The sequence below is a fragment of the Marmota flaviventris genome, chromosome 18 (assembly GCF_047511675.1).
Source record: "Marmota flaviventris isolate mMarFla1 chromosome 18, mMarFla1.hap1, whole genome shotgun sequence".
NCBI lineage: Eukaryota > Metazoa > Chordata > Mammalia > Rodentia > Sciuridae > Marmota > Marmota flaviventris.
The window spans coordinates 54,062,931-54,134,683 of NC_092515.1; the positions used below are offsets into that span (position 1 = coordinate 54,062,931).

Consider the following 71,753-nt stretch of genomic DNA (forward strand, 5'->3'; position numbering starts at 1 on the left):
CCTACATTGACATATCATCACTTAAAGCCCATCTTTGACATTAGGGTTCGCTCCTGGTGTTGCCCATTCTATGGGTTTTGATAAACATCAAATGACATGTATTTACAATGTTACTGTCATACGTGACGGTTACACTGCCCCTCCCCAAATCTCCATGTTCCATCCATTCATTTCCCCTCCCCAGAATGACCCTTGACAACCACTGATGATTTTACTCTCTCCTTAATGTTGTCTTATCTGAAGTGTTATGTAGCCGAAACCATATAGTATGTAGACCTTGGGGTTGGCTTCTTTCACTTAGTAACATGCACTTAAGTTTTCTCCATATACTTTTATGATTTGATAAGATTAAGTCTTCCAATTATGGGATGTAAAATGCCTGCTCATTTAATTAGATATTCTTTAATTTTTTAAGCCATGGTTTATAATTTTTACAATCTTTCACTTCTTTTTCAAATGTACTCCTGAGCACTTTTTTATTTCATTGATATTTTATTTCTGGATTTTAGTTTCAGATTCTTTATTGTTAATATAAAAAATATCGTTGATCTTTATTATACCCATGGGTATATTATTATACCTATGGTTTTGCTGAATTTACTTTTTACTTCTAGCAGTTTTATTGTGTTATTGTTGTCGTTGTTTGGGGGTTTTGAGGGGTTTTGGAAGGGTTTATTGCAGATATTTTAAGATTTTCTGAGTACAAGATGATGTCATCTATGAATAGACAGTTTAAAACATTTATTTCCAAACTAGATGTCTTTATTTATTTTTTTTATTTTTTTACATGAGGGCATTGGCAAGAACTTGTGGTGCAATGTTGAAACGAAGTGGCCAAAAGAAAGATTCTTATCATTTTCCCCTTTCTTAGTGGAAAACATTCAGTCTTTTATCATTATAAGTGATATAAGGAGTGGATTTTCATCAATGGCCTTTATTTCAAAATCATTTAAATATATTACCATCTGACCAAATCGTATGTTGAACATGTTTTTTTCTTTCATAGTTTTATTTTAATGACATTGCTCCATTGTCTTCTGACTTCATTTATTGCTGTGGAGAAATCTGCTGTCATTTTTATTTTTGTTCTTCTGTATATGATGTGGCTTTTTGCTTTCGATGCTTCAAATTTTTATTTTTATCACTGGCTTTGAACAATTTGATTATTATGTGTCTTTGGGTAGTTTTCTCCATCTTTCTTGTTTTGGGGGTTTGCTGATCTTCCGTCTGTGGGGTTATGGTTTCTTCCAAATTTATAAAATGTTTTGCCATTATTAAATAATAAATTTAATTTGGTCTGATGCCCATTCAGGGAACCCCAATCATATCTATGTAATACCACTTGAATTGTCTCAGAGTCACTAATGGTCTATCATTTGCTTAAACCATGTGTTCTCTTGTTCTACAGGCTCAAATACATTTTAATGTTTACCAATCTTTTCTACTTCAGTGACTAATCTGTTGATCTCACACAATAAATCTTTTGTTTCAGATATTGTAGTGTTCCTTCTTTTTTTGCGGGGGGAGTGGGGGGGCTGGTGCTGGGGATTGAACCCAGGGCCTTGTGCATGCCAAGAAAGCACTCTACCAACTGAGCTATAGCCCCAGCCCTGTAGTAGTCCTTCTTAAAAGTTTGATTTCGATTTTGTTTTATCTTCCTTATGTCTATTTGGTTTTTAGGACATAAGATGCAATTATGATAAATAATTTAATGTCCTTATCTGTTGATTCTAACATTTGTGTCAGTTCTGGATTGTTCTTTATCGATTGGCTTATGTCTTCTTTATGAGTCTTATTTTCACATGTAGATACACATTATGTATTAATCAGTACTCTAATGAAAACTTGGAGAAAACTTTTTGAAAAACAATGAAGTTTTTTTCTTGTACAAATCTCTGCTTTTGACTATAAACTTCAGCCACGTTGATCTTCCTGGATTCTCACCTTTATCTCCTGGTTCATGTAGTCCAACAAGTTCTGAGTTCCCTTTCCATGCTAAGTAGCCTGAATACTCTCGCAAAGCAGAAATATAAAATAATCCTAAGTTTCACATTATTTATTTCCTGTTTCAGAGAGATTAATGTCCTTTTGTTGTCTTATGCCCAATAACTTTAAAATTATTGATTCACATATTCTGTCTGGGCTTTAGGGAATTTTAGAGAGAGAGTAGAGTTGGTCTTTGTTACTTCATCTTTACAATAAGCAAAGATCCTTCACTGAGTTGTTTTAAAATATAAATCCAAAACATAATACTTTATGCATTGTACAATTAAATTTTATGTTTGGAATCCTTAACAAAAAAGTGCATTAACATGCAACCTAATTAAGTACTTTCGTTTAATTGCAAATTCCAATTCCACAAGCTTTCCAGCATTTTCCTACATCACCACATCAAGTTTGGCCATGTTTCTTCTGGATTTACTGTCTCTGAGGTATTTGTTTATCATTTAAGCACACAGATAACCCAGTGAACAGCTCTTCACTCATGGACAGCACAACAGGCTGAAGTTAATGCAACATGTTTTCTAGAAAACACAGAGAAGCACATCAAAAATATTTCTTTGGTTATTAATTTCTGCTTTTTATTTTGTATTTAGTATTTTTCTAGGGAATTTCCATAGACACATTTGCCAATATTTGCCTATTTTCCTTGTACTCTGAGAGAAGTTTGGTGTAGCCAATGAACGTTCTTTGAGTTGGTGCTGGATTGTTTGATGATCTGATTTGTGACCCATCTAAGAGATCAGTGATGTAAAATCTAGGTGACAGTGCCGGTGACTTGTGTGTTGATATAACGTGTCTGTGTGGAGATAGATATGTGGTTTACAGGGTCAAATATTGGAAGATATATATGGTCAGGAGTGGGGAATCTTCGGAGTAGATAATGGGGGTTTAAAGGGCAACTTATAGGGTTTTGGTGTTAATTCAGGGCTGTATGGCTGATTATTGTAGGCTCAGTGAGAACCGTTGTGGGTCCAGTGGGTGGGAGTTAGTGCGTCCATGAGGAGGGAGGGGCTCAGGAATGAGTAACAGGAGGATGGCAGTGTTCGAAATAAGTTTCTCTGGAATAATTTGTTATGTTCTTTAGATGTGGTGCATAGAAATGGGGTTTGAAGTACCCCCATTGAGATGTGGAATCCAGATCTGTAATCTTGGGTCTACAGACTCAGGTGTGGGGTCTCACATGTCAGTTGGTTTGGAGTCTGTATGGTAGTGGCGGATCTATAGAATCCAGATTGGTTTTTATAGTATCCAGTGTTGGTTTTGAACTTTTTCAACACCAGCTAAACCAGTATTAGATGCAGGCTTTATGCAGAGAACACCCAAAAACTTGGTAGTTGGGATTCCCATAAAATAAGAGCAGTTCCCTGAGGGTGACTCAGCTATAAGATGCCACCAGCCATCATGTTCAGAGCATCTCAGTCCGAAAAGTTGCACCCCATACTGTAAACTACAACAGATAATATGATCATGAATGTGGAAAACAAAAAAATTTAAATCACTGAATGCAACCACATTTCATAAAATAGCAAGTATAGTTAGTGTAATTAACCTGTAAAAATAAATATACTATATACACATAATTATAAACCAATAGGATATACAGTCAATGGATATGATTCTTGACAAAACAACATACTCTGAATTCAATCATGGGAAATATCAGTCAAACTAAAATGGAAGGAATATTGTGTTAAGTAACAAGAATTTTTTTTAAAATGTGAAGGGCATAAAGTGAAAATAGTCACTGAGGAACTGCTTCTTAGTAAAGAAGTCTAAAGAGAAATGATAATTAAATAAATGCAATGTATGATTCTTGATTCGATCATGGAATAGATAAAAGTAAAAAAGAATTCATCCACAAAGGCATTACTGTGGCCCCCCAAAAAAATAAAAATTGAAAAAATCAATAATACATTGAGTGAATTTATTGAATCAATGAAAAATTTCCTTGCTCTGTAAAAAAATATATATATATATATATACATATACATATATATATATATGTGTGTGTATATATATATATATTCATATATTTATATGTGTGTGTGTATATATATATATACACATTTATATTTAGGATGTACACAAATTCAGAGGTTTGCAATTTGCCTTCAAATTTGTTGAGCCATAAAAAAATGTGTATGCGATTTTTAAGAAGCTAAAATATTACATGGCTCACATAAAAAGTTCCAGAACATTCACACATGACAAAATATGAAGATTCTCAAAGGAACAGTACATTTGAATGCATAGAAAGACATAGCATCTTGGAAGTTCTTCAGATTAAGGTGTGGAGGTGAAGTCTCAGGTTCTCCCTTAGGAAGGACATACTCTAGCCCAGTAGGAGCAAGACCAGGAGGGAAACAAGCCAGTGGACTATCTCAGGCCAACATCCCTCTGATGATAGTCTTGAAGGTGATTCTGCAGGTGGCGCTAGGGCCTGAGTTTCTGCCTCAACATCATCTGACCTTGAGCAAGGCACCTGGTTTCTGGTGTTCCTTCACCTGAATCTCACTGGAGAATGGTCTTTTAAAGTCCAGGTAACTCACAGTGATGGGGCTCCATTTGCCTAGAGAATTCCAGTGGAGAACCTCACAGAGGTGGAAGGGATGGTTTGTCTAGCAGAGCTCTAGATCAGTGTTTCCGTAAATGAATTTTCCCACTGAATGCAGTTCTACGTCATGGTGGTCAGAATGATGCTCCCAGAGATGACTACATCCTTACCCTTGAAATCTGAGTGTATCATGTTAAATGACAAGGCACAGCTAATATTATAGGTGGAATTAAGTTTTGTAGTCAGCTGACTTGAAGATGTCACCTCAGATATATGGGTTGGGTCAGTGTGATCACAATGATTTTTTTTAAATATTGAAGAATGCAAAAGGGTCAGTGTCATGTGGCATGGAGAGAAACACTTGACTAGCTTTTGGTGGCTTTGAAAATGGAAGGGATCCATGAGGCCTAAGAATAGCATAAACTTTTAGAAGATAGAAGACAAAACAGTGTTCTCCTCTAGAATAATTAAATATCAAGAATACATTGAAATAGGTTTTAAAATCTCAGTAGTGTGGCAGAGTTATTGGTGCAGAAATAGATACATGAACAAATTAAATAGAATTTCAAAATCATGACAGAGTCTCAAATGCCTACAGAGATGCTATACATGACAAAGATGACGACATCTTAATCTAATATAGAAAAGATATCTTTGCAGTAGTCAGATGAGATTAGTTAAATATCCATAAGGAAAGAGATAAAATTGAGTACATGCCTCACATTGACACCAAGAAAAATTCTGAATGGGTTAGAGATCTAAATATAAAAAGTGAAATTGCATAAATGATGGAAGAAATCCCGGGTAAAAGCCTCTAAGAAATCTTTGCTATGTATCAAATTCCAGAAGGAGTAAGTCAAAACATTGTTAAACAGTGTGATGGTTTAAGTGTTCTGCAAAGGCTCTTGTGCCAAAGGATTGGTCCCTAGCTGATGGCATTATTTGGGAGCTGGTGGAACCTTTGACAGGTGAGACCTAAAGGAAAGAAGTTGGGTCACTAGGCATGTGCCCTGGAAGGGGATATTGGAACCATGGACCTATTCTCTTTCTCTTGCTTCCCAGTCAATGTGATATCAGCAGCTGTTCTACCACGTGCTCCATCATATTTGACCTTGCCTCAGACCCAAAGCAAGAAATTCGAGTTACTATGGACTTGAAACCTCTGAGACCATGAGCCAAAATAAACCTTTCCTCCTTTCAAGTTTTTGTGTCAAGTATTTCATTGCAGTGATGGAAATCTGCCTAATACAAATAGATGAATCATTTTTTAAAGTTTAGGGGAAAAAAAGTAAATATTGTATGCCAAAACAAGAAAAGTATTTGCAAAGAGTTACTATCTTTGTAAATATGACTTCTCAAAACAAGAAAAGTCAACCCTACAGGAAAAGAGAACAAAAAATTTGGACAAGTCACAGAAAATAAATGTGGATGGCACTTAACCTAATTCTATTTCCAGGAATCACTTCCACATACTTTTTTTTTTAACGTATTCACAAGCCTAGTCATTGTGGTACAGTACTCCCCACTTATCCATAGTTTCACTTTCTAACATTTCAGTGACCTATAGCCAATCTTAATCTGAAAATATTAAGTGAAAAATTCCAGAAGTAAACAATCCATAAGTCTTAAATTGCATGCTTTGATAAAAATCTCAATCTGGCCCACTCCATCTGGCCCAAGACATGAACCATCCTTTCCCCAACATCTCCACTGGGTATACACTACCCACTCATGAGTCACTCAGTAGCCATCCCAGTTATCAAATTAGACTGGATAGCAGGGCTTGTGTTGTGACAACCCTGATTTAACCTACTAATGGTCCTGACACCAAATTTTAATTGGAATATATTGTTATAGCTGTTCTATTTTATTATTGGTGTAGTTAACCTCTTGTTGTGCCTAACATAAATTAAACTCTCTTTAGTATGTATGTACAGGAAAAAACATAGTGTACAGAAGTTGGTACCATGCACGGTTTCAGGCATGTGCTAGGGTTCTTGCAATGTGTTTCCCACCAAAGAGAGGGGACTTGTCTATTATTTGTAAGAATAAGCCACAGAAAACTATTCATGGGACCAATAATTAGAGACTGGATGGATAATCTAAGGCAAATCAATATTGAATATTATATAATGAATGAGAAATTCGTAAACTACTATAGTATCCCTTGGGTATTGCTATAAAATAAAAAACACAGGTAACAAAAGCTATATAATGGAGTGCTACAATTTCACCGAAGAATAGAAATGCATATGTTTATATCTGGGTTTATAGTTGCTTATTGAACAAGTAAGATATAATAATAAAGATATAATAATAATGAGGAAGATATAATAAATGAAAGGCTCCGGGTATGGGACAGAGGATAGAATTATAGGGAAGAAATAAAAGTCTGATGACTGAATAAACCTTGTTTAGTTCATTTAATGTTACAGGTGATTATTTTCTCAGAATTCCAATGCAGATTTAAACTGTATAAAGGCCATGAATATTATTTTTAAAAAATAAATAAAGGAGTCCATTTGTTTTCTAGTGCTTTCAGAACAATAGTTTCAAAAACAGAAATTACTTCCTCAATGTTCCGGAGGCTAGGAGTCTGACATGAAGGCATCCAGTAGGGTTGGTTTCCTCTAAGGGCCTCCCTCCTGGCTTGTAGATGGCTATCTTCTCCCTGTCTCTTCCCATGCCTGTCTGGTCTGTGTTCCAACCTCCTCTTCTTAGAAGAGCCCCAGGCATACTGGAGTTGGATCCACCCCAAAGACTTCATTTGACCTTAGTTACCTCTTTCAAGATCCAATCTCAAAACACAGTCACCTTCTGAGGTTACACTGGCTGTAAGGACTCAAATGTGAATTGAGAGAGGGGCTGGAGGGGCAACATAATTCAGCCGTAAGACTGTGAACGAGTCAAGTTGAGGGGGGAGGGTCTTGCTCTAACTATACAGAGAATAAGGATTCAAGAACAAGTATATGCAATAATCAGATCTGGTTGATAGCACTGGAGACTGAACCAAAAAAAAAAAAAAAAAATGCAGATGACAGGAAAATTCTAAATGACAAGCATAGCTAATATACAGACTGTGCCTCCCCTCATTGGATCGGCCCTGGGGTGGAAAAGGAAATGCAGGTGACCCTCCTCTGTGGTGCTGGGTATCCTGCAGAAGCTGTGGCACACCTAGGAGACCAACAGAGGTAAGGCGTTTTGAATGTGGGACCCAAACTTGGTACATCTGGCCCACAAGATCATAGGATCTGGACCATAGTGCCCTTTCAGGTCCCTAAACATAAAGGGAAATAGAAATTTCCCAGACTCATCCCAGATTCTGTCTAGAGCTGAAAAAAAAAAATGTGTATGCCTCAATTTACGTCTTGGATCCTCCAGCACCCCACATGGACCCCTCATTGCTGCTGGCCTTTCCTTTGTGCCTGGCACTGTCCACTCCCTGCAATGCTTGCATCTACAAAATGCTGCATCCCCAGGCTGTTTACTGCACCTCTGACGTTGGTGAGTATAGGCAAAGCAAATGCAGGAGCAGGTCTCACCAGGGGGTGCAGAAATAGAGAAGCAGGGGAGCTTTGGAATCTGTTCCTTGCCCCTCTCTCTATTCTGTTAGCTTCCACCAGTACCCAAAGCTTGTTTGAATCTTAAATCAATGAGCCTGAGGTCCTGTAACTCATTTCTTCCTCTTCCCAGTCATGCTTCTCAACATAACGGGAGAAGGAAGTAAGTTTAGAAATAAACAAGGTTTTAAAGTCAACGTCACTAAGGTAAACCCAAGAGTGCCTTTCTCCTCGGCCCTCTTCCTTCAACTAACAAGGCTCTTTGGTGTGGTTTTTGCAGAGGGGGTTGGTTTCTGAAATGCAAGAGTTTCTTTGAAAACCGATGATCCTAGCCCCCTTTCCTTCCTTGCCACAGATATTCAAGGGTCCCTTGAAGGCAGATGAAATCCATGAAATCTATAGCCCCCCTACTAAAAATGCCTGTGGCTATTCAATAGGAATGTCCAACCAATCAAGTTTCCTTGTCACAGGTGAGCAGCCCTGTCCACACACAGCCGCTCACCCTTGCAACCCCAGCCCTTGAAAGGGCCACCCTACTTCTGCAAACTCCAGCGGCACTGAGGACAAGACCTCCTTCTCCAGGGTCTGGCAGATTCTTCCTAGGAAAAGGCTGGGCCAGGAGTCACGGCTAACTCTGTCCCAGCCTCAAGGTTTCTAGTCTCTCTAGAGCTAACCACCTCTGAGCTATAGCAAGTCCTCCCCAGGGAATATCCTCATGCTCTCTGCTCTCTGTTGGGTACAGGCTATCTGACAGCAGGGAGGATACATTTCACAAATTGCTACCTGGTATATCCATGATCTTGTCTCTCCCAAAAGCAGAGATTGGGTTTCTAGTCATTATACAGACAAGGATGTGGCTGTCATGTGAGTAGCGTCCTCAGTATTTTTCTTTTTCTTTTTTTTTTTTTTTTTTTGCTTGTTTCTGAAGCCTAGACTCCAACCCTTTCTCCTTCGCTCGGTTTCCAAGTCCTGGTATCCCTGCTCTCTGACACACACCTGTTCTTCTACCTTCTTCCTAGTCTCTGGTCTTCCTGTTCCTTGCCCCCTCTCTCTATTCTGATAGCTTCCACCAGTACCCAACCCCCATTGCCTTGTCATCCGAGGATGGGGGATGTTAACCCAAAGTAGCGTGGTCACAAGTCCTGTGTCCCCTCCTCTAGATTCAGCCCTGCATTATGTGCGAGCACCCCTGCCCTGAACCTGATGTGAATGAATGTACTTGGGAACAGAAAGACTGTGATTTCCGTTATTGGATGGAAGAGCAGACCATAAGCTCCATGTGTTTTCCTGGCAAATCTGGTCAGTGCAAATGGACTGCCATCCCACTTAACAGCACCAAAATCATTCCAAGTTGATCTTCAACTCCACCTTTATTTCCACCTGCAACTTTATCCTAATATTGTTTCTTGATCTGGATAATATTGAAAGACCAGGTTAGTTTTTTTTTTTTTAAAAAAAAAAAACAGTAATCTAGTTGTACATTGAAATTTTTGTTTAGACTATGCATGTGGTGTCTGCATCAACAAGATTGATAAAAATCAGTCTTAGGCTGACAAGTCCCACCCTGATGACAAAACCACTCAATCTTCGCATTCTTCATTAAATTTTGGTCTGCATTCATTGAGCCACTGACATGAATCCTCCTCATTCCAAAACTACTCTCATCTCCTCATCCTACTGAAAGCAAAATTCCTTATCCCAAAGGGATAGATCTAAAAAAAAAAAAAAAAAAAAAAAACTGGGGTCAGGCTCCATCTGTTAGGGCCTGAGTCTTCCTTAGATGATGTGCTGACTCAGTGACAACTGAGGGCAGGGAGAGAGGATATGTGCCTTGTTCCCACAGAATCAAGAATCCCCTGCAAGTATAAAATGTATCTCTGGCAGATGAAAAAAATAAACCTTTTTTATAAGAACACAAAAAGGAACAATTTATGGATGGACTTAAAAACAAATATAAGGGAAAATATTATTGGTGATAACCCAGTTTTCCTTGGTTTCTCATGACTTAGTCATTGTGAAAAGAACTGGTCAAGTATGCTATAGAATGTCCTCTCCCTCAATTTGGGTATAATCCACTGTACTTTCATAATTAGTCTTGGGCTATGGGATTTGGGGAAAGAATTCCAAAAAAAAAAAAAAAGGAAGTAACTTTCTCATTGCATCATATCGTAGTTATACAAAATTGATTTTATTAGTGACATTAACATTGCCCCTTGGTCAAGGTGTGTCTGCCATGCTTCTCCACCATGAAGGTCATGGTATTCCCCATTTTATATTCTATTGGCTGTACCCCCTTCTCCTCCTCCTCCTCCTCCTCCTCCTCCTCCTCCTCCTCCTCCTCCTCCTCCTTCTTCTTCTTTTTTAAGATTAGACAATGGAATAAAGAAGCTCTTTCTTCCTTTAGGACATTTTTACTCTGACTTCTGACATTATTCCTAATTATTATATGGTCTCAAGTCTCTTGTCCAGGAAGTCAATTTCAGAAATTTCCATCTGGCCTTACTCATTAAGACAGATCTTATATCAGATGGAAAAAAAAAGCCCCATATAGTGGTTATGTCAACTGTCATTTACATATATCCCAGTTATGCTTCTGGGGGTCAAGATGATAACCAGGCTATGTTCCTAAACCTATTACACATAGTGTGATCTATCTCAGAGATAGAACTCCACTAATTCCTGGAGCCCCTAAAAACGCCTTTCACTTATCCTAGTTCTCCCTCAGTGGCCCTTGCCCCTGTCCCATCTTGTTCACATCTTTGCCACCTGGTGTATAGATGGTGTACAGATTCATACAATAATTCTTACATGATAAGTTGCTGCTTCCAAATCTCTACAAAGAGCAGCGAGGCACCTGAGATTAAGTGAGGGAGAAAACCCATTTTAACTAGGTGGGGTGATGCTGTGGGGTTCATGTCACCATGTGGAACTCATTTCTCTTTGAATGATGTCCACAATGAGGATTCTCTAGACACCATTGCTTAATCACCCACAGCCCAAGAATTTCTTCCCTCCAGGCTCAAAAGTGGGGTGGGGTTAGCGGGTGGGGGGAGGGATTAGGGGGAGGGGTGGGAGAAGGGTTAGCGGGTGGGGTGGGGTTAGGGGGTGGGGGAAGGGGTTGCGGGTGGGGGTCAGGTTTGAGCAACTCTCTTAGCCTTGCCCTTACTAACTGTTACAGTGTGGATCTTGGATATCTTCCAAAGGTCCATGTGTTAAAGGCTTGATCCCCAGAATGACATTGTTGGGAAGTGGTGGAACTTCAAAGTGGGGGGCCCAGTGGGTGATCTTTAGGTCACTTAAGGTATGCCATTGAACTGGATGATAGAAATCTGATCCCTTCTTCCCTCTTTCTTGCTCCCTGGCCATGAAGTCAATGTGTTGCTACACCATGCACACCCTGCCGTTGCTAATTGGCACCCCAACCAGAGGCAATGGGTCCACCTGATCAAAATAAACCTCTGAAGCTGTGAGCCAAAATAAACCTTTTCTCTTTATAAGTTTATTATCTCCAGGACTTTGCAATAGAAACAAAACTAACACACTAACCACACACATCAATTCTTTCCATGTATACTTTGTTTTAAAATGAAGAGAAAAATTCTTACTATGGTCCTTGAGGGTTTTTTGTTTTGTTTTGTTTTGTTTTTTGTGCTGGGGATTGAAACCAGGGGCACTTTACCACACTGAGCAACATCCCCAGCCCTTCTGTCTTTTTAATTTATTTTGAGACAAGATCTTGCTAAATTGCTTAGGGCCTAATTTGCTGAGGCTTTGAATTTGAAATCTTCCTGCCTTGGCTCTCTCAAGTCACAGGGATTACAGGTATGCAACTAGCACACCCCCATTCCTTAAGGCTCATCTGAATTCATTAGTTAAAAACAAAACTTTGTAGATCAATGTGCGTGTGTTTGAGGGCTCATCTCTACCAAAATAAACAAATCACATGCTCCTCTTATTCAAACCCAGATGAAGAAGGACACATAATGAGTAAATGTGGGTGGAAGTGGAATTTGTGAGAGTATTCTTCAAGTTCTTTCAAAATGACTGTTCACAGAGTGTAGGTAGGAGCTTGGCTTAGTAAATTTTACTCCTTGAATACAGAGCTGGAAACATCTTGCAAATCTAAGTAAGCCCTGACCAGAACTGTGGACATTTCTCTATAGGATACAGAGAGCAGAAAAGAAAATTGGTATATGTTTCTTCTATGTCCTGGCTTAGGCAGAAAATACCAGAAAAGCAGAGCAGAATGTGAATGCAAGAGAGCGTCTATGGAGTCAGGAGAAGGAGCAGAGTGGAGAGCAAAGAACCAAAAAACCAGACATGGAGCAAATAGTGGCCAGTGGGAACAGTTAGCAATGGTGGAGGAAAGAAAAGGAGAGGAGGCTCATGGGATATAAAGAAAGGACAAACTCAGGGAGAAAACAGGAAGAGGGGAAAGAAAATGGGACAGAGAGACAGGAAAGGGAAGAGGCAGAGGCAGCAAGACAATGGGAGAAAAAACTAGAACAGATCCCAGCTGACCTGCGGGTCACATATAGCAGAAATGCCACTCACTGGTCCTGGGGTATAAGATGTCTTTTTTTTTTTTTCCCCTTCTACTTACAGGTAGAAAGAAATATTTTGAATATTTTACGCTAAGTTTATTTAATGTTAAAATGATACCCAAACTACTCAGGGGTGCAGAAGTCATAATTAAAGGTCAGCACATTCTGTCTGTCCTCTCTGTGGTCTATGTGGATCTAGCCCCAAGCCCATGAGATGCCCTGGGCAGGGTACAAAGCCAGCCATGCATGAGCAGTCCTGGACATGCACTGTCCCGAGTTACTCAAGGGTGACCAGGACTGTGTGTGTCTCACTTATTGATCAAAATCAGTTCCCTGCAGGGATCAGAGAAGACAAAGGGCTTGTTCAGCTCTCCCTTGAGGAAATCTATTTTGCTGAAAAATATGCACTCATGAATATAAGCATGATAGTTTACCCTCAACTGTTGTGTGGGGACATTCAAATCTCTCCTTAGGGACTTTTTATGGAAAGAAGAGAAACAAAAATGACATAGCACTTAGGAATCTGTGAGCTGGGAGTTGGGTGTCTTGGCATTGAACCAGTGACTTTTAGACTCCAAATACCCTCCACCCTCTCCCATTGCAAGGTGGGGAGTCTTGTTTAGGTGGGAGGGGTTGATGGGTTTTCCTTGGCACTGAGATCTCATGAAGCTGAATTTTCCTGCTCATATGGCCAGGCCCTGGAATGGACAAATAGCGACTGAGATGGTGGAAGGAGTCACACTGGGCCCTCAGGTTCAGAGTTCCACTTATGTGCCTCCAGCAAGATACCCACCATCCTCCACTCAGCCAGCACAGGGACTCAAATTTTTATTCCTCCGCAGCAGCTGCACCCTGGTGGGGAGACCCTGTGGCGAAGGAATCCACATCCCTACCAGACCCTACCAGAAACAGGGCAGGGTCTAGAGGAGGCAGAGACCAGCAGAAAAGCAGGAGCGTGAGAAGAGCCAAGCAGACAGGAAAGGATCTAGGAAAGACCTTCCAGTTCCTCTGTCTTCACTTATAACTAATATTCTTTCATTGCCATGAGAAACAAGGTGCTGAATTCATGGCGGTCGTACCTTAGTCAGGCCAATCGAGCTGAGCTCTTTGCCTCAGTTCCTCAACTGCGACCTGTGCATAACTATGGAATCTCTCCACAGGATTCTGATCAAGATGAAATAACTTAATGCATGCAATGCACTCTTGAGATACCTGAACTCAAGCAAGCACTCAATAAATTTTGTGTTTGTTTTGTATTTATTACCATTACTCCATGGTTAGTATTTAACCATTAGCAATAATAAATAAACATTGCTTTAATAAATGGGGATCTACATCTTTTAAACTGCATAGCCTTCATTAAAATACTGATTCATCTCCATTTATAAATATCTCTTCAGTCCTTACACTCGTTTTAATTTCAATTATACAATTAATATAATATCAATGATGTGTCATGACTATCCTAATTGCACATAGATTAAGAGGGATCAAGAGTGGTATTAATTATGGTTATGATATTTGCAAATTAAATAGTGAAAGCACCCTGCCATTTTCCAGAGGGAAATCAATATCCCATAGAGAATGCTGATATTCTTATTATGACTCCATTTGTCCTAAAAGGTCCTGGGATATAAAAGATCTATAGGATGTCCCAAAAAACTCAGAAATTAGTGCTCCTCATCATCACTCTGTCCTATAGAGTTGGCCATGCTTCTTTGGACACTGCACCTACCTGTCACCCCATCTCTGCTGATCTCCTTTCAGGTCTGCTGATTATTTTTTCTTCACCAGCTCAGATCTGCTGCGGAGTCTCTCTATAAACTGTCCTTGTGGGTCATTGTATTTTGTATCTGCAGGATTTGCACTGGATTCATTCATTCACTGGCATCGTACTTGTTGATATTGTCTATTTTACAAATCACTGTCACGGCACTTCCTTTAATTCTTTGAACATCATTTGCAGGAGTTCTTTGAATATATTTATTTTTTTTACTTGTTCTTTTTAGTTATACATGACAGTAGAATGATTTCAACTGATGATACATAGAGTGTAACTTATTCTATTTAGGATTCCACTCTTGGGCTTGTGCATGAAGTGGAGTTCTCCTGGTCGGATAGACAATTACAAAGCTGGGAAAATCATGACCATTAACTCTACTGTCTTTCCTATTCCCCCTCCCTGCTCCTGGCCCTTCCTTTCCCTTTGTCTAATCCAATCCCACTCCTGGATATAGACCCAAAGGACTTAAAACAGCATACAACACTGACGCAGCCACATCCATGTTTATAGCAGCTCAACTCTTTGAATATATGTATAATAGTTGCTTTGAAGTCTTAGCAGGAGCTAAGTCCAATGAGTCACCTCCCCTCAGGAAGAATTCCTGTTTGCCGGATTTTGTTCTTGCAACTAAAAGGCTCAGGGATCACTTCAGCTAAACTGGGCTAACTGGGCTGCACAAAATAACCACACAAGAGACACAGATACCTTTTTCTTTGGGGTCGCAGTGACGGCTCCTCTGACCTTAAGGGTCCACAGAAAGAGAGAGAGCGAGAACACACGGCAGACCCCATTTATTGAGGAGAAGCTATTCAAATGAGGCAAGGGGTCAGGTTTCAGGGGGCTGACTCTATCTTCATGATATCCACTGTCAGCAGGTTGACAGACACCTGGGTAGGCCACACCCAAGGGCACAGTAAGAGAAGGGGACACATACAAGGCACTTCCATGGAAGATTCTATCTAAACAGGGCAAGGGGTTATATTACAAAGGAACAGGTGAGCGTAGCTTCACCCATGGGGCTGTAGCAAGACACACCCATGCACCCAAGAAGGGTGGGGAAAGCTCTGCCACATTTCTGCGACTGAGCGCCTCAGCACCCAGCCGGGGAGTGTGACCCAGTCATGTGCAAGGTTGGTCTCCCACACCTGTTGATGGATTTTTTTCTTCTGTATGAATCCCATCTTTTTTTTTTTTTAATTTCTGTGCATGTATTGTTCAAAGTCTGGCAATTTTTATAATATGCTAGAGTAACTGTGGGTTCTGTGCCCTCCCTCCATGGGTGGTTTGGTCACTAGTTTTGTTTGCTTTGTTTGTTTTTGTCTGTTTAGTGATTTTCCTGGACTGAGTCTGTAGTGTCTGTCCCTCTGTGGCATGTGGTCATTCTGTCCCTTCATTGTCGATGTAACCAACATTACGACTTCCAGCGGGCTTCAGTGGGTACCCTTCCACTGATCCCCCTATTGCTTTCAAAATTGGCCCTGGACATGGACTTTTCTCTGCTCTGTGGGAAATCAGCTTTTCCAGCATAGCAGGGAAGTACCCGGTGCCTAGTGTTCACCCAGGATGCCCAAGTCGAAATTCCATGCCTCAGAGCTGGGACAAAATGGGGCAGCCCCAGAGTAAAATGCCTCAAGAGTCATTGTTACACTAAGCTTGATCACTATCTATAAGCATGTCTTAGCGACAGGCATTAGGTAAACTTTGGGGGACTATAAATGTCTTTTGATCAACTTTGCCCAGGTTTTTAAAATTATTTTATTTATTCTAATCTATTATATATGACAGCAAAATGTAATTTAATTCATATTACACATATACAGCACAATTTTTCATGTCTCTGGTTGTACACAAAGTAGACTCACACCATTTGTCTTTTCATACATGTACTTAGGGTAGTGATGTCCGTCTCATTCCACCATCTCTCCTATCCCCATGCCACCTCTCTTCCCTCCCTCCCCTTTGCCCTATCTAAAGTTTGTCTATTCCCCACATTCCTCCCCATCCCCATTATGAATCAGCATCCTTATATCAGAGAAAACATTTGACATTTGGTTTTTGGGGATTGGCTTACTTCACTTAGCATATATTCTCCAACTCTATCCATTTATCTGCAAATGCCATGATTTTATTCTCTTTTAATGTTGAATAATATTCCATTGTGTATATATACCACATTTTCTTTATCCATTCATCTACTTATGGGCATCTGCATTGTTTCCCCAATTTAGCTATTATGAATTGTGTTACTATAAACACTGATGTTGCTGTGTCCCTGTGGTATGCTGTTTTTTGGTATAAACTGAGGAGTGGAATAGCTGGGTCAAATGGTGGTTCCATTCCCAGTTTTCAAAAGAATCTCCATACTGCTTTCCAGATTGGTTGCAGTCCCACCAGCAATGTTTGAGTGTACCTTTCCCCCCACATCCTCGCCAATACTTATCGTTGTTTATATTCTTAATAGCTGCCATTCTGACTGGAGTGAGATGAAATCTTTGATTTGCATTTGTCTAATTGCTAGATATGTTGAACATTTTTTCATACTTATTGATTGATTGTATATTCACTTTTGAGAAGTGTCTGTTCAGGTCCTTGGCCCATTTATTGATTAGGTTATTTGATTTTTTTGGTTTTAAGTTTTTGGATTTCTTTATATATCCTAGAGATTAGTGCTCTATCTGATGTGCATGTGGTAAAAATTTGTTCCCATTCTGTAGGTTCTCTCTTCACCTCATTTGATTGTTTCTTTTGCTGAGAAGAAGCTTTTGAGTTTGGATCCATCCCATTTATTGATTCTTGGTTTTAATTCTTGCGCTATAGGAATTTTATTAAGGAAGTCAGGGCCTAATCCGACATGATGGAGATTTGGGCCTACTTTTTCTTCTATTAGGCACAGGGTCTCTGGTTTAATTCCTAGGTCTTTGATTCACTTTGAGTTGAGTTGAGTGCATGGTGAGAGATAGGGGTTTAATTTCATTTTGTTGCATATGGATTTCCAGTTCTCCCAGCACCATTTGTTGAAGAGGCTATCTTTTCTCCAATATACTTTTTTTTTTTTTGCCCAGGTTTGTTATGGATTTGGGGGATATGAATTTCCAGCCTCTCCACTCTGCCAGCCTGGACATCCTGTCCAGCTCCTCCACATCTTCATTTTTGGTTCTTTTCTTCATTAACATTCAACTGATTCTTCATTAACATTCTTTATTAACATTCAACTGACCAGTAATCTTCAGTTATTTTCTCTGATGTACAGAGCATATTTTAGAAATATACAGAACTTTGTGGTAGTAGGGATTGAATCCAGAGGCACTCTACCACTGAGTTACCACCCTAGCTCTTTTTATTATTATTATTATTATTATTATTATTATTATTATTTGGAGACAGGGTATCTCTGCATTGCCCAGGCTGGCCTCGAGCCTGAGATCCTCCTGCCTCAGATTCTTCAGTTGCTAGGATTACAGGTGTGTGATACTGCACCCAACACCTTTTCTCTTTTCAAAGAATATTTTACATAAATATGTAATGGAATGCATTATATTTAAGGCATAACTTCTTTTTAAACTCACCGTAACATTCTAAAATGACATAATTAACCCTTAACTCTAAAATAACGCAGCAAACTTAAATGACAACAATTGCTCATCTGTCCTAATTTGGGGGTGAATTTTCTTACCTAGGAACCACTAATTCAGTGCAAACCATCCTAAAATGTAACTACTGGAGTGTCTTTAGGAGACTTGCCCTTAGGTCTTTTAGGATATTTGCTGAAAAAGTGAAATGAAGTACAAGTTTTTCCCTTAGATAACCACTCCATGCTCCTGATGACCAGAGGCAGAGAAGTCCTGACCTGGGTGACTCTTGACCTGTGCATGTGTATATGAGTTCAGAGGTGGAGAGGTGAGGCTGTGACAAGGTGACAGACCATGCCTTCCCCACTGATTTGGTGTCTGCTAAGACTTCCCTGCCTCCCGCTTTGGTAGGGAACCTTAGGACTGTGGGCAGAGCCTGAATATCCCATCGTCAACCTACAGAAAAGAGTCCACAGAGGACAGACCTCCCCCAACTCCAGCAGGATAGACGGCCATGGTGATGGTCAATGTTTTGTGGCAGCTTGACTAGGCCACATGTGGTAACTACTGTTTGGTCAAACACCAGTCTAGATATTGATGCAAAGGTTATTTTTTTATATGGATTAACATGGAAATCAATATATTTTGAGTAAATCAAGTCACCCTCTAGAATATGAATGGGCTTCATTCAACTCATTGAAAACCTTATTCACTCCATTGGGGTCCCCCAAGAAAGAAGGAAGTCGGCCTCCAGATTGCCTTTGAACTTGAGACTACAGTAGCAACTCTGCCTTGGCAGCCCTGCCCATCAGCTCACTAGCTCCCAGACGGTATGCTCTGGGTACGCTACTTCGGTTGGACAAGATCCTAACTTTTACCTACAGATATCCTTGTGGCCATCTGCAGGTAGACTTGAGTTGATCCTTGATCCAGATGAGGGCTCTAATCAGCTTCTTGTTTTCATTTGAAAAGTCACCCTCATCCTGTACCCATGGGGTTTTCAGAGTCAGTGGCCAGTCATATGAGGAATTTCAGTTTTCCAGGCTTCGGAAGTGGGGTACTAGTCTTCAACCCTGTGACTAGGAAGTTGAATTACGTAAAACACCTGGTGCTGTATCATATTGGCATGCGAAGTGCAGCGTGTGTTATGCATCATTTGGAAAAAAATATCCACCAGTAAGTCACGAAGACACTCTCCCAAATTATTTTTAGATCATTGTTGTATTACCTTTTATATGTAGGCCTAGAATCTACCGGGAATTAATTTTATGGAGTGAGAGAGAGGCTTTATAACAACTATTGGGATTTATAAGGAAAAGACGGCAAAAAAGACTGAAGACCAGCTTCTCTCCAGAAGCCCCTCTTGATCCATGGACCACAAGTACTGCTTAAAATGGGGGATTGTCCCTGTCCTTCCCTTCTGCTGCCCTTGTTGACTTCTCTTGCCCACTCCGAGTTCCCTGGGTAATCGGATCCTCATAGGGCATGAAATCACATATGTGTATAAGACGTGGAGCCTGTAAGCTCCCCAGTCTCTCTAAGGCTGTTAGAAAATCTCTGAATTATTGGAGTATAGGCAGAAGTGACGGCAGAAGGAGCCACAGCACGCCGGGCCCCTGTTTCCAACCCTCTGTTCACACAGACTTGGTAGAGAATAAAAATGGGACAGTGGCTGAGGCAGTGGAACAACCTGGAGACTTCTCTGAGGGCCTGGGGTCTGACCCCAGTTGTTTGGGTTCTTTTTCCAGCTTTGGTCCCTATTTAACAACTCCCAGGCAACTAGGACAAGGGTCAGCGGCCAGTTTCCCCATTATGGGGGCATGTAGAGAAGAAAGGGCATTAAAGACAGGGAGCTGGGTCCAAGCACATGGTGTCCCCCTGTCAATTCACCTGAGACTTTATCTGCTCACCAGCTTAGAGAAATGAAGGATGCTAGCGCCCCCTGCAGTACAGAGTCCCAGGTGCCCAGGAGGCCAAGGTGATCCAGGCAGGGTCAGAGTGCACACCTGAGAAGGGGCTCTCAGACACTCCTAAAAATAAAAATAACATTGTCACAGCTGAGCAGCCGGAGATAGTGTTCCTTAATGTGGGGAAAGCAGGCTGCGCGTTGTCAAAGGCACACGCGGTACCTGAATAACATTCCTTGTTTGTAGGAGAAAAAAAAAAAAAATAAGGGAGACAATAAGGGGGAAAGAGTACTTCTATCTCAAAAGGCACAGATGTTTCCCAATTCTGAGGATGTGGATTCCAGCCAGTTTCTAAAGTCCCTTGAAATTCACAGATTATGTTGCAAGTGCCCATGCAGCCTTATCTAAGTAAGGAAGAGCAGCCCCATTACGACAGGAAAAACAAAACAAAAACTTCTAAAGCCTCAGACAATGAAAAATTAACTTCTTTGCATAATACTGCAAGTCACTGACTGCTTGGATTCTGCTCTAATAGTTAAATTCATATGATGGAAACTAAATAGGGAATTTAAATTTAGAGGATTCGACACAATTAGACAGAACAACTGTAAACTAACATAATATACAGTGTGATGGGGGTGCTTTACAGCTAAATATAGCTGATTTTACTTTGCAGGAATGCCTAATGTTAGGCTTGAAAAAATTTTAGTGGAATTTCTCCCTCACGTTAGGCAGTTATTCTTACAAAAACTATCTCATGATCTTATCCCTAAATGTTTTACCTAAGAGAAAATAGATAGCAATAAAACAATATTCCTACACCGATGAACTATTTCATGATGCCACAGCAAAAGTCACTCATCCTAGCACCTGATATTGAAACTACTTTGATGAGCAGTGACATTCTGGGAGATATCTTGCTAAATGGTTAGATGACCTCCTTTGAAGCTCTTTACAAATATAATCACCTATTTTTAAGAAAATGATTAAATAGAGCCTGAAGAGATGCTCAGAGCCTGTTGTAGACAAGGGTTGTGGTAGATAAGTCAGTGTCTTAAATTGAGACCAAAAAAAAAAAAAAAAACTCAAAGTAGCCTGAGCTACTAAGACTGTTTTGAATGATGGTCCCCTCCAGAACTCATATTGAAATTTAGTTGCCATTGTAACAGTGCCAAGAGGCTCTGACCTGCTGAATAGATCAATGCCATTAGAGAGGGAGTAAGTTCATTATTGCAAGAATGGGTTCATTATATCTTCTGGGGTTTTTGTTGTTGTTGTTGTTGTTCTAATCACTTATACATGACAGCAGAATGCTCTTTGATTCATCGTACACAAATGGAACACAATTTTTCACTTCATTGAACACAAAGTAGGGCAACACCATTCGTGCAATCATGCATGTACCTTAGGGTAATGATGTCTGTCTCATTTCACCATCTTTCCTATCCCCATGCTCCCTCTCCACTCTCCCCTTTGCCCAATCCAAAGTTCCTCCACTCATCCCATGCCCCCCACCATTATGGATTTAGCATCCACTTATCAGAGAAAACATTTGGCCTTTGGCTTGGGGGGATTGGCTTATTTCACTTAGCATGATATTCTGCAATCCCATCCATTTACTTGCAAATGCCATGATTTTATTTTCTTTTTATTGCTGATTAATAGTCCATTGTGTATATACCACAGTTTCTTTATCCATTTATCTATTGAAGGGCATCTAGATTGGTTCCACAGTTTGGCTGTTGTGAATTGTGCTGCTATAAACATTGATATGGCTGTGTCACTGTAGTATGCTGTTTTTAAGTTCTTTGGGTATAGACCAAGAAGTGGGATAGCTGAGTCAAATGGTGGTTCCATTCTAAGTTTTTTAAGGAATCTCCATACTACTTTCCAGATTTTTTGCACCAATTTACAGGTCCTACCAGTAATTTATGAGTGTGCCTTTGCCCCCACATCCTCCCCAATACTTTTTGTTGCTTGTATTCTTGATTACTGCCATTCTTACTGAAGTGAGATGAAATCTTAGAGTAGTTTTGATTTGCATTTCTCTAATTATTAAGGACGTTGAACATTTTTTTCATATATTTGTTGATCAATTGTATATCTTCTTCTGAGCAGTGTCTGTTCAGTTCCTTAGCCCATTTATTGGTTGGGTTGTTTGATTTTTGGTGTTAAGGTTTTTGAGTTCTTTATCTATCCTAGAAATTAGTGCTGTATCTGATGTGCATGTGGTAAAAATTTGCTCCCATTCTGTAGGCTCTCTCTTTGTCTCATTGTTTCTTTTGCTGAGAAGTTTTTGAGTTTGAATCCATCCCATTTATTGATTCTTGATTTTATTTCTTGCACTTTAGGAGACTTGTTAAGGAAGTCAAGACCTAATCTGACATGATGAAGATTTGAGCCTACTTTTTCTTCTATTAGGTGTAGGGTCTCTGGTCTAATTGTTAGGTCTTTGATCCACTTTGAGTTGAGTTTTGTGCATGGTGAGAGATAGGAGTTTAATTTCATTTTGTTACATATGGATTTCCAGTTCTCCCAGCACCTTTTGTTGAAGAGGCTATCTTTTCTCCATTGTATGTTTTGAGTGCCTTTGTCTAATGTGAGATAATTGTATTGATATGGGTTTGTCTCTATGTCTTCTATACTGTACTATTGGTCTACATGTCTATTTTGGTACCAATATCATGTCATTTTTGTTATATGGCTCTGTAATATAGTTTAAGATCTGGTATTGTGATGTCTCCTGCTTCACTCTTCTTGCTAAGGATTGCTTTGCTATTCTTGGTCTCTTATCTTTCCAAATGAATTTCATAATTGCTTTTTCTATGAGGTATGATGTTGGGATTTTAATTGGTATCGCATAGAATCTTTATAGCACTTTTGGTAGTATGGCCATTTGACAATATTAATTCTGCCTATCCAAGGGCATGGGAGATCTTTTCATCTTCTAAGGTCTTCTTCAATTTTTTTTTTTAGTTTTCTGTACTTTTCTCTGTAGAGACCTTTCACCTCTTTTAAATTTATTCCCCAATTTTTTGTTTATTTTGTAAATGACATAAATTATACATATTTATTGGGTCCCATATGAGGTTCGATACTTACATTGCATAATGCTCAAATCATGGTAAGCATATCAACCTTCTCCAATGTTTATCATTTCCTTACGATAAAAACATTCAAAATGTTCTTGCTGTTTTGAAATAGTGTATTATTATTATCTGTACTCACTCTACGGTGCAATGGAACCCCAGAATTTATTCTCCTAATAGTAATGTAGTATACATCCACCAACATGTCCCCAATGGTTCCTCTCCCTTTTCTCCCAGCCTCAGGTAATCACTATTCTACACTCAACTTCTATGAGATCATCTTTTTAAGATTTCACACACCAATGAGGTAGGGCATTATTTGTCTTTCTGTGCCTGGTTTATTTCACTTAACACCCCGTAGCCAGGTCCATCCATATTGGCCCAGATGTTGGAATTTAATTCTCTTATAGCTGAATAATATTCTGTAGTGTATAAAAATACCTCATTTTCCTCAACATACTGATTTCATTTCCTTTGGATACATGCCCAGTAGGGAGTAGATTTGTGATAAAAGGGTGTGTTCGTGCCTCTTTGTCTCTCACCCTTCTGCCTTCTGCCTTCTGCCATGGGATGATGCAGCAAGAAGGCCCTTGCTAAATGCCACTCTTGATGTTGAACTTCCCAAGTCTCCAGACTTGTGAGAAAGCAAATTTCTTTTTATTATAAATAATATAATGTTTTGTTATCACAGCACAAAGTGGACTAAAACAAGTTAACTTACCAAAATAAAGTGCTTAATACAGTGCCTACCATATAGTGCTGAATAAATATCAGGTCTCATTATTCCTACTGAAAGTATAGTCCTGCCTGCACTGAGTGCAGAATTTCTTCACACACTACTTTTTGCCATTTGAGATGCATCACTTTGGGTTGTCAAATGATCTCTGGGGTAATGCAGAAAGTTCTAGTAATAAACCTGAAACAGTACATTAAAACCTTTTGAAAAAAATGCTCTCCAAAGTCTATTATTTCCTTCTAATGGGTTTTAATAAAGAGAAGGGTGAAATAATAAAAAGTTTTCGAGTTATAGATTTGAGTTCATGACAAGGAGTTGAGATGGGCTGTTACAACTGATTGGCTCCTGATGGAGAATTTGCTGACATCACATCAATTCCTAATTTTTGGTGTTTGCCAGGCGAATGAGCTGATCTCAGAAACTTTCTAGATTTTCAAAACTCCAAAATGTTTGAAGCAGCTGTCTCTGAATCAAAAAAAAAACAAAAAACATGTTGCATTCTGCCATCTGCTGTTCATGTTGAAAAAGACAACCATCTTCATGCCAACAAAAGTGTCCCCACCCTTTTCTACATAGGAAACTCCCTAGTTCCCAGGCATCTTCTTCAGCTTACACTTTCCAAGGGATGCCTCTAAAATCCTCTCTGCTGTGAGAATAAAGGCAAAGGCCTGGAGTTTCAGGAAGGCACAAGCCCAGGACAGACTGTTGGAATGCCAACAGCTTGGTCTGATTCTATGATGACCTCAGGCCAAGTCACTTGTCCCTGCCAACCTGTTTCCTCATCCCTGAGTCAGACTGCTGTTCCAAGCCAGTGCTAATCAGCTGAGGTCTAGAATCCCTGAGACTTGGTACCTATCTATGCTTCATTTTGTTGGAAATCACAGATAATCTATAACAGTATACCATCTATGGGGTCCCTAATCATGTTGCCTCTTTCAACTCTGATATTGCTGATTTGACTCCTCTGTTTAATCATTTAAGCATAAAGTTTAAGAATTTTTATTGACCTTTTCAAAAAATTCAATATTTTTTACAATGAATGCTTCTTTTAGTTGTATGTTTTCTATCTCACTGAATGTCTTTCTCATATTTATTATTTCCTTATTTCTTACTTCTTTGGGTTTAGTTTCCTCTTCTTTTTCCAGCTCCTTAAGGTTCGTATGAACACCATTGATTGCAGGCATTTTTTCAGGTCTGTATAAACATCTGAAACTGCAAATTTTATCGCTTTGCATCCTCTAAATTGTACTTGTTTTTTTTTTTCATTTCCATTCAATTAATAATATTTTCTGATATCCCATGGGATTTATTATTTGATTCATATGTTAATATGATGTATAATGACTTCATTTTCAATATTTGGAGAATTCCCAGATATTTTTTGTTAACGATTTCTATTTTCATTCTGCTAGGATCAAAAAAACTGCTCTGTATGATAAAACTTTTAAAAGGTATTTACACTTGTTTTATACACCAGTGTGTGGTCTATACTTCATGTGTAATGTTAAAAACCTTATAACCATGTACTCATGTATGATTTGGGTCCTATGTGCTGTTTCTGTTGTACATTTATTTTTACAAATGTTATAGCCCCACAACACATTGTTTTTGCATTCACATAGTTATATTTTTAAATATTTAAAATGAGAAAACATTAACGTCTACCAAATTTATCATTTCTGGTACACTTCATTCATCCATGTGCATTAATTTGCCAACAATAATCATTTAACTTCCATGCTGGGGAATTTTCTTCAACTTTTTCATGCAGATCTGCTAGTGACAAACTTTTGCAGGCTTCCTTTAAAAGTCTTTATTTCGCCTCATTTTGAAAGGTGATCTTACAGAGTATAAAATGTAAGGTCATTGAATTTCTTTTTATTTTCTTTACAGATTTAGAATAATTTTCTGGCTTGAATAGTTTCTAATAAGATGCCTGTTTTAATTCCTGTCTTTGTTCTCCTGTATGTAATATGTCTTACTTTCTCCAGCTATATACAATATTTTGCTGTTTTCACCTTGTGTATAAGACGCTCTAGTGAGGTTCTGGTTTTATCCCTAATAAGTTTGCTGAGCTTCTCAAATCTGTGCTAATAATTGTCATCAAATTGGAAAGTTTGAGCTATTGTTCCTTTAGATATATTTCCCATCTTCCATGGGACTCTAATACATATATTTACCACTCTGTATTGTCACAAAACTCACTGATAAAATACTTTTTAAGACCTTGGTGCTGCAAAACCTGAACTGAACTAATATGAGGCAGCTTTGTCTTCACCACTTCTAGTGGGAGTAATCCAGTTTCACTCAGAAAGAATGAGTTTAATTACGGGCTGCTGCCAGCCTCTCCTGAGATACTATATAATATGTGGCATATGTGCCTACTTTCATTCCTAAAATTAGAAAAAGTGTGAAATCGAAACACATTTGGTGCTAAGGTTTTCAGATAAAATTGGAAAACTGGTATTCCTAGTTCTGTTATTTTCCCTAAAAAACAACCATTAAAGTTCACAAAGCAAGTTCCCAAGAATTTTTTAAAAGGAGACTAATTATGGTACAGTTTTGTTGAAATATGGGGTAGGTATTACATGAACATGAAAAATAGAATGGAATCTACAAGTAATCTAAAATTTACAGTATAGTAAAATACCAGTCCAAAGAGACTAGGAAACATTTGATAATTGATTTGAATTCTCTCCAATCTGACATTCATTTCCCCAATTATATGTGGGCTTTGAACTGATTTGGTATTTGGACTCCATGATAGAAACACTGAGACCTCTCTTCATCTCACATTTGGCTGCCTGGACAGTTGGCTAGGCTTTATATGTCCAGCTGGATCTCTGTCCATCTGTTGAAGAGTTGTCTGTCTGGCTTCTTAAAGGTCTGGCTAGTGGCTGGCCAGCCCTAGGTGAGGCTGTATGATTTATACATTCCCAGTGTTGATCATGCTTTGAAAATATAATTTTAATATCTCTATTAGATATAATTTAATTTAACAGATACATAACATAATAATTTATAATATATGCTAATTATAAGATATTGTGTGGAATATTAATTTCAAATTTTTAGAAGTAGTCTCTATATAATCATCTTATAATTACAATATTCATAATAATGATATTTAGTGATATAACATTTACGTGACCTAACATTATCAGATGCTATTTTAGTTTCAACATTGAGTAATTTAATACTCCAAGACATCCCAGTAAGGCAGGTATTACCATTAACATCTTTACTACATTGGTGAGGAAAGCCAGGTCCTCAAGAGTCTTAATTAATGGGTCTGAGGTCACAAAACCTGTGAATGCTGGGCACTGAAATTTTTCACCTGGATCTAGAGGGCACACTACTCACCAAGCTAACAAGTTCACGATCATAAAAGCCATGTTATGTAGTTATCTTTTATTATTATATTATACATTCACGTGCTTGTCATACTCTAAAGTTTTTGTTAATTATACAACTTATTAAATGCTTAAAGTATACATTTGTATATTTAAATTCATTATGTGTTATCAATCTCTATTTATAAAGAATATTACCATTTGCTCTTACATACTTATTATATTTTTGTTTCTATAAAATATATAAATTTTCTTATGAGAGGAGTTATTTATTTTATTGTACTTTTAAAGAGTTTATTACACATTGTGTATTCCTAAATTTATTAGGTCAATATACCTCATACATACATAAACTTATATATTGCTTGTATTAAAGTACTGTATATATTTCTTACTACTTATCTATTGCCTGGTGTACACAGGTTTTATGGTGCCATATTATTGGTATTCGTTGCCCTAAATATAATGTAGTTAATTATAAGTGTACTAAAGGCTTTTGCTTAGCAATTGCTGAAAGTAGGCTAAGAGCACCTTCACTCCAGGATAAGCAATCATTAGACGGAGAGGTCAACAATGTCATGTCACTGTTTTACCAGTAGGGAAGCTGAGGCCCATGGCACTTAGGGTAACAAGTCCAGGGAGCTTCAGTTTGGAAGCGGCCTCAGAGTCTTTCGAATCCTAGGTTTCCCCGTTTCTCGGTGGTCCCTTTTCCACACCTTCTCTATCACTTCCTCCCAAACTTACCACAGGAAGTGACCACCTACTCGCTAGGCCTAGGACCAGCCCCCCGGTGAGTGCCTGCCTGCCCTCCTGCAGCACAGCCTCGAGGTTGATCAGGGCCAGGAGGATTCTTCCTGGAAGGCCCTCCTGGGAGGGAATCCTGCGGGAAGATGGAGCTGGGGGCTTCGTTTCGTGGAGCTCAGGGTTGGGTGCCACTCACCTGGCTAGGGGGACGCCAGAAAACAAAAGCTAGTAATTTGGCGGGCGACAAAGAGATGCAGAGATACGGATTAAAGAGTCACCCAGAGAAGCGGCACGGGGTGTCCCAGGGAGAGACAGAGAGACCCAGAGCAAGCGAGACACACGCCTAAAGCAGGCGCGTCCGCATCCACCCTCAAAATGCAAACACCGACAATTTTTGAATTGGTTCGTCTTGTCCTGGACGCCTAGGTCCCCCGCAGTCTTCAGGATGCGACTCCTGGTAATTCCCAGGATGAAGTCGCATCCCACCTCGGTCTCCTCTAAACTAGTGTGGATTCTCTAGGGGCGGGCCCCATCCGAGGCACCGCCCCCGTCCAGCCGGCCAATGGAGGCGCGTAGAGACCGGCGCGGCACGGTCCCCAGCCAACGAGGAGGCAGACGCCCCTTGAGGCCACGCCCACAAAACGCCCCCTTTAGGTCTGGGCGCCTAATCTGGTTGGCTCCGCGTGCGGCTCCTGCCTTCACCTGTGTGGTAAGCACCCACTTTTGCGGGTCTGAACAAGTCCTGCGCTTTGCTTTCGCAACCCCATTCTCTGGAACCGCGAGAATGTTTGTGAATTGCAGACGGAGGCCGCTGAAGCCCTGGACTGGCTAATTATAGAGATACTTTAGGGTCCGAGTCCTAAAGGCTGATCCGACTGCGCGCGGCACTCCGATTAGAAGCGGCGAATGCCCATCAAGCATCCATGCCCTGCCACTCCCTCTCTGGAAGGACAGAAATTGAAGTTTCCTGGATTCTGAGAGAACACGTTGGTTGGTCCGGCACTGTATCCTAATGGATACCGTGGATTGGGTCTTAGGATGCAAAATACGAGTAAAGAGAGAAACCTGCAGGAGCCTCCTGTTAGGTTCAGAGACGTCAGTCAAGGGATAGGCGAGTACAAACGCCAGTCAACACAGTTCTTGTGAAGGTACCACCCGAACCGGGCGGAAGGGAGAGAAAGAACTCTTTTCGATTGGGCCACAAGGAAGGCAGTCCCGCCCTCTGTGCTCCACGATTGGTTAAGCTCAAGCCGTGCCCCTTACGTCAGCAGCCACCAGTTTGACAAGTGGGCAGCTCTTGCCCCACTTGCCGCTTCCGCCGGGTTAGTGGGAAGGAGTCCGAAAGGGGCTCACTGGGTTCCCGACCAGGTCCGACGTAGATCCGGGAGACGCGCGCTATCTGAACGGTGAGGGAACGCTAATCGGCGGCGAGAAAGAGGCCCCACGAGGAAAGAATGAAGTTCTGCAATCGGAAGCGTCTTCCGTGAGGCGTGGCTTCCGGAAGTGTGGCGAACCCTCAGCAGCACCCGGAAGTGTGATGCTGCTGCTGCTGCTCCTGCTGCTGCTCCAGGAAGTGTCGGTGTCCGGCGGGGGAGATTCAGGGTTGAAACAGGTGTTTACGCATCTTTGTTTCCTACCGCCCAGCAGTCTCCCTCTATGGAAAGTGTTGGAGGGTGCAAGTATTTGGTCTTGGTTTGAATGTCTGTCTCATCCTGTTGGAAACACGGGAAACAAGTGCTAGGGATGTGTGCAGGGGGCCTGGCTCTGTAAAAGATTCTAAGTTTCCTTTGCTGCCTGTCACCCTTGATTCCCCTCCCCTCCAGGGATGTGCAGATGGAGGCCGGAGGGGACAGTGCTGCCCCATCCCCCGGGGCCGAGGAAGGCTTGGAGGACCTGCCGTTCCCCAGTGAAGAGACTGGAGATAGTGGAGGGATTCACACGGCTGTGCCCGATCCCGGAGACGACGGGGACCTGGAGGAAACAGGTGTGCCCTCCCCTCGCTGGGGTCTTGGGAGGACTCCCAAGGGATTGTCATTGTTGGACAGGGGAAGGGAGGATCTTTTGGAGACCAGTGAGGAGTCTTGGGACTCAGGAAAGTAGCCTGAACCATAACCTGTTCAGTAGGAGGGCACAGTTGGCTCACTGGTGTAATTTGACTCATCGAGAAATAACAAGGAAGTTAGTGGGTATCAGCTGACATTCACTGAGTGCAATCCTGTGGGCTGGGGCAGATGCATCCTCTTATGGGAGATCAAGGAAGGATGAGAGAAATTTGGGGTATGATGAGGGACTGTCCCAGTTTGTCCAGCAATTTCTCCATTTTAGCATTGGAAGGCCCTTAACCTGAGAAACTTCTCAGTTCAGGGGAAATCAGAATGTATTTAGTGTGCTAAATGTATTTTATGTCATTGAGGATTCAAGAACAGTACAGTTGTGGTCCAAGAGGGTCTTGGGACTTTAGGGTGTTTTGGCCAATGAATTTGTAAAAGAAAGTCAACAGGGTCAAAGGAAGGACTATTTAGAAGCTAAAGATTGGGGGAGGTAGGGTGTTAAGTCACTGGGGTGCGAAAGGGATTAATGAGTGTCTATGGGTACTCAAGAGTATTTATGTCATTGAAGGACCAATAGAAGGTTGTTGAGGGAAGTCTTTAAAGAATCAATGACATCAAGTAATAGTGGTTATTAGTAGGGAAGGGGGAGTCAGTGAAATTATGTGGAAAATTGGGATCAATAGGGGGAATATTTTGAAAACAGATGTTAGTGGATGTGTAAAGGTATCTTTGGGGAATCAATAGTAGTCATTGAGGAATCTTTGCTCATAGATCACCTTGTAATTAGTTGATGTTAATAGAGTCTTTAGGAAGAAATAGCAGACATCACTGAGAAAAAAATGTGAGGCTGTTTAAGACTTAGAAATTATTGGTAGGTAATGGCAGTTATTGGGAGGGAGTAGTTGGTATTTGGAGTTTGGGGAGTACTGGCATATGTTACTGAAAGGATATAAGTTCACTGGATTTTACAGAAAAAAATGCAGAGACGTAGTTGCAACTGGACAATAGTGACTATCATTGGGTGAATTAGTAGACGTCAATGAGAATCAGTGGGTGTGGCAGGGAAACAGTGATTGTGGTATTTTGTGAATGTAAATGATGGGCATGGGGAAGGGCAGAGGAGGTCATGAAAGTCCTATATGTTATTGGAGGTTAACCATGGTCTTTAGTGGAATGCAGGGAGTAGACATGGAGTAAAACAAATTGTGGGTCGGGGGCAGCCATTAAAGGTGTTAGGGATGATACTGTGGTATAATTGGGCTGTTAGTGGATCTCAATGGAATTAAACAGGAGGGAATGGGGATTAGTGGGTATTAATGGCAACTAACCACCAGAAGAATTAATGAATATTACTGGGACTGTAAATGGTTGATCAGGAAAGTTGACAGGGGTCGTTAGGGATCAGCGGACATCAGTCAGCAGGCTAGGGGAGTTAGACGGTAGGGAGCATAGGTATTATGGATGGTAATGGTGGCCGTTGAAGGATGAGTAGATACCAAGAAAATAAAATAAAGGTTCATAGGAATTAATGGGGGATCGTGTAAAATGAGAATATTAATAAACATTCAGAGACAGTGGGGTGCTCAGAAGACTTGAGAATGGTGGTTGTTGAAAGAAGAGTAATTGGTCTGCAGGGGCATAGAGGGGCCAGTGACAGTGACAGCATATTAGGTTATTCCAGTTGTGGGGGATCACTGGAACCTCAGTGCTGGAAGACATCATTAGGGAGATCCGATCTCTGGGAGTCATTGAGCAGGGGAAGGGCAGCAAGGGAGATACTCAGAGGTCTTTGCATTCAGGGGCTGCTGTGGGACTGGGACTGGTGAGGATTCAGTGGGTTTTTGGGAACCTGAGTTAGTTGGAGTCCACAAGCAGATGACCCACCAGGGGCTTCCTTTCAGGATCCAAGGCCGAGGACCAGTCACCCAGCCTCCTGTCACAACTGCCCCAGTCAGAGGCCCCATCAAGTACCAGTGAGCACTGGAGTACTGCAGCCTCGGACAGTAGTCCCATTCATGGCCCGGAGAGTGACTCCAGTGGCGGGGACCCCAGTGGCGGGGACCCCAGTGACGAGGACTGGCGCAGCCAGCGGAAGCATGTGTTTGTGTTGAGTGAGGCTGGCAAGCCCATCTACTCACGGTACGGAAGTGTGGAGGCGCTGTCGGCTACAATGGGCGTGATGACAGCCCTTGTGTCCTTCGTGCAGAGTGCTGGAGATTCCATCCGCGCCATCTACGCTGGTGAGCGAGGGGGTGGGAAGCAGGATGAGAGGCAGCCACTGGGAATGTAGCTGGCTGGCTGGAGTCTGTCTGACCAGCCCTGGGTAGATCTGTCTCTGCCTACCTGAGGCTCTGTCCAGACCGGCAGGGTCTGGCTGTCAGAGGTCCATCTCTCCGGCCTGCTGGCTTCTGAGTGACTGATACGCTGGGCTCTGAGTGATTCAGGAATACCCTCTTGTTGCCTGAGGGCATGGCTGTGGGGACTGAGGTTGGGTGTCCTGCCTTCATGAGGCTTCTTGCTCCATTTCATCTCCCACCACCCACTTGGTGCTGTGTTCTAACCTACTCATCCCTTGACATCCCATCACATTTCTACAAAGGTCCAATTTTCCCAGCTCATACTTGTCCTAGCAGGTGTCTGCAGAGCAGTGGTGGGGACTTGGGCCTGGTGTTGTGTGCTGGGGTGAGGGGGCAAAAGAGCTCCGCCCCACTCCCAGTCACTCCTGATACAGCTCTACCCCTCGCCCTGCCCCTTCCCTTCCCCAGAGGACCACAAGCTGGTGTTCCTACAGCAGGGCCCACTGCTGCTGGTGGCTGTGTCCAGGACTCCTCAGTCAGCAGCGCAGCTGCGGAGGGAGCTCCTGGCTGTGCACGCCCAGATCGTGAGCACTCTGACACGAGCAAGCGTGGCCCGCATCTTCGCACACAAGCAGAACTACGACCTCCGCCGCCTGCTGGCTGGCTCGGAGCGGACTCTGGACCGGCTTTTGGACAGTGTGGAACGGGACCCGGGTGCCCTGCTGCTAGGGGCCGTGCGCTGCGTGCCCCTTGCCCGCCCATTGCGGGAAGCCCTGGGTGCCCTGCTGAGGCGCTGCACAGCACCCGGGCTGGCACTGTCAGTGCTGGCAGTTGGGGGCCGGCTGATAACAGCTGCCCAGGAGCGTAATGTGCTGGCTGAGTGCCGACTGGACCCTGCAGACCTGCAGTTGCTGCTTGACTGGGTGGGTGCACCAGCCTTTGCGGCAGGTGAGGCCTGGGCACCTGTATGCCTGCCCCGCTTTAACCCCGATGGTTTCTTCTATGCCTATGTGGCCCGACTGGATGCCATGCCCGTCTGCCTGCTGCTGCTCGGCACCCACCGTGAAGCCTTCCATGCCATGGCTGCCTGCCGGCGCCTGGTGGAAGATGGAATGCGGGCCCTCGGTGCCCTGCGTGCCCTTGGGGAACCTGCCAGCCTCTCTAATGCCCCAGCAGCCAATGCCCCTGCCTACAGTGTGCAGGCTGTGGGGGCACCTGGTCTCCGGCACTTCCTTTATAAGCCACTGGACATCCCTGACCACCACCGCCAGCTGCCCCAGTTTACCAGGTGGGCCGTGACCCTGTGGGTGGTTGGCCGGGTGGGACAGTTTGTCCAACAAGGATGGTCAACCTAAGAGAGGAGATGGGCCAGCCAAGAAGGCCCTCCACTCACCTTGCCCTCCACCTCCCTCCCCCATGGCAGCCCAGAGCTCGAGGCCCCATACAGCAGAGAGGAGGAGCGGCAGCGGCTGTCAGACCTGTACCACCGCCTGCATGCCCGCCTGCACAGCACCTCCCGACCCCTGCGCCTCATTTACCACGTGGCTGAGAAGGAGACGCTGCTGGCCTGGGTGAGTTGTGAGTGAGCTAATGTCCCACTTGAAGGCTCCTTGCCCTCCACTGCACTAGACCTTTTCCTGGGCTCTGCCTCTGTCTATAACACTGTCCCCACCATCACACACATCTCCAAACTGCAGAAGGATTTACCACTGTGTGCAATCCCATGTTAGCCCCACTGTTCTTCTTCTTGTCCCCCATTAGCAACCAGTCCAGTATCCTGACTTGCAGGAGACCCCATTAACCATTACTGAGCCCCTGAGTCCCCACTTTCCACCACTACAGTTTTGATTTCTTGAGTCCTCAGCACACCTCAGTCCCATGCTGTGCCCTCTATCTGGGTTTCCTTCTCTGGGCTCCTGCCTCACTTCTTGTGGATTTGTTAAAGGTCAGCCCTTCTGGGAGGTCAGTCAAGGGAACCCCATTGGAAATGGCATGTCCCCCTGGCTCTGACATTTGTTAAATAATTTATTGCAAATCTGTTGTGTATTAGGCATTGTTTTAGGCAGAGGATTTTAATTTTCAATTTTTTTTAAGTTTCATTTTCAAGTAATTTTAGACATAGTTGGAAGTTGAAGTTGGCAAAAATAATACAAAGACTTAACATAAAGAAACCAAAGATTAACATAAAGTCACCAAAGATTAACATCTAATAAAGCCACAGTAACTTATCAAAAGCAGGAAGTTAACATTGGTTGAATAACAGTTGATCAACAGACTTGATTCAGATTCTACCAAGTCTCCCACTGACGTCCTTTGACTGGTCTAGAATCCAGTCTAGGATCACATGTTGAACCTGTTTATTATGTTTCTCTGGTCACATTCTAGAACTGTTCTCAGTCTTTTCTGCCTCATGACCTTAACACTTTTGAAGAAATATAGCTTGTAAAATGTCCCTCAACTTGGGTTTTTTATCATGAGTAAGTTGACTCCAAACTTTTTGAGTAAGAATACCACAGATGTGATGTGCCCTTTTCTGCATTGTCTTAAGGGATTAGGATGCCAGTTTGTCCCTGTTTTTGTTGATATTGACTTTGATTACCTAGTCTGCCACATTTCTACATGATAAAGTTAATATTTTCCCCTCTGTAATTAGTAAATATCTGTGGCATTCATGCCAGTGTCTTCTTTTTCATCATAATTTTACCACTAATTTTAATATCTGCTAATGATTCTGCTTTGCAGTAGTCATTAGTCTAGTGTTTGTCCAATGGTGCCTTTTCTAACCCCACCACCCTTTCTAGGATAAAGAAAAATTTTTCTTTGTTCCACTCATTGAATTTTTAATTTTATATCAATATGGTCTCATGAGTTTTTCTTTAATTTTCAGTGGCTAATCTGTTTTCCTAGCATTTATTTTGGTGCTAAAATTGTCTGATTTAGCCAGTGGGACCCCTGATTTAGCTAGGCTGATGCCTGTGTCTCCTGCCGTGTCTTGTCTACTGTGAGCACTGCTTACTTGACTCTGCACCAGGCCTGGACTCATCCATTTTTCCAAGATTAAAGTGAACTTTTGTACATTTTAATGGAGATTGGCATTTAAAAACCAAGATAGGGGAGGCCCAGTATTTAAAGTCAGGTGGTCAGGGGAGGTCTGCTGAGGAGATGGCCTTCAAGTGGAAAGAAGTAGCAAGCCATGTGGTATCTGGAGGAAGAGCACACCTAGCAGAGCGAGAGCATTCTTCCAGTTCTTTGCGGTGGGGCTGGGCCTGCCTGTGTTTTCCTGCAAGGAAAGGCCAAGGTGATTGGGACATGGGACAGATGGAGCCACGCAAGAGTGGTGAAAATGACACAGAAAAGGTGCTAGTGATGTGGTGGGATCAGATCTCAGGCTATTGTGCAGATTAGAGTGAGTTCCTCTTTATATCATGCCCAGGTCTTAAATGATGAAAATACAGCAGTGTGGAACTGTATAATAATTGCTCATCGAGTATTAAGCACGGTTGTTAATATTATCTCCAGCCCACAGATAAGCAAATCAAGTGCCAGAGAATAAACCACATACTCCCCGAGACAAACACACACACACACTCTCACACACACACACACACCCACCAACAGCCAGCATCCCTGTTAAAGCCTCTAGTTCCAGCTGACCCCTAGACTCAACTGAGAACCCTTGACCCACCTATGACATAGTAAGATCAGGTTACCCGCCTTAGCCTAGTGTCCAGGGAGTACCAGGTAGAAATGTTGCCAGGTACATCTTCTAAGCTGCAGGAGATAAACCTGGGGCTGGGTTTTGGTGGATAGGATTATCCACGGCCAACTGCAGCCTCTGATTCTGTCTCCTTTCAAACCCCCAGGTGACCTCCAAATTTGAGCTCTATACCTGCCTCAGCCCCCTGGTGACAAAGGCAGGTGCCATCTTGGTAGTGACCAAACTTCTGCGCTGGGTGAGGAAAGAAGAGGACCGGCTCTTCATTCGTTACCCACCTAAGTATTCCACACCCCCAGCCACCTCTACGGACCAAGCTCCCCATAATGGCTTATTCACTGGACTCTGAATGGTGGTGCTCCCAGACTGCTGGGAGTGACCATCTTGGGTCTCTGACCTGGAAGTGTGGGTGGGTCGGTTGTCTTTGGCTGGTCCCTGTCTCCCCAGGCAGGCAGGCAAGATCCAAGGCCTGCCCACAAATGGGAGATGAGTGACAGCAGCCAGAGATAAAGGCTGCTCTTCCAGCCCCTTCATCACTTCCAGCCTCACCTCCTCCAGCCTCTGTCAGGGGCGGTCCCCTTAAACCTCTTCCTAAATCTGTCTCCTCATTGGACTGTCAGTTCAGAGTGTCCAGGGCAGCCAGGATTTCTGGGGTGGTCCAAAGGAGCTCTAGAACTGGGAATACAGGGTCAGCCTGTACCTGGAACTGACCTGAAGGGTGTTTTAAAGAGAGGAAAAACAAAACAAAAAAAAAAAAAACTGTACGTAAAAGGCTTAAAACCAAGCCCCTAAGGATACTCCTTTGCCCTTCATGTATTTGTGTTCATTTGTACCCTACCAGAAAGCAAGCTGCGTGGGTCTACACTGGCTGCTTCTAATAATAATGAGAAGGTAGCCTTCCTTGAAAAAGAGGACATGTAGTGCCTGGTCTCAGACAGTGGCCAGGATCAGGAATTTTTTGCATAGGAGGTGCCCTTGGTGTCTAAGGCTCGTTGTACTTCTCTATGAAATGGACATAACTTTGTCTCGTAGGCTATTTAATGAAGTTTTGCAAATAGAACGGGATTCAAACTCTTATGGCACATAACGTATTTATCCCAGACTTTGGCAACCTGCCACAACAAAAGCATCCTGAATAGAGACCTCCTTGGTTTGTGTGTGGTTCCCGTCCTCACCACCCTCCCTCCTTCCCTCCCTAACCGCCCCAGTGCCCTAGTCCTGCTCCTGTTGAACCTGTTACTGCCTCACAGTGGTGCGCATGCGTGCTAACTGTCCATCAGGAGCGCCCGGTACCCTGCGCCTGCTCAAAGCAAATACTCGTCATTCCTCCACCCCAGGTCAACCGATGGAGTGAATGTGTCAGGTCCCAAGCAAACTGCCCTTCGCCCTCACGTGGGTGTTATTTTTTTAACTTATCGTTGACCCAGGTGCACAAACAAACCCCGCGTTGGAAAATGGCAGAGAAGCTGGGTTCTCTGAGCGAAGAGCCCGAAGCGCAGGAGCCCGCTGGAGGTAGTGTGAGGGTCCACGGTGGGCACCTGCGGCCAGGGCTGCAGGGAGGGGCTCGGACCCTCGACAGTAACGAATAGCGGTAGCAGTAGATAGTTTAAAAATGAAATTTTAAACCTTTTATTATTGAAAGAAAACCGTTTCACACCGTGGCGTTAAGTAACATGCACAGTCTCTTCACCCAGATTAACTCTTGTCAACTTTATTAAGCATGTTGCTTAGGTGTTTTGTAGTAAGTAATTCGGTGTGCGTATCTTCAAACAAAACCGGGAAGGGATGTTCTAGCAAAAATCACCCAGCTGTTGCCACCCCCAAGAAAATTAGCGTATTCTCCAGTGTCATTATTTCATACCAAGCCTAGATCCCATTTTACAAAAATTCTTAAATCTCCTAATGAGAGTGGCTTTTCCACAGCTTTTCTTAAATTGGCTTTGAGTTAATCATAATAGCTCATCCAGAGTAGTGATAGGGAGGTGGCATGGCCTGGGGACTCTTGGAAATTGCAATCTAGCCAAAAGGAAAGGGGAAAAAAAAAAAAAAAAAAAAACTTCCCAGGGCTTAAGTAATGTACTAAGATGCTGCTAGTGATTTTGTTAAAGAAATGTTCAGAATGTACCAAAGTCAAGAAAAAGAGCATGATGAACGCCTTAGTACCTGTCACTCTGCTTCACAGGTCTGGGTTCCAGCTTTCCTCTATCTCTAACTCCCCTTCCTGCACACCCTTCACCCCTCTGTATGAATAAGCACATCAGACTGCATCTTACAAGACTCACCTATGCAGACATCAAAATGATGATGATCTTCTTGTCTATTATCTGTCCTAGGATGTGAGCCTCATGAGAACTGAGACTGGTCCTTGCTGTTTTCCAGCATCTGAAACAATGCTTGGCACATAGTTGGTGCTCAGTGATTTTTTAATTATGTGAATAATGAAATAATTTGAATACAGAGAATTGTCTTAGATTAATCCAGCTTTCAAAAAAAGGATAGAAATAAGACAGATGCAAATAGATCCCATTTATTAGGCTTTTAGTATAGAGGCCACTGATTTTTTAAAAAACTTTTAATATCAACCTTTCAAATTCCTCAGTTAAAGTTATGATTAACTTCATCAGCAATGGAGAAAATTGAAAATCATCAAGTTACCATTTCTAACCCATCAAATTGGCTTTATAAAGGAAGGGATAATATCTGGCATTGATTACTCTGTGGAGATAACAGGCTTTCTTTTGCCTAAGAGGAGAACTGGCCAGAAAGGTTTTGCTAGGGGCAGTTTGGCAGCATGGGTGTAGTATCATCTCAGTCACCATGCTAGGTTGACGTAGGAGAGGGGACAGCTGCATGAACCAGGAGTGGTCTTCAGAATGTCATTAATGGAGGCAAAATACAAGAAGTAATCACAGCAATTGCTAAATCTCGGTATGTTCATGTACATTGTGGGGTGCCTGTAGGTGGGTTATTTTTTAAGAAGCGGAAAAAATAACTTCTAAATGGACATGATCATTGTTCATTGACAGTAAGCTCCAAAGGAAGTCATCATCACTAGTGAAGAGGGAGATGGTCAGGTATCGCCTTTAGTGTGTTAAACACAAGAAATGAAGAAAACATACAGCCCACCTGGTAGCTCTGGACAGGGGACTAGGATTTGGGGATGGTTCAGAGCAGAGGCATTTCTGTGATTTATTGTTTCGTTTTTCTTTTCAAAAAATGTAGGTATTACTGTGTAATTCTAAAATACAAGGGGGAAAGAGGGAAAAGTGAATGGCATCTGAGGCTCATATACTAATACTGGATCAATATTAACATCCAGATTTCGATGGTCGTACTGTGGTTACTTGGTGGAGTCCTGTGTATATAGGAAGCATACACTGGAATATTAAAGAGTAATGGACCAAATGACTGCGACTCGTGGTTCAGAAATACTCACAATGGGGAATCTGATAGAAGAGCAAATGGGAGCACTGTGGCCTGTTGTGACAACTTTTGTTACATGTGAAATTTATTTCAAAATAAAATGTTTCAAAGGGGATTCATACTTCACAGGCTGCTTCCTGGTGTCACATGCAACTTTTAAACATTTACAAGATGTTAGATTCCTTAAAAGATGGATATCGCTTTCTCTTGGCCTCATGTCTAGCACTAGAACATTGCAGGGAAGAAATACACAGGTGAGCTTTTGCAGAAATAGTTGCCAGAACCAGCTAGGAAAGACGGGACAATTGGGGGACATTATATGTGTCTGAGCATTATGTGATATTCCATGATGATTTTTCACCTTTTTGGGTGTGATTTTAGGACTAGGGTTATCCTAGAAAATGTCTCAAAATTATGCCTGGGGATGAATGTCAAGGCGCCTGCGGCTTGCTTGAAGATACTTGAACACAAGGAAAGAAGCTGTCAGCTCTGGGCCATGAGCACCTTGGAGTCCACAAAGGCGTCCTTGTTCTCATGTGCATTTGAAATTGTTTGAAATTTGTTCACAAAATCTTAAAACATTGACAAACACTTCTCCTTGTTACTTAAAGTAGTTTTGGTTTCCTTTCTAAAAATTAAGAATATTTTAATAATTAAAATGTCTCAAGAGGGGACTCCCAGCTCAGTGTGATTGTATCTGGGCGGAGAGATGGAGGGCCAGGGAGAGGAGGGGGAGTGCCATTTTTAACTTCACGTATTTCTGTGGTGCAGAACTTTCTTAGAATGTTACTAGTAAGAACTGAACGGTCGAACTATCACTAAATTGCTGGCCATTTACTTCTGGGAAGGGGATGACTTGGAGAAGAGGCTCTTGGTGATAGGAGACTTTTAATTCCATGTTCTACATTTGTTCATTATTTAAGTAGTTTACAAATTAAAATGCCCAATTAAACTAATTTATAAAAGATTTCAGGCCAGACCAAAGAATGTAAAGAAGGTGAAGGTAGAGATGCCATCAAACACTTCAACAAAATAAGCTCAGGTTACAAAACTCTGATTTACAATATGATTTTTAAACCACTAGAGAATTTCATCCTACAAATAGGCTGTAGTTAACTAATCTCCTAAGCAATCTTCAGGTCACTTCTTTATTTTAGGATTTCAAATAGTGAAGCAATAAACTCCTTGCCCATCATTCTTAACTATTTCCTTAAGATATGTTCCTCAGAGTGGAATTTCTGATGCAAAGGAGATGAGGAAGTTCTTGATATTATCGCAAGGTGTGAAATGAAACACCGTTTCTCCCTATCAGATGGGCAAAAAAGGAACGGGGTTGAAAATTATAGTTGGCAGGTAAGAGTAGGGGGAAGTTCCTTTGTGGGCCTCAAAAATGTGGAGGGCAGTTTCATAATATGAGCCAGTTTAAATATTAAGCATAACCTTTGTTGCCACAGGTGGCCCCTGCATCATGTTCTCGGGGTATCTAGTTAAATACACACAAATACAAACACAAAGAAGGATGTACAGGGATGGTGTACTAGGTAAAATTGAGCTCCTCCCGAGCTTTATACCCACCAGAACCTCAAAATGTGGCCTTGAATGTAGGGTCTTTGCAGATACAACTATTTGAGATGATAGGGTGTGTTATAATTCAATAAGGAAGGAAATATGGGCACAAAGATCTACACAGAGAGAATGGTATCTGGTGACAGACAAGGAGGGAAGGCCTGGTTTTTGGTACTTTGTTCCAGCAGCTAAGAAAAGCAATATGGGTGGCCATTGTGGCACTGTGTGTAAATAATAAAAGGAGGGAAACAGCCTAGAAGTCCATCAGTAGGAGATTGCTCTTAAATTATGGTATATCCAGGCAGTGGAACATTGTGTGGCCGCTAAAAATAAGATCACCAGTATACACTGTCAAATGAAAAAATACAAAATGTGTGTAATCATGTAAAACTTACTACCATTTCCACAGAAAATGGAGTTTATGTTTGATTATGAATTAAATGGCTTGTAACAGTTATGACCTCTGAGGACAGGAGTAGGGGCCCCTAGGGTCTGAGGGAGAGGGGCATTTCGCCAGATGCTGTTGTGGGAAAGCATTTCTGCGTTCACTTTTTTGCTACTGTACGTGTATATGGGCTGCATTTCTGCCTCATTTTCCTTGGGGAGAAATGGTCACTGGGTCTTGACCTTTTCTCATTGGTTTAAAGAATTTAAGATGTTTTGAAAGTGCTAATATTTTCCTGTGGGTTTTGTGGTGGTTGTTTGAATTTTAAAAGTAATAAAGTCTCCATGTTAAAATGTATACAGAAGTATATATGGTGAAAAGTGCCTTTGTTTCAGTCGGGATCCGAATAAGGCCTATTTGTTGAATGTTGATGGATACCTGCCTCAGTATAAGGTTTTCAACATAGAGTTTTCCTGATCCTTTATTTTCTCCTTCACAGTTTATTCGTTGAAGAAAACAGGTTTTCCTGCAGTTTCTCACAGTCTGCATGATAATGATAATGATGATAATGTCTCCAAAGGTGTCATTTACAATGTTCACCAGCCCTTTGTATTTCCTTTGAAGTAGTATTAAGATAGGGAAGCCTGGGGTGATTCCCTTTATTTTGTTTATTATAGGGCTTTTGAGGGGGAGAATCCCCCTTTAGTAGTGTTAGTTCTCAAGAGGCTTATAACATCCCGTGGTTATTTTTATTAATGTTAGCAGCCATGCATATCCTTGTCTGCCCGATTGCATTGGTTGACCTTCAGAATAACATTGAAGAGCAGCAGTAGCAAACACCCCCTGCTCTCATTCATGAGTTTCATTAAGGGAAAAGTGGCCATTAGAGATTCTGCTTCAGCTAGCACACCCTTGAACTTCAGGGACAAAAGACAGGGGTACTACTGCAGGGGACCTGCTCTGTCTGGAAATGTGACCGTCGGCTTAGCCTAGGCTTCCACCCAGGGCTGTCCACAGAGCCCACAGGAACTTCCTTCCTCCCCTTCCAGATGGGCCTGGACCTTCCCTCCACCCCTTCTGTCTCTCCTTGGATCCTGTAATTCTAGTTTTCATCTCCACAGGGCAGGACAAGTCTTCAAAGAAGACGGGAGATTTGCTGGCAATCGTGAAGAAACTTCAAAAAGGTCTTGTGTCTAGGGTCTAAACCTTGGGCTGGGTTTGAATCATAAACATGCTTCCAACCCAGATCCCTTTACTCACAACCTTGAACCAAAAAGACAGCCCTACACTCCAAAATTCAGGAAGTCTAAGAGAATGGAAAATCTACTCTGCTTACACACACACACACAAACCAGTCAGCCATTTCCTTGGTCCACAGGCGAGCAACAGCTGCTTTTAAGTTGTTAAGTATCTTTACAGAGACTTGAAAACAAATACATTCCTAGGCAAATATTCCTTTGTCTTCCCTTTGATGTACAAGCTGCAAGTGGCCATGTTGCAAAGGGCCTGGGGCCACCTTGCAGGTACCCACATCAGGGCTGGAGCAGAGTGCTGGCGCTGGGGAGGCTGAGGTTAGAGCCCCAGCCCATTCTCAGCTTTGGATGCTGAGCTCCACTGGTCTACGCCAAACAAAAGGGAGCCCCTCCCCCATCCTGTGGCTCCTGCAGAAGAACTTGGGACCCCTGCCTAGACTGACACTGTAAGAAGATGACCTGACCTTCTCCAGTAATACAAAGGACCCCTCAGCCCCCAGAGACTTGTGGGATGTGATAGCACTGCAAAGAGGCCCACTCTCTGAAAGGTACAGGTGGAGGAGTTGGTGACCTCAGAAAACCCAAGCTGAGTTTATTAACTCCAGACTGTCTTGGGTTGGCAGTGAGACCTGCCAAGGGTGGGGCAGCTTTACGCCCAGCTCTACCCACCCAGTTTACCCACCATGGAGCCAGAGAGGGATGGGACTTCTCCCTACAGTGCACTGAAACAGGGACTGAGAAGTGAGAGGTGACTCCTAAAGGGACAGTGATCTCCCTGTCACCGGGGAGCTGGCCAGCTGCCACCCACAACATGAAAGCCTTGTCCTCCTTTCTCAGGAGGCCAGCACCAGAGTCCAGGTTAGCAGAAGCTGACCTGCTCTGCCTAGCTGTTCCCAGGGTGGGCCATCCAGGAAGCCTCCACTGGCTCCTGCCTCACTCAGGATGGCATCTATGGCCTCCACGGCCCAAGGGGCCCTGAGTGACCTCCCCTCCCACTTCCTCCTGCTCCTCTCCACCTGCTGGCTAGACTCCACCACACCAGCCCCTCCCTGCTGCCTGGGACACAAGCCTCCCCCTCCTACCGCAGGGCATTTGCGCTTGTTCCCTCTGCCTGGAACGGTTTCCTCCCCATGCTCTCCCCGCACAGACCCCACTTGACTTGGACTTAAATCTCAAGAAGCAGCTTTACCCTGTCATTCTTCAACACCTCTCCTCAGGTTACTTCCCTGCACCGCAGCCACTGCCACCCAAGCTCATATGTCTTTGTTCAATGTCTTTGTTCTCCCCCATCCAGAATGTAAACCCTGCAAGGCGCCTTGTACAGGTCCCAGCACACAGCAGAGGCTCAGTAAATGTCTGTTGATTGATAGCAGCAGAGGCCCTGGGGCAGCACGCACCACCCCCTGCTCCTGCCCTGCACAGCCAGGCATCTGTCTTTTCCCACTCAATCCTTCTTCCTTTCTTTAGAGGGAAGCCTGGAGCCGCAGATTGGGGATCTGATTAACCGGATCAATGAGCTTCAGCAAGGTAAACCTGGGAAACTCGACTGGCCAGCTGGGCCAGCAGGAGAGGCCTGGATGTTGAATGCCTCCGGGTCCACATCTGTAAAAGCCAGGCCCCTCCAGGGCTGTTTGGAGATGAGCGTGTCATGGTGTGTGGTAGCACAGCAAGGCCAGAGGCTGCCCTGACACAGTCTTCTTTCTTTCTTCCTTTGGCCCAGCAAAGAAAGCCAACGAGGAACTAGGGGAGACCCAAGCTCGCCGGGAGGTCTTGTGTAAGGAACTAGACTCCTGTAAGTGGGGACAAAAGAGGGGCCCAGAGACCCTGTGACCACTGCTGGTGTTCCTGCAATGGCTCAGGGCCCTGGCAAAGCTCTTAGCCCTCCCAGTCCAGACTGCCTCTTGCTGTGTGACGTCGTCTTTCAGCTCTCAGCTCCAACAGCCCAATAGGCCCAACTTGATGGGATCGTCTAAAATTAGATTCCCACCCTCTTTCTGTTCCTCTCACTCTCCTGTTTGATCTGCCTTTTTTCAAAGCATTTATTCCCACCTGGCAGGTCACTGACTTCTTTATGGTCATCTCTCTCCTCAGTGTAAACTCCGTACAGGCTTCAGGGTGCCCACTCCTTTGGCACTTACAGGGAATGTGGTCCCTGAGGTGAAGCGGGGTCAGGAATTTCCCCGTGGGAGATGGGTACAGAGGTAGTAAGAACATATCCTGCCTCTCCTGGGGCCATGCCATAACTCCCATGTGATTTTGCCCTTGACATGAAGGGGACATGAGATGTGTCCCCCAGGAACTAAAAGTGTCCTTGTGCTTTCCAGTGAATGGAGAGAAGGTGCACATCGAGGAGGTCTTGAGCAAAAAGCAAGGTATTTACCTGCTGCTTCCTTTTCCTTCTTCTAACCCTACTTCACAGAAACCCAGTCCCCAGAGCAGCCAGAGGAGTCCTTCCCACTGAAACCCAAGTCCCTGTTGTGCTCAAATCCCTCCCTGGCTTGCCTCCTCACTTGAAATACACACCCGCGTCTTCTCAGTACCTCCCGGTGCCCAGCGTGATGTGGGGCCCCCTGCCTCTTTCCAACCCTGGGCCCCCAGGAGCTCTCACAGCGCCATCTTGGTTCCTTTCTCCACAGAGGCGGTGATGATCCTCCGACAGCACTGCCAGGAGTGGGACACTGAGGCGCCGAGGTGAGAGGGCTACCCCAGCTCTGCCCATGGCCACCCCAGCTCTGCCCCACTCCTTCTCCACCCTGAGGAGGAGGGAGCAAGAGTGAGGAGAGAGAATCTTGACTCCACACCCCTCGTGGCCCTTTCTATAGTACAGCATCCAGACGAAACTTCCCTGGTCATTAATTTTTCTAAATGGTGTCAATAAGAGTGATTGAACAGTTTAGAAATTGTTATGAACTTCTTTGTCAAATAAATTCCACCCACTGTTGTTAGTCTCTCCCTATGACCCATCCAGCTCTTCCATCCATCCATTCATTTATCTATCTGCTCATTTTAGGTCCCCAGTCGTCATTTCACCTGCCTGTCCGTCTGCCCCGCCCCTGCTCACTCATTCATCCCTTCACCTACCCAGAGAGCCAGCTGCATTGCGTCCAGTGGCCATACCTTCAATCTCCCTCTAATCCTCTTCTATCCATCCAACCATGCATTCATCCCCTCTACACCTTTCCCATTATCCCTTCATCTAGCCATTTATTTCTTCCCCAGCCACCCATCCAAAGATCTATCCATCCTTCCACAGTCCTTCCATTATTTCTCCATTGAACCATCATCCCTCCACTCACCATCTCTCCTACAACCACTCATCCATCCAGTTAACTGTTCATCCATTCTTCTCTTCGAATCTTACTTAGCACCGTCCTATGAAAAAAGTCCCATGTCCCAAGACACCATGACTTTAATTGCATAGAGAAACTTGATAATAGGTACTTAATGCATGTGTGCTTACCACACTACATGCAGTCTGGTGAATGTTTATGTTCATTTATTTACCTAATCCTCACAATACACCAGTAGCACCTTTTATGTATGGGGAAAGTGAGACCCGGAAAAAGGAATAAGTAAACTTGTCCAGGATCACAGTGGAGTAGAATATGTAGGCTTCAAGTCAGGATTTTATAATCCATTTTACTAAATTACCACACCCCTAATAAAGTTTCTTGGGAAGGCTCAGTTCTGTTGGGAACAGGCAGAGCAGAGTGGTGGTCTTGACAGAGGCCCATGAAGGGTCACTTTCCACAGAAGCAAGGCAGTGGGTAAATGTGAAGAGGTGCCCCACCCCCACTCCTGCTGGAGAGAGGGGCTCAGTCAGAGAATATGACTGAAGGTGGTCTTTCTCAGGAAGCACATGATGCAGGAGCACATTCCTGTCCACAACTCTCTGATTTCAGAATCACAAAGAGAGAAACCTGGGGTAACTCCAAAGCCTGGAGTCTGGAGGGCCATTGGGTGGAGTGAGAGTGGGACTTGCCTCAGGAAATGTTTATTGGAAGAGGAGACATTGGAACCAAGGCTGGAGGGTAAAGCCCACGAAGGGACTGCAGCAGAGAGAGCAGGGGGCGGTGGTCTGAAGGCCTAGGCATGAAGAGCCCCAGACCCGGCCACGCTGGGTGTTGGTCCTAGCCTGGGATCTCATTCCTGGGTCTCCGTCCTCAGGTTGGATGTGGAAGAGCAGCTGGAGGATCTGATGGACCAGCACAAGGACCTCTGGGAGTTCCATGTAAGCCATGATTGCCTGCAACCAAAGCCACTCCCCCCTTGCTTCAGTGTCCCTGCGGACTGGCCCAGCGCCCGCCCCTACTCAGGCCCAATGCCATGTGATAGTCCCTGACTCTGCTCACCTTTCCCCTCACATCTGGACACTTTTCACCACGCACCACCGTCGCGTCCAGCATCCCTGGGGATTGTCGCCATAGCCTGCCGATCTGCTTCCCTCCTGCTCACGTAGAGAGAGTTCACCTGGCGGTGGCAAATGGGAACCTGGAGAAAGCCTTCCTCCAGGTGTTAATGGGTGCTTTGGGCAGCACCCAGGCAGAGAGAGGCTGTGGTGAACCCATGTTTGCCACCCCAAACTGGCTGGTTGGAGCATACCCAGAATCCTACCAAGGAAGCAGGTTGGACAGGTCCTGTACCAGTGGGAAGGCCTCTGAGCAGGACCATCTGAGCGCAGAACTGAAGGGAGTGAGGGACGAAGCCCGGCACTGTGTGGGTGCGCGTGTTCCTGGCAGAAGGAAAGCCTGGTGCAGAGCCCTGAGGCGGAACTCTGCCTGGGACATTTGAGAAGTTTGACGAACAGCAAACAGAATAGAGGACAATGTGGCTGGGGGAGAAATGAGAGATACACAGGGACATAGGGCTGCCCTCGGGGGAAGTAGGTCTCCAGCCACCCAGAAACTGCAGGTCGAGTTAATAAGGGTATGAGTGAGTGGCCTAGGGTAGGTAAGGGTCTGGACAACAGGGATTAGAGGGACCTTATTAAAGACCCAGCCTGGTCATCAGATCTTTTGTGCCAGAAGCACAAAAGGGAGAGAGTGGGAGATGCAGCCAAGAACAGACGAGTGACAGGTCTCCTCTGTCCCCGCAGATGCTGGAGCAGCGACTGGCCCAGGAGATTGGCATTCTAGAGCGCAGCAAGGAGCAGCTGCTGGCAGAGAGTGAGCCTGCAGCTGGGTGGGCAGTGGGGACCCCAGCAGTGGGCGCAGCGCTGATGCCCTGCCACCCACAGGGACCATGCTTCAGGCCAGGCTGCAGGAGGTGGAGCAACGGCTGCTCTCGGCCCGGGAAGTTCAGGGCGCCCCTGCAGAGAAGCTTGGGTGAGTGGGTGCCCCTTGCGGGGTCTTTGGACCCGTCTCTGGCTTCCTAACGCCCCCCTGACTCTCACTCTTCGCCCTCGGCTCCTCGGCCTTGTCCCCGCAGGCTGAAGGCGGAGTTTGAGAAATTCGAGGGACAAACCGGGAGTGCCAAAGTCCCTGAGGTCCGCAGAGAAGAGGTAGGAGCAGGGGAGGCAGGCAGAGGCGGAGTCCGTAGAGGGGAGCCGTGGGGTCCTTGGAGGCCCTTGGAGAGGGCGTGAGAGCAGGGTGGGCAGGGGCGGCGGATGTGGGGTGCCTCACAGGACACCGGGAACCTCAGCCTGACCTCCACTGCCCACAGGCTGGCCACCAGCTCCCTTCCACCCACAACGAAGAGGACTTGGAGCAGCAGGTGGAGCTGGCCCCAATGTCCCCCTAGGCCAGTAAGACCCCTTCCATCCTGTCTCGACCTTCCTTCAAGGCCTGCCAAAAAATAAAAGTGGTGATTTCAGATTGTCCTCAGGCTCCACGGCTCAGTCTGTACTCCAGGGGTCACTGGGGATGGGAGCTGGGGTCAAGCCTGGGGGTCACAGGCATCTAGAGCACCGGGGCAGCGCCAGACTCTACCCACCCCTCCTGCAGAGCAGATTAGTGCATAAGTGGGTGTCAAGTGGTACAGGATAACCTCGGGGGACCTCACCTGCTAACAAGGATGACAGGGATTGTGTTAAAGACCCAGGCCAGGTCCTCAGGTCCTGTGAGTCTCCTGAGGTCCAGAAATGCCCCTGCCTCCCTGCCAAGGTCTCTGCTGTCCCCACTGTTTCCCACTGACCTCAGACCACCCTTGCCCTCCACTCTGGGGTTGGGCAGCAAGGCTGCCCCTTCCACCTTCAAACACTCCGAGCTCTGCATCCTCGTATGGGGTGTCCATCTCGTGGGTCTCCAGAGGGCTTTTGCATTCATTCCTAGGTCTGTTAAAGATGTCAGCTAGAAGGCTGACCCTGGGGACCCAATTCCAAACGGCACCTTGTGTCAGTCGCTACCCATTTACTAAACATGGATCAAACAAGCACTTGCTGCTTGTCTGCTGTGTTCCAGGCACCATCAAAGACCCTGGCTTTAACCAGGGTGGACAGGGATGTCTCACCAGAGAGGATGTGTGAGTAGGGAGGTGACAGGAGTCAGGGAGTGAGTCACACAGGGAAAGGCGTGCCTGGCAGAAGGCAAGTCTCAGCAGTCTGTGAGGTGGGACAGCACTGCGCTTTGTTTGAGGAGCCATCTGGCTGAGCAGATCAGGTGTTGGGGGGGAGGAAGACATCACTGGGGAGTGGCAGGGCAGGAGGGAGGCTGGGCGTCTTCTGGTTGAACAGAGCATTCTCAGAAGAGGACCCGTAGCACTGCGAATCCTCAGTAAATGTTAGCTGTCACTTACGATATGATTCCTTACCCTCCATCCATAGGGGAGTGAATCTGAGATGTGTGGATGAATCCCATAGACCAGGCACTTATGTCCTTTAAGTGGTCACTAAATGGTTCATATCATTTATTGTTGATATTTCTAAGCTACCAACGAGGAAGACTAAGGTGTGTATATCTCTTAGAACAGAGATTTTATAAATCATCATTTTATAAATTTTATCATTTCATAAATCATCATTATTCTTGTCATTCCTAATTCAGAGATGAGGAAAATCAAGGCTGTAGTTAGCTTCAATCAATGTTGGATCCCAGCACTGTTGCTGTTGTTATCCCAAGTCCACAAGTGAGGCCCCAGGTCTGTAATAGCAGCCACTGATCACACCCAGCCCCAGGGGGCTCCAGACCTGGGCTGTAAGCCCCTCACCCCACAGACACTGCATGCCTGCTTTAGGCCAGCTTCCAGGGAACTTAAGCATTTTCTTTATCAGTGTCTTTGTGTCCTACATGTGGGGACAGTGGGGGATATTCTGCTGCAGTCTGGCTGGGCACAAAATAACCAAGCCGCCATGAGGTACTTGTAGGTTCAAACAGGAACTACTTTATTGCCCGAACTCCACCAGCACTCCATGCGCACTTCCCAGGAACTCTCTCAACCTCCACCGGGCTCCGATGGGAATCCGGAGAACTCAACGGGAACTCCAAAGTAGCTGCCGCCCGAGGCAGCAGGAGCCGCCCTATTCCCTAGCCGCCCTATTCCTGGAGCGGCCCTATTGCCGGACTGCAGGGTCCATATACAACTCAATCCAGTCACAGCAATTATCATCTTAATGGCTCGCTGGCATCACCTCTTAACCACTCCTGGCAAAATGCCATGCGCCATCCCAACTTGGCTGTGGCTCTCAACAATATTTTGCTGCTTTATCACTTTCAACCTTCAGTTCAAATCCTGGTTTTCCTGTTGGCTGACTTGGTGACCTCAGGCAAATTGCTTAACATCTGAAACATAAAGCAATTTTGGAGTGATACCCGCTGCACAGAATGTACTATACAAGTGGCAGTTGGGGAGCAAGGCACCTGCTGAAGTTAGGCTCTTACCCCTCACAGAGACTGGTAGACCCTGTTGTCTTCTTTGCCATTATATTTCAATGAGATGGTTCCCAGGTCCTTGACAAAGGCATTCCTGACCCACACTGGTGGTAAGAGGCTTCTTAGTTTTACAAAGAGTTATATGCATTTCAAAGAGACTGAAAAAGAAGAAAGTTTCCTAAAGTAGTTGCTCCAAGAAAAGGCAGGCATGGGGGAATCTCTTGTTTCCAACAGGGAGAATTAAGCCTTTTATTTCTAATTTGTATTTGTCCCCCAGTCCTGGGTAAGTCACTTCATTTACCTGGGCTGCTGCTGCTGTTTCGTTTTTTCTTCTTTTTCCTCTCCTATCTAGAAAGAGTGATCTACACCAGTGTTCACAAATTTTAGGCATCCATTTTTAGGCCTGACATAAGTCTTTTGAAGCCCAGTGGTACCCATCACCTTTGAGCTACTTAAAAATTCCTCTCCTATGTGGTCATTTGCAATAAAGCTCACTTGTTTCTCATCCTACCCATCCAAAGCCAGCTGACCACAGTAATACCCACGGGTCAACACCAGAGCCACATCAATAAGTTCCCTGCTTTGCACGTGTTTTCTTTGAAACTAGCCAATCCACATCCTTCTTGGAAAGCCTAAGAGATAGGCTGATGATCCTTCTTAAGGGCATCTCCCCACAGGCCCTCTCTCCCCTGCTTTCTCCACTTCATCCACTGGTTGAGCTTCCTGCTGCCTCCAGACTTGCCCTCGGCACCCTTGACCTCCCGGGACTTGTTCTTCCTATTCAGTATTTTGTCTTCACCCTCATTGTGTTGTATCTGAGACAAACTTCACTCCTTCCGGTCAGGGTTCTCCCAGAGCGTGGCAATCTCGGGAGGAATAAACTGGACACAGTCAGATAAGAGCCACAAGGGAGTCAGTGGTGTAGATGTCTCCTGGGAAAGGGACCCTGGCTTTAGTGGGATGCTCAGACACTGAGCAATAAGCAGGATAAATAGGTATCTTGAAAGATACACCAGAACCATCCAGGACCACCTCCCATTAGGGGAGAGGTGGAATTTATAGCCACTTTACATGGAAGCCTTGGGACCGACTCAGAGAAGAATCACCCATTTGAGCTGTCCATCTGCAGAAAAGCTACCATGGGAACGCCTGTGCTTCTGCTACAAACCGTTGATTCTCAAATCGGGCTGCACAGTAGAATCAATAGCAGTTTTGTGGAAATAAGGAAGCTTAATCACCTTCAGAAAGCAGACCAGTCTTTTTGGGATGGTATGCAGGTAGGAGTACAGTAAAATTTTCTAGTTGATGAATTTCTCAATTCTTCCAAGTTTTCACATCTGTTCTTAAGATGGGGGTGGGGAAAGCCAGAAGTTGAAGATTCAAGCCTGGAATCCTCACCCCTAAAGGTGCTGCCCAGAACAAAGCATTTTGTTCTCCAATCTCCACCCGTCTCACCTGTAAACCAGAAATTACCTCAGTAAAGTCATCAGGGAAAATAAGAGGTCATTTTCCTTCCCCTCCTCACAAAGGGAATTACGCAGTCTCTTATTTGATGGGAATGAGAAGTCGATCTATGTGTGTACCCTGGATCTAACGTTACTTGCCAAAATGGGATCTTTAAATCAGTGGCTTAAAAGAATGTCTCACCAAAGTGCAGGACAAATGTCACTTGGGATCCATGTGGTCCAGGTGGCTCATTCAATAACATGAATCACACAGAGGGGATGTTATTCCCCCTTCAAGATTTTAAGCCTAAATAGGGGTTTAAAATCCTTGATTTTCAGCTACAGCCTTATTTTCAGCCAACTATTGGTTTTTGAATTTTATTTTGATTAAAAATGCCTGAAACACATCTCTAAACTTCTAATGTCCCCTTTAAAATAAAGCCCTGGACAAGCAACTGTATGTTTTCTAGAATGTAATATATTTGCTTTGCTTCTGTTTGTGTTTGCGTTTTTCTTCTAAGGGCAATTGGCATTTTCATGTATGGTAATAAAAAAATTTCTTTTAAAGAAATAACACTAGTTTTAAAGAAATTAACAACTAGCTTAACACTAGTTTCAAATAAAATTAATGGGTTCAACACAGTTGTGACCAGTGAAGGCAGACACCAAAGTCGATGCTTCCTATACTTCAAGGATGCTCAAAAGAAACTATAGCCTTCAGCTATTAGGGAGAGAGGAGGACTGTCTATGAGAACTCTGAAAAAGGTGGGAACCAACACTATCTTGAGATAAATGTAAACAATTTATGTGATGCTGAAGAGCAGGATCAACAACATGTAGAAAATTAAGCAGATATTCCCACGAAAGAGATGCAGAGGGTTAAGGGGACATTATCAAAGAATGCTTATTATCCTTTAAACCAGGTTCATACACCTTTAAACACACTGGTAGAACTCTAGCATTCAGAACTAAGAGATGGTGCACCTGCTGCCATGGTCCTCCCTGGAGCATTTGATAAAACTCAGGCAAACTGTTTGAGTTGAATATTAACAAGTGAAGCTTTTTCAGATGGGGGATGCTAGTAATAATAAACATTTTGAAATCTTTGTCACAAGAACTGAGGCCATAGGATCTGAAAGTCGTCTGAACAAAAGAGATGGGCATACTGAAAATCATCTTGGCACAGATGGTCATGGATCGTGTGAACCAGAGGGACAAATGAGGGCCTGGGCACCAAGGACACCCTCCAACCATAGAATCAGGAACCTCATCCAATAGGATGGCTGTATCACCAGGGGTTACCTGACAGGTGGGGAGAGGCTGACAGATGTGCAGGAGTAGGTGTGCACAGTGGAGGGAGGCCCAGGCCTGAGCATGGGTGTTGGGAGGGAGGGGTAGCAATGAAATTCATGCATGGAAAATATCTCAGTGTCACAAGCTATTTTGCCAGCACGGTGGGTGGTCCTCTCATCCACAGGGGAACTGGGAAGTTTTGCCTGTTGCTGAAGTTCTAACAGCTAGTAAGCAACCCATTTCAACTCGGTTCTGTTGCTCTTCCCAATCATTGTTGTGCTCTCTTCTGAACGCTGTTCCCTTGCAGCTCTGAGTGATCACTCCCTTGTGGATTGTAACCCAGCCAGAAGCCAAAAAAATAGTGGCTCCATGGATGTGTGTGTGTGCTTGTTAGGATCCCTGGCTGAAGCCACAAACAGCCAGTATGGAAGAGAACTTGAGGGGTTCTTCTGCAGAACCCAATGACAGGCCAAGCCCCCTAGGACACCTGACAGAATATCCATGCCTAAATGCTTACCATCAACAGAAGCCCACGAGATATTCGTCCATCCGGTCCCACTTTGGGAATGGAAGATCATCCCTCCAACTGCCGACAAGCTGTTGTCAGCTGTCAGTCCCTTCAGGAATCCCCTCAGTGACAATCTTCTTTCTAGGGCAGTCCATACCCAGTGACCCACAAGGTGTGAAGACCTGGCCCTCTTGGCTGAGCTGGGGAAACTTACAGTCATCCCACCTTCAGAACTCCCCATGAGGTCCGCTGGGGTCCCTCTGCTCCATTCTGCGTCTCCTTCTCTCCTGTCCTTGGAGTTGACCCCAAGAGTAGTGCCTAGTAAATATCCACTATGCCCATCTCCATTACTGGGTTGGCTTTGGCAGTCAACTGTACAATCTCAGCTAAACATCCTCTGTGTGGCTCGTCTTGGGCTTCCATTATCTGAATGAGGGGTCTGGCTCCTGAGTTGCACTCATTCATTCAAATAGTCTTTAATAAACACTTATCAACCCCCTACCATGGTCAACAAGTGCTTTAGGCTTTACTAGAAATAGTCACGAGGGTCTGTCTGAGCCCTGAAGCTACTTTTAGCTAAAAGAGAAGAAAGTTACAGGACACACAATCCCATAGGGAGTAATGTAATGATGTTAGGAAAGGCTTTTCAGAGAACTGCAGGGCACTTGCAGTGAGACCATGGGTGTCCCCTCCTGGTTTAGGGTAGCCGTGGAGGTTCTCCAAAGAGGTCATATTGAATCTGAGGCCTAAACACTTGGCTGTGGGTGGGCACCCCATGGGAGAGTATGGAAGTAATTCTAAATAGATAACAACACCAGGTGGGATGTTTCTACATTTAAGAAAGAGGAAGTCTTGGATGGGAGCAGTTCAGTGAGGAAGGGAAGTGGAAAGGAGGCTCGTGCAGATTTCACAGTGCCTTCTAAGTTCAAGTGCAATTATAGTTGCATAAAACAATGAGTTTTATTGTGTGACTTGGATGTGATGTTACTTCTCATTTATTTTCATTCTATGTATAACCATGTTATTTCCCCATTTTTATAAATTAGGAAACTGAATTTCAGAAAGATTTTGTGTTTTATTTATAGTCAGAAAAAGATCAAAAAAGCCCCAGCTAGGTCCAGTTGATCTGTGTCTTGCATTATCCTCGGAGAGTCCTGTGAATACCTTTGGGGCTGACATTTTGTGTTTGAGCTACAGCTTATAGAGGAATGACCTTTACCCTGTTTTAATTTTCTTTAAGCCTGAGAGTCCTTAAATGGTTTCTACTAGGGTAGAACTAAAAAATATTCACTAAAAGTGACTAGTGGCCTCTGTTCTGTAAAACCATTCAAGCTGGTGTTCTCTAACAAACCCACATCATTCCTTTCAGTATTCAGAGTAAGTTGGTGGCTCTTCAGTTCTGTGATTGTTATGATTCGGATGTGAGATGTCCCCCCAAAGCTCCTGTGGTGCTGTAGAAATGCTCAGAGGTAAAATGATTGCATTGCGGGAGCTGTGACCTAATCAGTCCATCCTAGTTTGAATGGACTGACTGAGTGGTAACTGTGAGGAGGTGGAGCATGGCTTGGGGAGATGGGTTGAAAAACCAGCCTCTACCTCAGAGCAAAGCCTGTCCAAGGAAGGGACATCACCTTTGTCCTTGGAAAGACCCACAAGAGCACTCCTAGGCATACACCCACCCTGCTAAGTTGTTTATCTACAAATTAACAGGAGAGATCTGCTGTGCCAAGTGTCCCTGACTCAGTCAGGCTAGGTGGGGATCCATAGCAACCCCCTAGCAGCCACCAATCAGCATGAGACAAGGAAATACCTGGGATGCCAGATGACCCTCCCAGTAGTTTATGGTGGTTGATAATGTGTTGGGAAACCATGTAGTTCAGCACGTACACCCCTTTTGGCTTAAACCAATCAGTTCAAATGACTCCCCCTCTTGTAGTAACCAATAACCCCTACCCAACTTGTTCCCGCCAGTGAATGTGCTAATCATGTTTTAGAGCTGTTATTTGATTTTCCCACGGTGTGTGATGATTTGCTAAGAGATGCTATGATGTATGTGAAGTCCCTGCCTTCCCCAAAGAATGTATAAAACTGCTGCAAACCCTGTGCTTGGGCCTCTCAGCATCACCAGTTGCTGTGTGTGCGCGGAGGACCGAGCTAGCTCGCAATAAACACCTCTTTGCTGTTTACATCGATCTTGGTCTCTGGTGGTCTTTTGGGGGTCCTGAATTCGAGCATAACAGGGTCACAGGGGGCATAGCCTGGAAGGGTGCCTTTTTCCTGTGGTCCCTTATGCCCACATACCTCTGCTTCCTGGCTGTCATGAACAGAGTAAAATTCCTCTGCCATATATGCCCACATACCTCTGCTTCCTGGCTATCATGAACAGAGTAAAATTCCTCTGCCATATTCTTCTACCAGGATGTGCTCCCTCATCTTGGGCCCAGAGCAATGAATTCAGCTGTCTTTGGATGGAGACCTCTGAAATTCTGAGCCCCCAATAAACTTTTCCTGTAAATTCTTCTGGTCAGTTATTTTATTCATAGCAACAAAAAGTTGACTAAAGCAAAATTGTCCCCCAAATAATCCTGTGTTAATGCAGCAATGTTTGGAAATAAACGATTGGATTGTGAGAACTGTAACTTAATCAGTCATTAGTGTTTAAATGGACTAGGTGGTAACTGAAGGCAGGTAGAGTGTGGCTAGAGGAGGTTCGTCACTGGGGACATGTCCTAGAAGGGCACAAGTTTCCTGTAGCCCCTTCTCCCTTTCTCTCTCTGTTTCCTGGCTGTTATGAGGTGAACACCACTCCTCTGCCATCTTCTTCTGCCAGATGTTCTGCCTCACTCGGACCCAGAGCAATGGGCTCAGCCAATCATGGATTGAACCTCTGAAACTATGAACCAAAATTAAGTTTGCCTCATTTAAGTTGTTCTTGTCAGGCATTTTGGTCACAGTGACTGAAAGCTGACTAATACAGTGGGAAGAAAAGAGAAAGGAAGGTGTTAAGACAAAATATGTTCTTCAAGAGAATGCCCCCAATGACCTATTTCCTCTTAGTAGTCTCCATACCTCCCTCACAGTTAGTACAATTAGTAGCCCATTAAGTATGAATCCATCCATGGATTAATTAATTCACCGATGAGATTACAGCCTTCAGGATCCAATCACTCACAAAAAGCCCCACCTCTGAGCACTGTTGCATCAGAGACCAAGCCTTCAACACACAAGCTTTGGGGGCACATTTAAGATCCAAACCATAACAGGTGGCATGCTGACCTTTCTTAACACTATGAAATCCACGCAGGCACTGTGTTCAAATGGTTTTGAATTCAGATCCATTCTCCTCTTCTTACCCTCTGTCCCTATGGACCTGATACTGAACTCTGCCAGCCTCAGAGTACCTACTGAGTGCATGCTGAATAGAGATATAGGGTAGAGATATACTGAATCTCTACCCTGTGATGAAATGAGCACCTCAACGCCAACGGACCAATTAAATGAAGTAGAAGAAGGGACAGTCTGTGGCTTTCAACACATGTGGCATTCAACTAGCATCCATTTCTGTCTCCTTTCCTTTCTTCTCCACCATTAAAGTCTCTGGAGACTCAGCTCCTTAAATGCCAAGGGAACATCTGAGGATGCCCACGTTGGCTTGAGTGGGAAGTGGTAGTCCTGGCTTGGAGGGTAGCTCTACTGGGGGCCTATTAAATGCCTACTTCTCTCCCCACTTGAATTCTGATTGGTTTCTGGGGTATTCTTGATTCTCAGAGCTTGTCTGTACATTTCCTTATTCTGTCATGCAAATTGAGCAATTTCCTCAGGATGGTCTTCCAATTTACTGATGATCCTGCTAGCTATACCCAGTCTACAGTGTGGTCCAGGCATGGTGCCTCCCATGGCTCTTAAGTGGGTTCGGTATGTGTTCCCACTGATTCTGGAAGGCATCATTGGCCTTTCCTTGAAGTACAAAGACCTTATAGGAGTCATACTCAAGTTCAATTTAAGATGGGAAAAATACCCATCTGGTTAGGTGCTTTAGAAAAATCTTCTTGTGATTATTTATAAAAATAGGCCAGAGCTGTTTGGGGGAGCCAGGGACTCTACTGATATACCTGATGGGGACTGCACTAATGACTAAAAACATTGAATCCCCTGTCTGGATTGTTGGGAAAACATAACGGCAGCCGCACCCCAGAGAAAAACCCCAACATGGCGTCTAACGACCCTCCTTCTCTTCTTTGTTTCTTTCACTGGCGCGAAACGTTCCTGCCGGTGCTAATGTTCAAATCCTGCTGGTGGGAAGCCTTAGCCCCAATTAGAATTAACTTCTTGGGCTCCGGAACTGACATATGGAAGAGCTTGCCAATAAACGGGCGGCCTGTTATCTACCTCAGCCCGTGCTACCTCTCTTAGACCTATATAAACACACAGCCTTTTGTAATAAAGCGGAAACCTCTTTGGTAATCTGTGTCGTGTGGTGCGGCGCTTTTCTAGTCTTACATGGATATCTATGTCTATTGCAACTATACCTGAAATACACACGTCTGAGTTCAACCCAAGTGGAGTGTTTCGAGCATGAGGCCTTTGGCCCCATGGTAGGAGAGAAGGGCCTTGACAGAATGACTTGCCTTTCCTGAGCCTCAGTCTCCTCATCTGCAGAATGAGGAAACATCAGAACACCCAGCTCCCGGTGTGACCTTGATCTGACCTATACCTGACTTTTCATTCACTGCTGCTCCATTTCTGGGGCCACACACTCAGGCCTTCTGGTACCTTCATCCCTCAAAGCTCACTTATGCCCAGGACCTTTGTCTTCCTCTTCCCTCTGCCTGGAGCACACCTTGCTGCATCCTACCAGAGCTAGCTGCTCTTCCTCAGTCGGTTCTTAGGGAAAGCAGGCTAAATCCTGTTTCCTGTTCATTCTCCCACTCCTTGTCTTTTAATTGACGTGTTTAATACATTTTAGAGAAATTCCTCTTCAGGGAGGCCTGGCTTCTGTTATTTTGTTTCCTATATTATGTCTTATAGGGTTTTTGTTGGCTTCGTTTCCTGCATAATTATCTTCTTTCCTAGTCACTTGATTTTTATAGTGAAACATTTTAATTCCCACCCCTTTCATTTTGGGTATGTCCTATAGCTATTTCTTGGTGGTTCCCAGAGTGTCCCATTTAACCTGGTAACTAGATACCGCTCTGGTGTGAATCTACAGCAGCCTAACTTCAATAACATAAAATATGCGGCTCCTGTGGAGCTCCAGCCCCCTCCCATCAGCTGCTGATGTCACAAAGTTACATGCGTTTGAATAACTGGGGAGGCATAATTGGGATTTTTGGTTACATAAGTCTCTTAGATCTTGTAGAAAACAAAAGCAGCGTTAGATTTTTAAATTGTCATGAATTTGCCTTTACCAGAGATCTTTCTGTCTTGAGACAGCTGAGTTCCTGTCTAATGTCCTTCAGTTCAACCTGAAGGACTGCCCTCATGCAGGTCATGACTACTGGTAACCAGCTCCCTCGACTCTTACTTATCTTGTGCTATGGTTGGAATGTGCATCCCTCCAAAACTCCTGCTGAAACTTCAACCCCACTGCGACATTTATTGAGAGGGAGGGCCTTCAGGAGGTGACTGGGACACAAGGCTCCAACCTCATGGATGCAATGCGTGTCTTTGGATTAGAGGGCTTGTCTAGCATGCACAAGAGCCTCTTTTGATTCCTAGCACCACACACACAAAAGTACACTGATTAAACCAGGTACAGTGGCTACTCATTCGAGGCCAGCCTAGCAACTTAGGGAGACCCTGTCTCAAAATAATAAGGGTTGGACTGTAACTCAGTGGTGGAGTACTTGCCTAGCATGCACAAGGCCCTGGGTTTAATCACTGGTATCTATCAATAAAGACATAAGTAGGTTTGAGACAGTTCAATCTTTTTACTCTTACACCATGGGAGAGCACAGTAACAAGGTACCACCCTAGGAGGAGAACGCTAGTCCCAATTCTCCTGGCAACTTGGCCTTGGACTTACCATCCTCAAAACTGTGAAAAATCAATTTCTTTTGTTGTATTCCACAGCCTAAAGTGTTTTGTTACAGCAGCATGAAGGGACCAACACATCTGGATGCCTCCATTTCTCCCTCCTGTGGGAAGGACAGCTGTGCTGGCCCCAGGATGCTTGACTGAGAGATTTTGTCCTTCATCACTTGGAATATATCAACCCACGGCCTTCTGGGTTCCAGGGTTCCTGATGAGAACACTGTCAAGGACCTTATGGGAAACAATGATAAATGCTCCCCTGCTCTCATCCCCAGAGGAGTTCATAACGTGCCCTGTGGGGTCACAGGGGGCAGACCATTGTGTTAGTGTCACCCTGTGAGTGAAGAGCTCCATCCTCTTCACACCCTCCTCCTGACGGAAGGAAAAAGGAGTATTTTGATGTAGATACCATGAGGCCCTTCAAAGCCAAAAGTTCTTACTTATTTTTAATCTTTTCAAGATGGAAAAACCACTGACTCATCCTACAGATTTTAATTTTCAAATTAGAAAATATCAGCCTCTATAACCCATGGAAGCAAAAATGCTTCTTGAGTCCTTTCTTATTCAGAAAGTGGGGAAGGCTCTGCAGGCCAAGAGTAAGACAACCACTGTGAGATACGCAGGCCGTGCCCGGGCCATTTCTTGCTCTGACCTTGCACGGAGCCAGTGTGAGGGGACTCCACAGGCCAGCCACAGCAGGCCCTGGCTAGGGTTCATCCCAGCTCAGGAGGCTCTTGGGTTTTGACCTGTGAGACTCACAGCTTGTTTGGTGGTTTTGGTCTTGTGACTGGTTTTTTGATTTAGGGTTGTCTTTAATATTTTGGTTCTTTTTTGCTTTAATTTTTTTCTAGCTTTTTCTTTTTTTTGAAAAAAAAAAAAAATAGCTAGCCTCCCCCAGTGTTGCTGCTCAGGATGTGAGAGTAGCCAGAGCCGTGTGGTTATGAGCCTGTGGCAGGGCCTGTCGACCAGCTCCACCTTGGGAGATGTCCTCGCTTGCCATCATAGGGTTCTGAGGGACATCGGGCAGGGCAAATTGCCCCAGTGAAACTGGCCCAACATAACCTTGTGGGGACAGAGGTGGAGGAAAACATGGTCTCAATTCTATCCAAACTGGATATCATGGAGACTGGGAAACACCCAAAGGTGATCGAGCTGTTTGAAATTTTTGAAAGTATTGCCAGCATCTGCGTCATTGTGGAGGACACAGTGGGGGACACCTAGGGTACCACATCCTGGAGGCTATCGGCATGGAGGAGGAGGAGGAGGAGGCAGCTGTGTGCTACTGCCAGGAGAAGGGCACAGGGCAGAGTCCTGAGGCCAAACAGCATCCTGGTGGCTGGTGAGGCAACATCAAACTTTGCTACTTCCACTGGTGGTGGGGGGCAGGTTCACAGCTGGGCGGGAAGCTGGAAATGTTCTGCAGCACTCTCCAGTACCATGCCTCAGAAACGTACCAACAGAAAGACTATGATGGCCCTGCACTAGATGACTGGAACCTGGGTGTCACCTGTACTTCATGGTCCAAGTGAAACTGGCATAACATATACTTGTGGGGGCAGAGGTGGCTGTAAAAGTCCCATTTAAGGAGACCACCATTGTACAGCTGGGGGGGGGAGCAGATCCTGTGCACAAAGTATGGTATCCTTTGTCGCCTTTCAGCCAAAGTGTGAAAACACATCAGTGACTTACTGACCACGAGCCCCACAAATTGTGGGGTACCAGTAGCTGAACTAGTGAAGAATGTTCACCAACTAACTATAGCAACCCACCCCCCAACTGCCCTGACCCCATGACAATGGCAATTATGTTTGACATGGGCTAAAACCCATGTGGGTGTCTCTCAATGATGCCACGTGTACGTATCTGATGCTCCACTACAAGATGGCTGGGGCGGCACAATTCAAGCTCAGCCTGCGCCTTTGGAGGGTGGGCCTTGCTCAGTGCCCACAGATCCTTTCACCTTCATTCTCTGCCCAAAGAGGAGTGCCAGTGAGCCTGTCCTTCTTCCCTTCCCCTTCTTGTCCTCTGAGCATCATCTGGCCGAGGAGGACAAGCAGTCAGGACAGAAAGGCAGCAGAAGAGCCAGTATGCCTGGCACTCCCTCTGCAGCCTGCATGCAAAGACCCCATTCTCAGCAAAGCCTCAGCATGTCCCTGTGGGCCCTGCACACAGCTCAGTAGCGGGGATGCAGAGAGCAGCGCATGCTCCCAGGACACCTCAGAAGAACAAAACTCCCTCTTCCCTCAGCAACCCCCATGGTGGGCCACAACCTTTACCCATAAAAACAGCAAGGGTCCAGGGGAACAGGAGGTGCTGTGGCCCCTCCTCATTCTGCTGAGACATCCACAACAGCATAAGGAATTCCTGTGAAGCAGACAGTGTTGGGAATCTCTGCTTCCTTCTCCGCTTCTTTCCTCCCCTGTACTTTGGACATCTTACTTTTTGTTTTTCCACTGACACATAAAAATTATACTTGGGTACAATTATAGGTGTGGGTTAGTTGAAAATGACTTATGTTGGGGTGTGTTCCTTCAATATCGTATTTATTTTGAGTTTTTATTATGAAGAATTGTTGAATTTTATCAAATGCTCTTTTCTGTCTGTATTGAGATGATCATATGATTTTTTGTCCTTTATTCTCATTATGATTTAGATATGAGGTATCCCCCAAAAACTCATGTGTGAGAAAATCCAAGAATTTTCGGAGATGACATGATTAGATTATGAAAGGTACAACATGATCAGTGGATTAATCCATTGATATGGATGAACTGGGTGGTAACTGTAGGCAGGTAGGTTGTGTCTGGAGGAAGTAGGTCACTGGGGGCACACCTTTGGGGTTTGTGTTTTGTCTCTGGTGAGCAGGGCTCTCACTCTCTCTTCTTCCTGGTTGTTTTGTTCTAAGCTCTTCCCTCTGCCATACCCTTCCACCATTATGGTTTGCCTCAGCTTGGGCCCAGAGCTATGGAGTTGGCTAACTATGGACTGAATCTCTAAAACTGTGAGCCAAAATGAACTTTCCCTCCTCTACACTGTTCTTGTCAGGTCTTTTAATCACAAAGCTGACTAAAACAATTCTGGTGATATAGTGCATCATATTTATCGATTTGAAAATGTAGAACTCACTTTGCAATCCTGGATAAATCTGACTTGGTCATGGTGAATAATCTGGTTAATGTTCTGTTGACTTCAGATTGCTAGTGTTTTACTGAGGAGCTTTGCATCTATGTTCATAGGGATATTAGCCTGAAGCTTTCTTTTTTTGATTGTGCTCTTCTCTGGTTTTTGTACTGGGTAACGCAGAGTGAAAAGATTCTAACAGCTGTGAAGAGGCTTCTATTTTATAGTTTCTATGAGGTCAAAAAGTAAATGAGATAATAGATGCTACTTTAGAATACATGCGTGATCCTTTCATTGTGTGAATGACATTTACAAATTATTTTCTGATAAAGTTGCCTCATTGCCCTCCCCCAAAATGACATCTTTTCATAATGTTGATGCTTCAGAATTAAGTGCATCTCATAAAGGGACTTTAAAGACCAGAAAGAAAATTCCTAGCACAGGGCAGTTTTTAAGAACAAAGGAAGGGATTTGTGTCAGAGGATGGGCCCAGACGATGTTTTGAGATGATTAGAGGCTCTTGCCAACAGCTGCCTTTTCCTTTGAGTGTTCACAATATCCAAAAGCTGACTCTGGAGATTCAGGTGACACAGGCCAGCCTTTGTGGCTCCAGGGTACAGCACTGAGCACTCTGGAAATTCGCTGCATGTGATTATACCCAGGAGATGGCAGCATCTACCTAAAGATGTGCAAACCAGCCATGAACACCTCAGGACTGTATGGAATATGCGTACTTAACAGCAGGGGGCGCTAAGGCTCCACCACCGGGTGGAGAATCAGAGGATTCCCCCTCTAGGAACATTTTCAAGTCTCTGTGCTTTTCTGCATTGGCAGGACTGGTCCACATATACACATCACAGTGTCCCACACAAGATTTCCAAATCTAGACAAGGATACTGAGACACTGAATTTTAAGGCTCAGACCGAACTGAGCCTCCTTTTTTACATTTCAGCCATCACAGGAAATGTTCAACATTAAATGCATGTTTCAGAGGCAGATCACCCAGGGTACAAGTGAGGCAGAAGTTGTACCCAATAGGAAACAACAACCAAATAAAGAACTAGGACTAATTGCATGCTTGCTTCTATGTGCCTGGCACTGTGGCCATGATATGCATATCAAATGAGGTGACTCCTAGTGACAGCTATATAGATACATAGTTTCATGCCATCAGAGAAGTAACTATGTCCTTTTATCTCCTCCTTACACTGTAGTCCCTGATTTTCAGTGTCAATTCTTGTCATACAACTACCTTATCATTGAAAAAGAGATCTAATCCAAAATTGTCTGATTCTAAACCTTCTGTTCTTTCTACAACCCCAGCTTCCCCTCCGACACTCAGACAACAAGAGAATATTTCATTTCTTTTAAATGAATTTACTGTCATTTGTAATTATTTTTCTTTTTCCAAGTAGAACACCATTGAATTAAATAATTTAACCCAGTGCTGAATGGAAACTCTTCTAACTAAGGCAAGTCCTAGTTAAGTGGACTGTAATGTGGATTTCTGGCTTAATGTGACTTTTCAGGAGCACTACATTGGGTTTTGTTTTTGTTGTTTGTAGTCACAATAGTACTAAAATGCTCAATTATTATCTAAATTTTGGCTGAGTAAAATTGTCGTGCTTGTTGCCTACACATTATCAAGGTGAGGTAAGATTGGAGTGAATGTTGGCTCAGGATTCCTTTTCATACAGGCCTTTGCAGGCTGCAAGGCCATTATAAATCAGCAAAATGAAGTTGTTCAGTAAATCAAGATGAGTTTCAATAAGGAATCAACATGAGAATTGATCACTCTAAGTATTAATCAAAGAACTAAGTTCTAAGTCATGGAGGTAGTGATTTTTCTCTACCTTGGTCAGACCACTCCTGAAGGTACTAAATTTTCATCATCACATTTTTCAGAAGTGTTCTGGCAACTGGAAAATTGTCAGAGGAAAGACAGGGTGGGTCAGTTACTACTCTGGGACAGACATCCCCAGGGCCCTCAGCTTCTTCCTGTACTGTGGGCTAAGGAAGAGATAATGTAAGGAGAGCATCACACCTGCATTTTAATATGCAGATACAGGCTTATGAATACAAGTTAGACACAGAGGCAGAGTGTATCTCACTCAGGAGAAACACCAAGGTACCATCCCATAGTCAAATAAGTGTCCTGAGGAGAGGATAGACAGACATTTGATGAACTGACAACATACATAAGCAGAAATTCTTTTCCATGTGACATGTGCTAACCTAGGAGCTGAGAACACCTGGGCTCTGTCCCTGCCTTCTGGAGGCTTGAGCCTGGCAGGGAAACAGGCATCACAACCACGTGGTGTGAGACACGTTATACATAAAGGTGAGAGAGCAGGCTGCCAAGGAGCCCAAAGATGGCACCTAATCCCTCTCGGGAGAGTCAGAGAAGCATTCCCAGAGAAGGCTTGTCTAATTTGATACCTGGATGGAGTTGAAAAAGGAAAATTTCCTCAAATCAATTACATTTAGTAGATGTAAAAAAAAAAAAAAAGAATAATAATAATTCAGGAAATGTGTAGGTCTCAGAACCAGAGCAGCTTCTGAGAACTCCCACCATCAACAGGATCCGAGAGCATTTACAGAGAGGTAGAGACAACCTAACTGGGAATAGCTTAATTGGTTTCAGAGTCTCCTGCAGTTCACTAAGCCTCAGCCACTATAATTAAACTCGATGGGTTTGGTCTGTTGAGACTATTGCAGGAGCCGAGTCCACATGGATGTCCTCCTACAAATTTTAATAATAGTGAATAGGAGTTGGTTGGATAAAGAGGGTAGGAGAACGGATTTTCCCATAGGAACAATCTACCTTCCTAAACACTGAGGGGGTAACTGTGATTTCCTATGCATTTGTGGCCTTTCCGAAACACCAAAGGGTCTTATTGTACCTGCACTCTATCGTGTGGCTGCCTAGCAAACCACTCATGGTGTGGCTGAAAACCATGGCTATGACTCAGGCTTGTGGCTTGGGCTGTGCTCAGCCAGGCGGTTCTCCTCCTGATTTTCTGGGAGCGCCAATGGGACTGCTGCCATCCCTGAGCTCAGCCAAGGTGGGTGGTCCAGATGGCCTCGTGTTTCTGGAGTCGGTATTCCCTGAGACACCTTGGTTCTCCTCCACCCAGATCTCTCCTCCTTAGGAAAGGCGGGGCTTCTTTATCTAGTCTCAGGCGAGCACTTTAAGATGGCAAAGGAGGGTGTTTAAAGGGACCTGAGGGCCTGGGTGGTAGGACTCATGTAGTGTCGCTTCATCACACACATTCTACTGGCCCAGGCAAGTCTGAGGCTAGCCCAGGTTTGAACAATGAAGAAGTAGCTCCCTCTTTTAACCAACCCAGTTGTACAGGAAAAAACCAAATGAGAGCCCATGAAAGACCAGAGAAATGACTTGTCAAGGGGAGTGTTTTGCTAAGGAGAGCAAAAGGGGCTGGGCACAACATGTCAGGGGAAATGGGGGTGTGTCTTCTCTGATCAGAGACACAGTGTTGTGTGTCAGAAAATCAGGGAAGAAATCACTGGAAAAGACACGGCAGGGGAGAATCTCATACCTACCTATGTCCCACAATGTGTTGGCTTGTCTACGAGGTGAGCAATAAATATTGATCTTAGGCAGATGAGCACAAGATCATGAAGGGGCTTGTATGATTAAGAGTCCAGGGAGAGAACATTTAATCGAGGGATTTAGAAAACATTTTTTTAGGACCAGCATAAAGTAGCCTCCAGATCATTTCATTCCTGTGGATTTGGTAAGAACCTTAATAATCGGTGCTTGCGGGCTCTCTTGGTTCTTTCATCTCTGAGTCTTGCTTCCTATGTTGGAGATGCAGCTTCAGTGGGAGTGAAGCCGAGTCCTGTTTTCTTCAGAGGCTGCAAGGACTCTATTTGTGGACCTGGAAGTCAGTGACTCTGAGGATCACTGGGACAGTGTTGGGACTTCGGCACACAAAGGCAGAAGCCAGCTAAGCCAACGCTTGATCCGCTGGCAGCTGAATTTCCAGAGGGGTTTCTTTTCTTTCCCCTATTTATCTTTGGTCAGTAGGGAAAGGACATTTAATTGCTGAACAGCCAAAGAGAGGAAGAACTGAAACAGCAATCAACTTTTTGGCAAAACCAGGATGGACGTCATTTCGATTGCCCAAGGTCACATGATCGCCAAATGATCTAAGCCGCTGGGGATGGGTAGTGAACATTTCCTCACAGTTTTGGATGCTCTGTGGGCAGGAACAAGGCATGATTTAAAATGAAAGCTGAAACTCCTTTGAGCAAATCCTTCTGTCACTTTGAGGTGAGCTGGCAACTACCTTGCCTTTATGTTCAGAAAGTCTTTTGAAAGTCAAGCAGGGACATGTTTGGGAAGCCACGGGGAGCACAGGAGTCTCTTCCACTACCTAAGTACACCCCTTTGTTTCTTCCAGCCAGAGAAGCAACCGTAGAAACACCAATCAGGGATCCGGCAGCTCTTAAGCATTATTAGTTGGAATTCACTAGTGGGTCTCAATTTTGGCACAAACAACTCTTTTGTTTTGCTGTAGAGGAGTGGAGACTCTTGTAGGTGGCAGAGATAAGGGGTTGTTGGTTCATTCATTGTGTGTTAGATGAGCCTAACTCTGTAACATGACATGCCCCCTAGCTTCAGGTTGCATATATTTTGCTAAGATAGGAAGGATTCCCCTCAGGGACAGGCAGGCCTGGGGCTAATTAGACTGGAGGGTGAATTCATCACTAAATCTTTCACTAACAAAGACAAATTACCTCATACCTTTTACAAGGCCCTAAAAAATTAGGTGAGCGAATCCAATGTCCAGCCAGCACATACACCCAGTCAGCAGATGGCCCCCTGCCAGAGACTCCTCATTTGTGGGTTTGTATAGACAAAAAATGAGAAGAGGCCACTGTTATCAGGCTCATGGTTGATGAGACCTGTCACATGCCATGATCTTTGATCCCCAGTGCAGTCATCGAGAGGGAGAGATTATTATTACCTGCATTTGCAAACAAGGAAACTGTGGTTTGGAAACATCAGAATCATAGAGTTGAGAGCTCTCATTTTACAGACACACAGCTTTTGGCTCCAATTCTATCTGTCCCAGTCACTTGCTGGGAGAGAGATTGCATAGGGTTTTAAATCTCTAAGATTCAGTCTCTTCATTTTCTAATAGGGATGACACAAGTGTCCCAGGCATGTGACACCAGAGGAGAGCTCATTCACACACATACACATACGATCCATGGCACTTCAAAAGTGTTACTTTATCCAGTGGTTGTTCGGTGGGCTGGGGCAACTTGTGGTCAAACTCTGGTTCTGCTATCCACTGAAGGTCATAAAAATGAAGAACTAGTTTAGACTCTCTGGGCCACTTTTTTCTTATTTACAAAATGTGCTCAATCTCGAGAGCTGCTCCAATGGCTTGTTGTGACATTTAAAGCTGACCTCTTTAGATAAGTCCAATAATAGACACTGAAATAAGGATCATAGTGATGATTCTCTTATCACGTGGGGACACAGTTTGTCAAGGTCACTGTCAAGGTCACATGGCACATGCAGTCCAGAGCTAGGGTTTGCTCCTACGACTTCCAACCTCAAGGTTTGAAGTCCTTCTGTTGTGGGACTGGCGCAGATTAAAGGCAAGGATGGCAAAACAATGTGAAATCCCAAGAGATGGGATTTCTGTGACATTCAGAAAAGACTTGAGCAACATTTCAGAGACAATGGAAGTGCGGGAGGGCTGAGCTAATGCCTTCCTTATGACCAGGGTGGGACTGCTCAGGCTTTAATCAGGGAGTCTCACAAAGCGCATGTGTTGCAAGACCTGCATGGCTGTCCCAGTCTGTGCATGAACTGTGTTGGCCATGGGACTGGGCCATGGAGGTGTTGGATCTGGGGTGTGAGGGGCAGAGTTGACTTGCGGCTCAGGTTCGCTGGAGGCACACCTGCTGTGGTCACAGAACCCATGATGCTGCTTTCCGCTTCCTCTTTTCCGGGAAGTGTTGGGGGTAGTCATTTATATCTATGGTAGGAAGTGCCTTCTCCTCCATCCTTCCGTTAACTCATTCTTTTCCCTAGCACTACAACTGGACCAAAATCAAATGGCAAGTGTATTAAGATTCCATTTCCTCACCTGTAAAACAGGTAATGAAGTATCTCCTTAGAATCTCAACTAACACCATGGAGGATAACGTAGGTAAAGCACTTAGCTATTATTTATTAGTCTCCACCTTACTGCTTATTGATAAGTCCATCAGAGACACAGTATTAGGGTTACACAGCAAGAAAGGGATTTGGTTTTGTGGTTATTGTCTGAACTTCTGGATTTGAGGCCTGGTTCTATCACAGATGAGTCCTGTGATCTGGGGGAATGTCACTTTTCTAAGTTTTTTTCTTGTCTAATTTTGGAAAAGATTATCATTTTTAAGATCATATTTCAAGAAACATTCATCCTAAGAGATTGTCTTTAGGATAAAAGGGGCTCCTCCTAGAAAATTTGCATCTTTTGTTCTTCTCCTAGTACATTTCTCAAGGTATATTATCATAGCAATGACCCTGAGGACTTCTGCAGTCAAGAATCTTTTGGATTTGGATTATACCAAGGTTTCCCAATTCAATTTGACCACAGAATATTTTTTTTAGTGTATTATAGTTATACATAACAGTGGGGTTCATTTAGACACATTCATAAGTACATATAACATAGTTTTCTCCATTTCAATCCCAGTATGAGCTCTTCCCTCCTCCCCACCCCCTCCTTGGATCCCCTTTCTCCACTCTGACAACAGGATCTTTTCCCTTCCATAACAGTGAATCATGTTCCCATGGGTTATTCTTTGGAACATACTGAACAAGGTGATCTCCTAGAAGTCTTTTCAACTTTGACAGTTTTTCCTTCTTATTCACATCACCTGCATTCCATGTTTCCTTCTATAGTTAAAGGATCAAGTGCAAGAGAAGATGCTCTCCTGGTGGATAGCAGCCACTGATCAATACTAAGCCACGAGGCATAGGCAACTGACAGATCTAGTTACCCAGAGCCATGTGGCTCACCTAAATAGAAAGAAAAACTTAGAAGCCTTTCATTGTCTTTTGAGTCACTGAGCCAAATGAGAGTGGTGGTCTGGAAATCAGATTCTAATGCATTGTGTAGGGGACACTGCTCTGAAAAGGTAAAAGTGGGAGGAGCCAAATTTGGGGAGGGAAATCCTTCAGACTGAGATGAGAGTCTGATCGTGCTGTGAACTTGACCTTGATTTGGAGCAAGCCGCCTGTCCAATCAAATCTTGCATTTCTCCATCTAGAGAGTTGACCTTGACTGGGCTCCGTGTTCTTGTTCAACATGAGGTGTGGTGTCTTTCTAGATAACCCAGTGGTCCTATGGTCTGTCACTGCAGCCTCCTGAAGTGTCATCTGATCCTGTATGGTGTGCATTAGCCTCCTGCAGCCACAAACACTAGCAGGGGACAGGGGCAGCTTGAGTCTGTCTGGCTTTTTAAAAGGGGACTTCACCTCACCCCTGGTGTGTCAATGTTGCTTCCATTCTTTGGGATCATGCTCTCTTCAATTATTGGGACAGCCTGTGTCCACTAAATCAGTAGTCCAGATTGTAAGGATTTGGGTGGTTTTTTCTGTCTTTTAAAAATAATAGAACAAAGAAATGTCATTGACACAAATTCTAATTTAAATTGTGTGAAGGATTTGACTTCAGTCCACACAAGCAATGAGAACCAGACTTGGTCCTGCAAACAGGGCCAGACACAATAGCTTAGATTAAGGCACCGGAATCAGCTTTAGGATAAAGATTGAGGGTAAAACTTGCTCTTTCTTTGGGGATTCTGTCAGGCCTTAATATCTCCTAAGCATAGTTAATGTGGGGGGAACCAATTGGTCTGAATGTACATTGGCTTCTGTTTCTCCAAAAGTGTGCTCAGATTCCTGAACTACCGAGCCCAGAGAATCTCTCCCCAGAAAAAGCCTCTATCATTGATTTTGAGGTGGTTCACTTCACCCCTGTCCTGCTCCTCGAGGCAATCAGCTAATTAAGACTTGGTTTTGGGCTTATCTGAGTCACCTCAGTTGCCCCTGTGGGGAGCCGTACACTTGCAGGCAGAGAAACACCAAAGATGGGCTGCGTCTCTGGCTCTCTCTGTCTTCACCACTCCTGTGACCTTGGGCCAGCCATTCTACTCCTCTGGGTCCCACTCAGCTTCCTTTCTGTCGAAAGGGGGGCAGAAATCCTTGCCATTACACCACCTCCACCTCTACTTTGTAATATCTATGGACCATGTTGGCCTTGAACAAGGTCTGGCTGCACTTTGTTCTCTGGTGTCTTTGAGACTTGGCAAAGCTCTTCTTGTGATAGCAACCTTCTTCTTTTTCTTGGTGAACTTAAACTCATTCTCCCAGACTCTCTTCCCCGGTAGTTATTCTTAACACCCACAGCCTAGATGCCCCTTCCCTGTGCTCCCCAGACACCCTGAATTCACATTTTTAATAAAACTGAGAAAACCCAAGGTGCCCACCCTGAGGTGCTCACAGATGCTCATGCATCTCTGATTGTGTTCAGGATCCCTCCTGTTCATGTGGGCAAAAATTTTTTCTGGGCATGTCATAGTTTGTAAACGAGCATAAGGAATATGTCTGACTTTAACACACCATTGGGAGGAAAAAGGACCTACTTGGGAGCTGTGTGAAATTAAAAAAAAAAAAAAAAGAATAGATTTGATGATCTGCCATGAACCAATAGTAACGTTTAGGTATTTTATCTCATTGAACCTCTTCAAATTCTGAGGTCTATGGTAACTGTGTAATTTGAAAAAGAAACAATTGAATTTCATGGATTTTAAGTCACTTACTGTGTCAGATGGATCCTTCCAGAAGCAGAGGCTGAAGAGGAGTTAGTGGTGTGAAGGGTTCATTGTGTAGGGGACACTGCTCTGGAAAGGTAAAAGTGGGAGGAGCCAAATTTTGGGAGGGAAACCCTTTAGACTGAGATGAGGGTCTGGGATTTGGCA

General features: G+C 44.0%; 2 protein-coding genes across 2 annotated transcripts; both read left to right on the forward strand.

The window, feature by feature from the left end:
- The first annotated feature begins 29,132 nt into the window (after positions 1-29,132).
- On the forward strand, positions 29,133-41,649 carry Mon1b (MON1 homolog B, secretory trafficking associated). The gene is made up of 6 exons (XM_027933013.2): positions 29,133-29,455; positions 29,667-29,827; positions 31,796-32,134; positions 32,660-33,479; positions 33,615-33,762; positions 36,055-41,649. Exons 2-6 carry the CDS (start codon positions 29,677-29,679, stop codon positions 36,253-36,255), a joined length of 1,659 nt encoding a protein of 552 aa, XP_027788814.1. The 5' UTR covers positions 29,133-29,455; positions 29,667-29,676; the 3' UTR covers positions 36,256-41,649.
- Positions 41,650-43,919: 2,270 nt separating this feature from the next.
- Syce1l (synaptonemal complex central element protein 1 like) lies at positions 43,920-48,351 on the forward strand. Its single transcript, XM_071604442.1, has 8 exons — positions 43,920-44,060; positions 44,254-44,325; positions 44,858-44,905; positions 45,170-45,224; positions 46,701-46,764; positions 47,629-47,698; positions 47,770-47,857; positions 47,961-48,351. Exons 4-8 carry the CDS (start codon positions 45,178-45,180, stop codon positions 48,112-48,114), a joined length of 423 nt encoding a protein of 140 aa, XP_071460543.1. The 5' UTR covers positions 43,920-44,060; positions 44,254-44,325; positions 44,858-44,905; positions 45,170-45,177; the 3' UTR covers positions 48,115-48,351.
- Positions 48,352-71,753: the final 23,402 nt, after the last annotated feature.

Coding starts and splice junctions, on each gene's coding strand:
- Mon1b (XM_027933013.2), top strand. CDS start 29,677: ATGGAGGCCGGAGGGGACAGTGCTGCCCCATCCCCCGGGGCCGAGGAA. Junction 33,480..33,614: donor CAGCTGCCCCAGTTTACCAG/GTGGGCCGTGAC, acceptor CCCCCATGGCAG/CCCAGAGCTCGAGGCCCCAT. Junction 33,763..36,054: donor AGGAGACGCTGCTGGCCTGG/GTGAGTTGTGAG, acceptor TCAAACCCCCAG/GTGACCTCCAAATTTGAGCT.
- Syce1l (XM_071604442.1), top strand. CDS start 45,178: ATGATCCTCCGACAGCACTGCCAGGAGTGGGACACTGAGGCGCCGAG. Junction 45,225..46,700: donor TGGGACACTGAGGCGCCGAG/GTGAGAGGGCTA, acceptor CTCCGTCCTCAG/GTTGGATGTGGAAGAGCAGC. Junction 47,858..47,960: donor GCCCCTGCAGAGAAGCTTGG/GTGAGTGGGTGC, acceptor TTGTCCCCGCAG/GCTGAAGGCGGAGTTTGAGA.